Genomic DNA, 72,089 nt, shown 5'->3' with positions numbered 1-72,089 from the left:
TGTGTAAGCGATGAGAGTAACAATGACACCCTTGAGGTGTGATTAGAGCAGCGCAGCATTTGCACAGTCGGCTGCACTCCAGCTGGCATAGATCGGGGGAATCCGACTGTCCAATTAAAACAAATGATTGTGAGCGCCGTCGACCATGCTGACGGAATGTGATTTCTGCCCAGTGCTCTAAACGTCAAAGTGAAGTAAATAAAAAAAGGACGGATAAACGACAGGAGTAACAATGACTCCCTCGTGGTGCGGCTATCGCAGTGCGGCTATTGCGTGGTCTTGTGCGCCTCAACTGGCATGGACCGGCGGAATCATCATCAGCATAGGCCTGGTTACGCCTACTGCAGGGCAAAGGCCTCTCCCATACATCTCCAACAACCCCGATCATGTACTAAGTGTGGCCATGTCGTCCCCGCAAACTGCTGAATCTCATGCGCCCGCCTAACTTTCTGCCGCCCTCTGCTAAGCTTCTCTTCCCTTGGAATCCATTTCGTAACCCTCAATGACCATCGGTTATCTTCCCTCCTCATTGCGTATCCTGCCCATGCCCCTTTCTTTTTCTTGATTTCAACTAAGATGTCATTAAGTCGCGTTTGTTCCCTCACCCAATCTGCTCTTTTCTTATCCTTGAACGTTACACCTATCATTCTTCTTTCCATAGCTCGTTGTGTCGTCCTCAATATGAGCAGTACCCTTTTCGTAAGCCTCAAGGTTTCTGCCCCATAGGTGAGTGCTGGTAAGACAGAGGTATTATATACTTTCCTCTTGAGGGGATAACGGCAACCTGCTATTCATCATCTGAGAATGCCTGCCAAACGCACCCCAGCCCATTCTTGTTCTTCTGAATATTTCTGTCTTATGATCCGCATCCGCTGTCACTACCTGACCTAAGTTGGTGTATTCCCTTACGACTTCCAGTGCCTCGCTGCCTATTGTAAATTGCGGTTTTCTTCGGAGACTGTTAAGCATTACTTTAGTTTCCTGCAGATTAATTTTTAGACCCACTCTTCTGCTTTGCCTATCCAGGTCACTGAACATGCATTGCAATTGGTCCCCTGAGGTACTAAGCAAGGCAATGTCATCAGCGAATCGCGAGTTACCAAGCTATTCTCGATTAACTTTTATCCCCAATTCTTCCCAATCCATGTCTCTGAATACCTCCTGTAAAATAAAATGCCCAAATAAAACAAAGCATTTTGGGGGCCGTTGACCGTGCTGACGCAGTGTGATTTCTGCACAGTGCTCTAAATGTCAAAGTGAAAAAATGAAAAAAAGGTGTGGATAAACGACATGAGTAAGAATGACTCCCTTGCAGTGTGCATTCAGCTGTGCCGCTTTGCACTTTCCATTGCGCTTCAACTGGTATAGACCGGGGGAATCCGACTGTCCATTTAAAACAAAGCATTGCGGGGAGTTTTGACCATGCTGACGCAAAGTGATTTCTGCCCAGTCCCCTATATGTCAACTTGATAAAATCAACAAGGCGTGGGTAAACGAAGAGACTAACAATGACTCCCATGAGGTGCGACTAGAGCAGCACAGCTTTGCACTGTCTGGTGTGGTTTACCTGTCATGCACCGGGGGAATCTCACTGTGCACTTAAAACAAATGATTGTGAAGGCTGTTGCCGATGCTGACACAATGTGATTTCTGCCCAGTGCTATTTAATGTCAACGTGAAGAAATGCAAGAAGGTGTGTATGCGATGAGAGTAACAATGACTCCCTCGAGGTGCGACTAGAGCAGTGCGGCTCTTGCGCAGTCTGCTGCACTCCAACTGGCATAGATCGGGGGAATCCGACTGTCCATTTAAAACAAATGATTACGCGGGCCGTTCACCATGCTGACGCAATGTGATTTCTGCCTAGTGCTCTAAACGGCAAAGTGATGAAATAAAGAAATGCCTGGATAAAGGACAGGTGTAAGAGTGACTCCTGTGAGGTGCGGCTAGCGCAGTGCAGCTCTTGCGCGGTCTGGTGCGAATGAACTGGCATGGACTGACAGAACACACTGTCCAAATAAAACAAACCATTCTGGGGGCCGTTGAGCATGCTGACGCAGTGTGATTTCTGCACAGTGCTCTAAATGTCGAAGTGAAAAAATGAAAAAAAAAAGCGTGGATAAAAGACAGGAGTAAGAATGACTCCCTTGCAGTGTGGATTGAGCTGTGCCGCTTTGCACTTTCCGTTGCGCTTCAACTGGTATGGACCGGGAGAATCTGACTGTCCATTTAAAACAAAGCATTGCGAGGACTTTTGACCATGCTGATGCAATGTGATCTCTGCACAGTCCCCTATATGTCAACTTGATAAAATCAACAAGGCGAGGGTAAACGAAGAGACTAACAATGACTCCCATGAGGTGCGACTAGAGCAGCACGGCTCTGCACTGTCTGGTGTGGCTTACCTGGCATGCACCGGGGGAATCTCACTGTGCACTTAAAACAAATTATTGTGAAGGCTGTTGCCGATGCTGACACAATGTGATTTCTGCCCAGTGCTCTAAACGTCAAACTGAAGTAATTAAAAAAAGGCATGGATAAACTACAGGAGTCACAATGACTCCCTTGTGGTGCGGCTATCGCAGTGCGGCTCTTGCGTGGTCTTGTGTGCCTCAACTGGCATGGACCGGCGCAATCATCATCAGCATCAGCCTGGTTACGCCTACTGCAGGGCAAAGGCCTCTCCCATACATCTCCAACAACCCCGATCATGTACTATGTGTGGCCATGTCGTCCCTGCAAACTTCTTAATCTCATGCGCCCGCCTAACTTTCTGCCGCCCTCTGCTAAGCTTCGCTTCCCTTGGAATCCATTCCGTAACCCTCAATGACCATCTGTTATCTTCCCTCCTCATTGCGTATCCTGCCCATGCCCATTTCTTTTTCTTGATTTCAACTAAGAAGTCATTACCTCGCGTTTGTTCCCTCACCCAATATGCTCTTTTCTTATCCTTGAACGTTACACCTATCATTCTTCTTTCCATAGCTCGTTGCGTCGTCCTCAATTTGAGCTGAACCCTTTTCGTAAGCCTCCAGGTTTTTGCCCCATAGGTGAGTACTGGTAAGACACAGGTATTATATACTTTCCTCTTGAGGGGATAATGGCAACCTGCTAATCATCATCTGAGAATGCCTGCCAAACGCACCCCAGCCCATTCTTGTTCTTCTGAATATTTCTGTCTCATGATCCGCATCCGCTGTCACTACCTGCCCTAAGTTGATGTATTCCCTTACGACTTCCAGTGCCTCGCTGCCAATTGTAAAGTGCTGTTTTCTTCCGAGACTGTTAAGCATTACTATAGTTTCCTGCAGATTACTTTTTAGACCCACTCTTCTGCTTTGTCTCTCCAGGTCAGTGAACATGCATTGCAATTGGTCCCCTGAGGTACTAATGAAGGCAATGTCATCAGCGAATCGCGAGTTACTAAGCTATACTCGATTAACTTTTATCCCCAATTCTTCCCAATCCATGTCTCTGAATACCTCCTGTAAAATAAAATGCCCAAATAAAACAAAGCATTTTGGGGGCCGTTGACCATGCTGACGCAGTGTGATTTCTGCACAGTGCTCTAAATGTCAACGTGACAAAATGAAAGAAAGCGTGGATAAACGACATGAGTAATGACTCCCTAGCAGTGTGCATTCAGCTGTGCCGCTTTGCACTTTCCGTTGTGCTTCAACTGGTATAGACCGGGGGAATCCTGCTGTCCATTTAAAACAAAGCATTGCGGGGACTTTTGACCATGCTGACGCAATGTGATTTCTGCCCAGTCCCCTATATGTCAACTTGATAAAATGCGACAAGGCGTGGGTAAACGAAGAGACTAACTATGACTCCCATGAGGTGCGACTAGAGCAGCACGGCTTTGCACTGTCTGGTGTGGTTTACCTGGCATGCACCGGGGGAATCTCACTGTGCAATTAAAACAAATAATTGTGAAGGCTGTTGCCGATGCTGACACAATGTGATTTCTGCCCACTGCTATTTAATGTCAACGTGAAGAAATGCAAGAAGGTGTGTGTAAGCGGTGAGAGTAACAATGACTCCCTTGAGGTGCGCCTAGAGCAGTGCGGCTCTTGCGCAGTCTGCTGCACTCCAACTGGCATAGATCGGGGGAATCCGACTGTCAATTTATAACAAATGATTGCGAGGGCCGTTCACCATGCTTACGCAATGTGATTTCTGCCCAGTGCTCTAAACGTCAAAGTGAAGTAATTAAAAAAAAGGACGGATAAACGACAGGAGTAACCATGACTCCCTTGTGGAGCGGCTATCGCAGTGCGGCTCTTGCGTGGTCTTGTGTGCCTCAACTGGCATGGACCGGCGGAATCAGCATCAGCCTGGTTACGCCTACTGCAGGGCAGGGGCCTCTCCCATACATCTCCAACAACCCCGATCATGTACTAAGTGTGGCCATGTCGTCCCTGCAAACTTCTTAATCTCATGCGCCCGCCTAACTTTCTGCCGCCCTCTGCTAAGCTTCCCTTCCCTTGGAATCCATTCCGTAACCCTTAATGACCATTGGTTATCTTCCCTCCTCATTTCGTGTCCTGCCCATGCCCATTTCTTTTTCTTGATTTCAACTAAGACATCATTAACTCGCGTTTGTTCCCTCACCCAATCTGCTCTTTTCTTATCCTTTAACATTACACCTATCATTCTTCTTTCCATAGCTCGTTGCGTCGTCCTCAATTTGAGCTGAACCCTTTTCGTAAGCCTCCAGGTTTTTGCCCCATAGGTGAGTACTGGTAAGACACAGGTATTATATACTTTCCTCTTGAGGGGATAATGGCAACCTGCTAATCATCATCTGAGAATGCCTGCCAAACGCACCCCAGCCCATTCTTGTTCTTCTGAATATTTCTGTCTCATGATCCGCATCCGCTGTCACTACCTGCCCTAAGTTGATGTATTCCCTTACGACTTCTAGTGCCTCGCTGCCAATTGTAAATTGCTGTTTTCTTCCGAGACTGTTAAGCATTACTTTAGTATCCTGCAGATTAATTTTTAGACCCACTCTTCTGCTTTGCCTATCCAGGTCAGTGAACATGCATTGCAATTGGTCCCCTGAGGTACTGAGGAAGGCAATGTCATCAGCGAATCGCGAGTTACTAAGCTATTCTCGATTAACTTTTATCCCCAATTCTTCCCAATCCATGTCTCTGAATACCTCCTGTAAAATAAAATGCCCAAATAAAACAAAGCATTTTGGGGGCCGTTGACCGTGCTGACGCAGTGTGATTTCTGCCCAGTCCCCTATATGTCAACTTGATAAAATGCAACAAGGCGTGGGTAAACGAAGAGACTAACAATGACTCCCATGAGGTGCGACTAGAGCAGCACGGTTCTGCACTGTCTGGTGTGGTTTACCTGGCATGCACCGCGGGAATCTCACTGTGCACTTAAAACAAATGATTGTGAAGGCTGTTGCCGATGCTGACACTATGTGATTTCTGCCCAGTGCTATTTAATGTCAACGTGAAGAAATGCAGGAAGGCGTGCGTAAGCGAAGAGAGTAACAATGACTCCCTCGTGGTGCGACTAGAGCAGTGCGGCTCTTGCGCAGTCTGCTGCACTCCAACTGGCATTGATCGGGGGAATCCGACTGTTCATTTAACCCATTAAAGACCAGCGTGACCATATGGTCACGTTAGTCTGCACAGTGGATTTCAAATAATTAAGAATAACAAAATGGCACCAAACTCGCCTATGACATGCCGTTAGACAGAAGAGAGTTCACTTTATGGATATCAAGTGGCAGCAGGTGTCAGTCGTTTTGTGGGAGCCCCTCACAAAGGCGGGAATAAGTGTTGTTGTGCGAGTAGCGTCGCCATGCATCACTCCAAGGGGTAATGCGTTTTTTTTTCACTACTTGTTTTAGCAATAGTCAGATATCCTTATCTCCATATTGCTCTTTGAATATGTGATCTTCGATGAGCTTTTGTGAAAGATTAATGTTTGATTTATCCATGAGCGAGCGTGTTATCTTGCGCGTTGCCACATGGTCATGCTGGGCCTTTAGGCTACCTAACTTTTTATTTTTTTAAACTGCATTCTCATCTCTTGCACGGCTGCTGGCGCGTTCCCACAGTGGTTATTTCTTATTTTATTGTCTGAATAGGTTGATGTTGGAATAAATAGCGAAGATACTCGAAGAAGACGATGACGACGTGTCAGTGATTTATATCGACCTGCGAGAGGCTAGCACCTATTCGGATGAAGAGTCGGCCGATGAAGACTCAGGCGGGCTCATTGACAATCTAATCGGGCTAGCCGGCGCTGAAACTGTTTTCTCTGACAGACGCCGCATTGGTGGATCCGACTAGGACGATGACGGCCCCGGCAGGCAAGGTGACGAAACATGAGATTGTTCGTCTGCTGTAGTTGATGCGGCCATTCCTGCGAAATTATCCACTGCTTCTAAGTGGACGAACGGTGATCTCCAGAGAAGCCTTGACATATTTCCCTACCCAAACTTTGCTGCTTACAGGAACTTTTCACCTGTTGAGTTGTTCAAAATCTTTTTTTGACGAAGCCGTCGTGGAGCTGCTAGTCAAACAAACAAGAAAGTATGCGTTATTTTTCAATACGCCCGATCCGGAGGTTACCAAAGAAGAATTAGGTTTTCTTGGAGTGCTCGTTTTGTCCGGCTATAACCGCTTGCCAGGGAAAAAGTGCTATTGGGACAGCGGCTTGGATATGCGTAACACGATGGCTTACAATACTATGCGAAGAAATCGCTTCGTACAGATAATGCGATTCCTGCACCGTGCGAAATGCAAGCCTAACGCTTAGTGACAAGTTGGCAAAGTTGCGTCCATTGATGGCACTATTGAAAGCAAGGTTTCTGGAGCACTTTCAAACTGTGCGTTACCTGAGCTATGACGAAAGTATGACTGGGTATTATGGTCGTCATGGCTGTAAACAGTTTATACATGGAGAGCCTATCCGCTTCGGGTATAAATATGGTGCCTAAATGCCAAGAACGGATACCTTGTAAACTTCAAAGTGTACCAAGGCAAGCAGGGGATCCCGGAACATCTGAAAATTATGAAAAGGCCTTCGAAAAAGCAACGGCGCCACTTCTTCAAATGGTGGATGAACTTGCAGCAGAGACGCACGACCTTCCTTTCTTTTTCTATTTTGATAAATTATTCACAGGCATGCCGCTACTCAGGCATTTCAAGGCACAGGGCTACAAAGGCACGGGCACAGTGAAGCAGAACCATGTTCCCAAATCGTGCCCTATCGCTCGACCACAATTCGTCAAGCGCCAACCTAGCGTGCACGAAGAGCCCGTGCTGAGCGACAATGGGATAATTGTTGTCCACTGGATGGACAATTCTGTAGTAACGATCGTAAGCACCAGAACAAGCAAATCAAGGTGGCCCGCAAGAAACACTGATGCTCAGTACAAGTTTCATGGGAGGTACGGACCAGATGGATGCAAATGTGGGCACCCACAGGCTTGTAATCCATGGCAAAAAGTGGTGGTGGCCGATTTTCACTTGACTTTGTGGTGTATCTATCAGCAACGCTTGGGCGCTAATTCGTAGTACAGGGTTCAACGTCACGCAGGTGGAATTCCGCAGGCAAAGTGCACAAAGATACCTGATGCCATGGGACAATAAGCATAGAGGACCTGGTCAACACAGAATCCCAAAGACTGGTGTGTCCTGACTGGTACACGGTATGACCAAGTGGCCCACTTTGTTGCACCAATACCTAATGGCAAGAGGCGGATGTGTGCATGAGATAATTGCAACAGCGCAGTGCATACACAATGCACAAAGTATGACGACAGCATGTGTATTCCATAATTCAAACCATGTCACACTAAATAAGCGCTCGACTGTTCGGTATGTATGTTTTTTGTGATATTTCATGGCTTGAAATAAATGTTTTTCACTTCGCGTATTTTGCTGTAGCGTAAGGGCCCAGTGTGACCATATGGTCACGGGCTATATTTCAAAAACTAATTAGGCAAGAGTAATAATTTTTTGCATGTGAATTATTAGTGTAAAGGTAAGTTAATATATTAGATTTATTTCAAGATAGCAAGAAAAAAAGAAACCGGTCCCTAATGGGTTAAAACAAATGATTCGAGGGCCGTTCACCATGCTGACGCAATGTGATTTCTGCCTAGTGCTCTAAGCGGCAAAGTGATGAAATAAAGAAATGCCTGGATAAAGGACAGGTGTAAGAGTGACTCCTGTGAGGTGCGGCTGGAGCAGTGCAGCTCTTGCACGGTATGGTACGCCTCAACTGGCATGGACCGGCGGAATTCACTGTCCAAATGAAACAAAGCATTCTGGGGGCCAGTGCTCTAAAGGTCAACGTGAAGAAATGCAAAAAGGTGGGTATAAAGGACAAAAGTAAGAATGACTCCCGTGCAGAGTTTATTGAGCAGTTTCGCTTTGTGCTATCCATTGTGCTTCATTTGGTATGGACCGGTGGAATCCAACTGTCCATTAAAACAAAGCTTTGCGAAGACTTTTGATCATGCTGACGTAATGTGACTTCTGCCCAGCGCTCTAAATGTCAACGTGAAGAAATGCAACAAGGCATGGCTACACAAAGCGAGTAACAATGGCTCTCTTGAGGGGCGGCTAGAGCAGTGTGGCGCTTGCGCTGCTTGGTGCGCTTCAACTGGCATGGACCGGGAGAATCCGACTCTCCAAATAAAACAATGCATTTTGAGGGCCGTTGACCATGCTGACGCAATGTGATTTCTGCCCAGGTTTGTAAATGTCAACGTGAAGAAATGAAAAAAAGGCGTGGTTAAACGACAGGAGTAACTATGACACCCTTTAGGTGCGGCTAGCGCAGTACAGCTCTTGCGCGGTCTGGTGCGAATGAACTGGCATGGACTGACAGAATCCACTGTCCAAATAAAACAAACCATTCTGGGGGCCGTTGAGCATGCTGACGCAGTGTGATTTCTGCACAGTGCTCTAAATGTCGAAGTGAAAAAATGAAAAAAAAGCGTGGATAAAAGACAGGAGTAAGAATGACTCCCTTGCAGTGTGGATTGAGCTGTGCCGCTTTGCACTTTCCGTTGCGCTTCAACTGGTATGGACCGGGAGAATCTGACTGTCCATTGAAAACAAAGCATTGCGAGGACTTTTGACCATGCTGATGCAATGTGATCTCTGCCCAGTCCCCTATATGTCAACTTGATAAAATCAACAAGGCGTGGGTAAACGAAGAGACTAACAATGACTCCCATGAGGTGCGACTAGAGCAGCACGGCTCTGCACTGTCTGGTGTGGCTTACCTGGCATGCACCGGGGGAATCTCACTGTGCACTTAAAACAAATGATTGTGAAGGCTGTTGCCGATGCTGACACAATGTGATTTCTGCCCAATGCTATTTAATGTCAACGTGAAGAAATGCAAGAAGGTGTGTGTAAGCTATGAGAGTAACAATGACTCCCTTGAGGTGCGACTAGAACAGTGCAGCTTTTGCAGTCTGCTGCACTCCAGCTGGCATAGATCGGGGGAATCCGACTGTCCATTTAAAACAAATGATTGCGAGGGCCGTCGACCATGCTGACGCAATGTGATTTCTGCCCAGTGCTCTAAACGTGAAACAGAAGTAAATAAAAAAAGGCATGGATAAACTACAGGAGTCACAATGACTCCCTTGTGGTGCGGCTATCGCAGTGCGGCTCTTGCGTGGTCTTGTGTGCCTCAACTGGCATGGACCGGCGGAATCATCATCAGCATCAGCCTGGTTACGCCTACTGCAGGGCAAAGGCCTCTCCCGTACATCTCCAACAACCCCGATCATGTACTATGTGTGGCCATGTCGTCCCTGCAAATTTCCTAATCTCGTGCGCCCGCCTAACTTTCTGCCGCCCTCTGCTAAGCTTCCCTTCCCTTGGAATCCATTCCGTAACCCTTAATGACCATCGGTTATCTTCCCTCCTCATTTCGTATCCTGCCCATGCCCATTTCTTTTTCTTGATTTCAACTAAGATGTCATTAACTCGCGTTTGTTCCCTCACCCAATCTGCTCTTTTCTTATCCTTTAACGTTACACCTATCATTCATCTTTCCATAGCTCGTTGCGGCGTCCTCAATTTGAGCAGAACCCATTTCGTAAGCCTCCAGGTTTCTGCCCCATAGGTGAGTACTGGTAAGACACAGGTATTATATACTTTCCTCTTGAGGGGATAATGGCAACCTGCTAATCATCATCTGAGAATGCCTGCCAAACGCACTCCAGCCCATTCTTGTTCTTCTGAATATTTCTGTCTCATGATCCGCATCCGCTGTCACTACCTGCCCTAAGTTGATGTAATCCCTTACGACTTCTAGTGCCTCGCTGCCAATTGTAAATTGCTGTTTTCTTCCGAGACTGTTAAGCATTACTTTAGTTTCCTGCAGATTAATTTTTAGACCCACTCTTCTGCTTTGCCTATCAAGGTCAGTGAACATGCATTGCAATTGGTCCCCTGAGGTACTAAGGAAGGCAATGTCATCAGCGAATCGTGAGTTACTAAGCTATTCTCGATTAACTTTTATCCCCAAATCTTCCCAATCCATGTCTCTGAATACCTCGTGTAAAATAAAATGCCCAAATAAAACAAAGCATTTTGGGGGCCGTTGACCGTGCTGACGCAGTGTGATTTCTGCACAGTGCTCTAAATGTCAAAGTAAAGAAATGAAAAAAAGGTGTGGATAAACGACATGAGTAAGAATGACTCCCTTTCAGTGTGCATTCAGCTGTGCCGCTTTGCACTTTCCATTGCGCTTGAACTGGTATAGACCGGGGGAATCCGACTGTCGATTTAAAACAAAGCATTGCGGGGACTTTTGACCACGCTGACGCAATGTGATTTCTGCCCAGTCCCCTATATGTCAACTTGATAAAATGCAACAAGGAGAGGGTAAACGAAGAGACTAACAATGACTACCATGAGGTGCGACTAGAGCAGCACAGGTCTGCACTGTCTGGTGTGGCTTACCTGGCATGCACCGCGGGAATCTCACTGTGCACTTAAAACAAACGATTGTGAAGGCTGTTGCCGATGCTGACACTATGTGATTTCTGCCCAGTGCTATTGAATGTCAACGTGAAGAAATGCAAGAAGGTGTGTATGCGATGAGAGTAACAATGACTCCCTCGAGGTGCGACTAGAGCAGTGCGGCTCTTGCGCAGTCTGCTGCACTCCAACTGGCATAGATCGGGGGAATCCGACTGTCCATTTAAAACAAATAATTGCGTGGGCCGTTCACCATGCTGACGCAATGTGATTTCTGCCTAGTGCTCTAAACGGCAAAGTGATGAAATAAAGAAATGCCTGGATAAAGGACAGGTGTAAGAGTGACTCCTGTGAGGTGCGGCTGGAGCAGTGCAGCTCTTGTGCGGTATGGTACGCCTCAACTGGCATGGACGGGCGGAATTCACTGTCCAAATGAAACAAAGCATTCTGGGAGCCAGTGCTCTAAATGTCAACGTGAAGAAATGCAAAAAGGTGGGTATAAAGGACAGGAGTAAGAATGACTCCCGTGCAGAGTTTATTGAGCAGTTTCGCTTTGTGCTATCCATTGTGCTTCATTTGGTATGGACCGGTGGAATCCAACTGTCCATTAAAACAAAGCTTTGCGAAGACTTTTGATCATGCTGACGTAATGTGACTTCTGCCCAGCGCTCTAAATGTCAACGTGAAGAAATGCAACAAGGCATGGCTACACAAAGCGAGTAACAAACGCTTTCTTGAGGTGCGGCTAGAGCAGTGTGGCGCTTGCGCTGCCTGGTGCGCTTCAACTGGCATGGACCGGGAGAATCCGACTCTCCAAATAAAACAATGCATTTTGAGGGCCGTTGACCATGCTGACGCAATGTGATTTCTGCCCAGGTCTGTAAATGTCAACGTGCAGAAATGAAAAAAAGGCGTGGTTAAACGACAGGAGTAAGAATGACTCCCTTGCAGTGTGGATTCAGGAGTGGCGCTTTATGCTATCTGTTGTGCATCAACTGGCATGGAGCGGCTGAAACTGACTGTCCACTTAAAACAAAGCATTGCAAGGACTTTTGACGATGCTGACGCAATGTGATTTGTGCCCAGGGCTCTAAATGTCAATGTGAGGAAATGGATCAAAGCGTGGGTGAAGGACGTTAGTAACAATGACTCCCTTGAGGTGCGGCTAGAACAGTGCTGCTTTGCACTGTCTGGTGTGGTTCAACTGGAATGCACAGGGGGAATCTTACTGTGCTTTTAAAAGATATAATTGCGAGGGCGGTTGACCATTTTTATGCAAGGTGATTTGTGCCCAGTGCCCTAAATGTCAACCTGAAGAAATAGAACAAGGCGTGGGGGAGCTAAGTGAGTAACAATGACTCCCTTGAGCTGCGACTAGAGCAGTGCGGCTCTAGCGCTGCCTGGTGCGCTTCAACTGGGATAGATCGGGGTAATCCGACTGTCCATTTAAAACAAATGATTGCGAGGGCCGTTGACCATGCTGACGCAATTTGATTTCTGCCTAGTGCTTTAAACGTGAAATAAATAAATTAAGGAAAGGGCTGGATAAACGACAGGAGTAACTATGACACCCTTTAGGTGCGGCTAGCGCAGTGCAGCTCTTGCGCGGTCTGGTGCGAATGAACTGGCATGGACTGACAGAATCCACTGTCCAAATAAAACAAACCATTCTGGGGGCCATTGAGCATGCTGACGCAGTGTGATTTCTGCACAGTGCTCTAAATGTCGAAGTGAAAAAATGAAAAAAAAGCGTGGATAAAAGACAGGAGTAAGAATGACTCCCTTCCAGTGTGGATTGAGCTGTGCCGCTTTGCACTTTCCGTTGCGCTTCAACTGGTATGGACCGGGAGAACCTGACTGTCCATTTAAAACAAAGCATTGCGAGGACTTTTGACCATGCTGATGCAATGTGATCTCTGCCCAGTCCCCTATATGTCAACTTGATAAAATCAACAAGGCGAGGGTAAACGAAGAGACTAACAATGACTCCCATGAGGTGCGACTAGAGCAGCACGGCTCTGCACTGTCTGGTGTGGCTTACCTGGCATGCACCGGGGGAATCTCACTGTGCACTTAAAACAAATGATTGCGAAGGCCGTTGACCATGCTGAAACAATGTGATTTCTGCCCAGTGCTATTTAATGTCAATGTGAAGAAATGCAAAAAAGGTGTGTGTAAGCGATGAGAGTAACAATGACACCCTTGAGGTGTGATTAGAGCAGCGCAGCATTTGCACAGTCTGCTGCACTCCAGCTGGCATAGATCGGGGGAATCCGACTGTCCAATTAAAACAAATGATTGTGAGCGCCGTCGACCATGCTGACACAATGTGATTTCTGCCCAGTGCTCTAAAAGTAAAACTGAAGTAATTAAAAAAAGGCATGGATAAACTACAGGAGTCACAATGACTCCCTTGTGGTGCGGCTATCGCAGTGCGGCTCTTGCGTGGTCTTGTGTGCCTCAACTGGCATGGACCGGCGCAATCATCATCAGCATCAGCCTGGTTACGCCTACTGCAGGGCAAAGGCCTCTCCCATACATCTCCAACAACCCCGATCATGTACTATGTGTGGCCATGTCGTCCCTGCAAACTTCTTAATCTCATGCGCCCGCCTAACTTTCTGCCGCCCTCTGCTAAGCTTCCCTTCCCTTGGAATCCATTCCGTAACCCTCAATGACCATCGGTTATCTTCCCTCCTCATTGCGTATCCTGCCCATGCCCATTTCTTTTTCTTGATTTCAACTAAGATGTCATTAACTCGCGTTTGTTCCCTCACCCAATCTGCTCTTATCCTTGAACGTTACACCTATCATTCTTCTTTCCATAGCTCGTTGCGTCGTCCTCAATTTGAGCAGAACCCTTTTCGTAAGCCTCCAGGTTTTTGCCCCATAGGTGAGTACTGGTAAGACACAGGTATTATATACTTTCCTCTTGAGGGGATAATGGCAACCTGCTAATCATCATCTGATAATGCCTGCCAAACGCACCCCAGCCCATTCTTGTTCTTCTGAATATTTCTGTCTCATGATCCGCATCCGCTGTCACTACCTGCCCTAAGTTGATGTATTCCCTTACGACTTCCAGTGCCTCGCTGCCAATTGTAAATTGCTGTTTTCTTCCGAGACTGTTAAGCATTACTTTACTTTCCTGCAGATTACTTTTTAGACCCACTCTTCTGCTATGTCTCTCCAGGTCAGTGAACATGCATTGCAATTGGTCCCCTGAGGTACTAATGAAGGCAATGTCATCAGCGAATCGCGAGTTACTAAGCTATTCTCGATTAACTTTTATCCCCAATTCTTCCCAATCCATGTCTCTGAATACCTCCTGTAAAATAAAATGCCCAAATAAAACAAAGCATTTTGGCGGCCGTTGACCGTGCTGACGCAGTGTGATTTCTGCCCAGTCCCCTTTATGTCAACTTGATAAAATGCAACAAGGCGTGGGTAAACGAAGAGACTAACAATGACTCCCATGAGGTGCGACTAGAGCAGCACGGTTCTGCACTGTCTGGTGTGGTTTACCTGGCATGCACCGCGGGAATCTCACTGTGCACTTAAAACAAATGATTGTGAAGGCTGTTGCCGATGCTGACACTATGTGATTTCTGCCCAGTGCTATTTAATGTCAACGTGAAGAAATGCAAGAAGGTGTGCGTAAGCGAAGAGAGTAACAATGACTCCCTCGTGGTGCGACTAGAGCAGTGCGGCTCTTGCGCAGTCTGCTGCACTCCAGCTGGCATAGATCGGGGGAATCCGACTGTCCATTTAAAACAAATGATTGCGAGGGCCGTCGGCCATGCTGACGCAATGTGATTTCTGCCCAGTGCTCTAAACGTGAAACTGAAGTAAATAAAAAAAGGCATGGATAAACTACAGGATTCACAATGACTCCCTTGTGGTGCGGCTATCGCAGTGCGGCTCTTGCGTGGTCTTGTGTGCCTCAACTGGCATGGACCGGCGGAATCATCATCAGCATCAGCCTGGTTACGCCTACTGCAGGGCAAAGGCCTCTCCCGTACATCTCCAACAACCCCGATCATGTACTATGTGTGGCCATGTCGTCCCTGCAAATTTCCTAATCTCGTGCGCCCGCCTAACTTTCTGCCGCCCTCTGCTAAGCTTCCCTTCCCTTGGAATCCATTCCGTAACCCTTAATGACCATCGGTTATCTTCCCTCCTCATTTCGTATCCTGCCCATGCCCATTTCTTTTTCTTGATTTCAACTAAGATGTCATTAACTCGCGTTTGTTCCCTCACCCAATCTGCTCTTTTCTTATCCTTTAACGTTACACCTATCATTCATCTTTCCATAGCTCGTTGCGGCGTCCTCAATTTGAGCAGAACCCATTTCGTAAGCCTCCAGGTTTCTGCCCCATAGGTGAGTACTGGTAAGACACAGGTATTATATACTTTCCTCTTGAGGGGATAATGGCAACCTGCTAATCATCATCTGAGAATGCCTGCCAAACGCACTCCAGCCCATTCTTGTTCTTCTGAATATTTCTGTCTCATGATCCGCATCCACTGTCACTACCTGCCCTAAGTTGATGTAATCCCTTACGACTTCTAGTGCCTCGCTGCCAATTGTAAATTGCTGTTTTCTTCCGAGACTGTTAAGCATTACTTTAGTTTCCTGCAGATTAATTTTTAGACCCACTCTTCTGCTTTGCCTATCCAGGTCAGTGAACATGCATTGCAATTGGTCCCCTGAGGTACTAAGGAAGGCAATGTCATCAGCGAATCGTGAGTTACTAAGCTATTCTCGATTAACTTTTATCCCCAAATCTTCCCAATCCATGTCTCTGAATACCTCGTGTAAAATAAAATGCCCAAATAAAACAAAGCATTTTGGGGGCCGTTGACCGTGCTGACGCAGTGTGATTTCTGCACAGTGCTCTAAATGTCAAAGTAAAGAAATGAAAAAAAGGTGTGGATAAACGACATGAGTAAGAATGACTCCCTTTCAGTGTGCATTCAGCTGTGCCGCTTTGCACTTTCCATTGCGCTTGAACTGGTATAGACCGGGGGAATCCGACTGTCGATTTAAAACAAAGCATTGCGGGGACTTTTGACCACGCTGACGCAATGTGATTTCTGCCCAGTCCCCTATATGTCAACTTGATAAAATGCAACAAGGAGAGGGTAAACGAAGAGACTAACAATGACTACCATGAGGTGCGACTAGAGCAGCACAGGTCTGCACTGTCTGGTGTGGCTTACCTGGCATGCACCGCGGGAATCTCACTGTGCACTTAAAACAAACGATTGTGAAGGCTGTTGCCGATGCTGACACTATGTGATTTCTGCCCAGTGCTATTGAATGTCAACGTGAAGAAATGCAAGAAGGTGTGTATGCGATGAGAGTAACAATGACTCCCTCGAGGTGCGACTAGAGCAGTGCGGCTCTTGCGCAGTCTGCTGCACTCCAACTGGCATAGATCGGGGGAATCCGACTGTCCATTTAAAACAAATAATTGCGTGGGCCGTTCACCATGCTGACGCAATGTGATTTCTGCCTAGTGCTCTAAACGGCAAAGTGATGAAATAAAGAAATGCCTGGATAAAGGACAGGTGTAAGAGTGACTCCTGTGAGGTGCGGCTGGAGCAGTGCAGCTCTTGTGCGGTATGGTACGCCTCAACTGGCATGGACGGGCGGAATTCACTGTCCAAATGAAACAAAGCATTCTGGGAGCCAGTGCTCTAAATGTCAACGTGAAGAAATGCAAAAAGGTGGGTATAAAGGACAGGAGTAAGAATGACTCCCGTGCAGAGTTTATTGAGCAGTTTCGCTTTGTGCTATCCATTGTGCTTCATTTGGTATGGACCGGTGGAATCCAACTGTCCATTAAAACAAAGCTTTGCGAAGACTTTTGATCATGCTGACGTAATGTGACTTCTGCCCAGCGCTCTAAATGTCAACGTGAAGAAATGCAACAAGGCATGGCTACACAAAGCGAGTAACAATCGCTTTCTTGAGGTGCGGCTAGAGCAGTGTGGCGCTTGCGCTGCCTGGTGCGCTTCAACTGGCATGGACCGGGAGAATCCGACTCTCCAAATAAAACAATGCATTTTGAGGGCCGTTGACCATGCTGACGCAATGTGATTTCTGCCCAGGTCTGTAAATGTCAACGTGCAGAAATGAAAAAAAGGCGTGGTTAAACGACAGGAGTAAGAATGACTCCCTTGCAGTGTGGATTCAGGAGTGGCGCTTTATGCTATCTGTTGTGCATCAACTGGCATGGAGCGGCTGAAACTGACTGTCCACTTAAAACAAAGCATTGCAAGGACTTTTGACGATGCTGACGCAATGTGATTTGTGCCCAGGGCTCTAAATGTCAATGTGAGGAAATGGATCAAAGCGTGGGTGAAGGACGTTAGTAACAATGACTCCCTTGAGGTGCGGCTAGAACAGTGCTGCTTTGCACTGTCTGGTGTGGTTCAACTGGAATGCACAGGGGGAATCTTACTGTGCTTTTAAAAGATATAATTGCGAGGGCGGTTGACCATTTTTATGCAAGGTGATTTGTGCCCAGTGCCCTAAATGTCAACCTGAAGAAATAGAACAAGGCGTGGGGGAGCTAAGTGAGTAACAATGACTCCCTTGAGCTGCGACTAGAGCAGTGCGGCTCTAGCGCTGCCTGGTGCGCTTCAACTGGGATAGATCGGGGTAATCCGACTGTCCATTTAAAACAAATGATTGCGAGGGCCGTTGACCATGCTGACGCAATTTGATTTCTGCCTAGTGCTTTAAACGTGAAATAAATAAATTAAGGAAAGGGCTGGATAAACGACAGGAGTAACTATGACACCCTTTAGGTGCGGCTAGCGCAGTGCAGCTCTTGCGCGGTCTAATGCGAATGAACTGGCATGGACTGACAGAATCCACTGTCCAAATAAAACAAACCATTCTGGGGGCCATTGAGCATGCTGACGCAGTGTGATTTCTGCACAGTGCTCTAAATGTCGAAGTGAAAAAATGAAAAAAAAGCGTGGATAAAAGACAGGAGTAAGAATGACTCCCTTCCAGTGTGGATTGAGCTGTGCCGCTTTGCACTTTCCGTTGCGCTTCAACTGGTATGGACCGGGAGAACCTGACTGTCCATTTAAAACAAAGCATTGCGAGGACTTTTGACCATGCTGATGCAATGTGATCTCTGCCCAGTCCCCTATATGTCAACTTGATAAAATCAACAAGGCGAGGGTAAACGAAGAGACTAACAATGACTCCCATGAGGTGCGACTAGAGCAGCACGGCTCTGCACTGTCTGGTGTGGCTTACCTGGCATGCACCGGGGGAATCTCACTGTGCACTTAAAACAAATGATTGCGAAGGCCGTTGACCATGCTGAAACAATGTGATTTCTGCCCAGTGCTATTTAATGTCAATGTGAAGAAATGCAAAAAAGGTGTGTGTAAGCGATGAGAGTAACAATGACACCCTTGAGGTGTGATTAGAGCAGCGCAGCATTTGCACAGTCTGCTGCACTCCAGCTGGCATAGATCGGGGGAATCCGACTGTCCAATTAAAACAAATGATTGTGAGCGCCGTCGACCATGCTGACACAATGTGATTTCTGCCCAGTGCTCTAAACGTAAAACTGAAGTAATTAAAAAAAGGCATGGATAAACTACAGGAGTCACAATGACTCCCTTGTGGTGCGGCTATCGCAGTGCGGCTCTTGCGTGGTCTTGTGTGCCTCAACTGGCATGGACCGGCGCAATCATCATCAGCATCAGCCTGGTTACGCCTACTGCAGGGCAAAGGCCTCTCCCATACATCTCCAACAACCCCGATCATGTACTATGTGTGGCCATGTCGTCCCTGCAAACTTCTTAATCTCATGCGCCCGCCTAACTTTCTGCCGCCCTCTGCTAAGCTTCCCTTCCCTTGGAATCCATTCCGTAACCCTCAATGACCATCGGTTATCTTCCCTCCTCATTGCGTATCCTGCCCATGCCCATTTCTTTTTCTTGATTTCAACTAAGATGTCATTACCTCGCGTTTGTTCCCTCACCCAATCTGCTCTTATCCTTGAACGTTACACCTATCATTCTTCTTTCCATAGCTCGTTGCGTCGTCCTCAATTTGAGCAGAACCCTTTTCGTAAGCCTCCAGGTTTTTGCCCCATAGGTGAGTACTGGTAAGACACAGGTATTATATACTTTCCTCTTGAGGGGATAATGGCAACCTGCTAATCATCATCTGATAATGCCTGCCAAACGCACCCCAGCCCATTCTTGTTCTTCTGAATATTTCTGTCTCATGATCCGCATCCGCTGTCACTACCTGCCCTAAGTTGATGTATTCCCTTACGACTTCCAGTGCCTCGCTGCCAATTGTAAATTGCTGTTTTCTTCCGAGACTGTTAAGCATTACTTTACTTTCCTGCAGATTACTTTTTAGACCCACTCTTCTGCTATGTCTCTCCAGGTCAGTGAACATGCATTGCAATTGGTCCCCTGAGGTACTAATGAAGGCAATGTCATCAGCGAATCGCGAGTTACTAAGCTATTCTCGATTAACTTTTATCCCCAATTCTTCCCAATCCATGTCTCTGAATACCTCCTGTAAAATAAAATGCCCAAATAAAACAAAGCATTTTGGCGGCCGTTGACCGTGCTGACGCAGTGTGATTTCTGCCCAGTCCCCTTTATGTCAACTTGATAAAATGCAACAAGGCGTGGGTAAACGAAGAGACTAACAATGACTCCCATGAGGTGCGACTAGAGCAGCACGGTTCTGCACTGTCTGGTGTCGTTTACCTGGCATGCACCGCGGGAATCTCACTGTGCACTTAAAACAAATGATTGTGAAGGCTGTTGCCGATGCTGACACTATGTGATTTCTGCCCAGTGCTATTTAATGTCAACGTGAAGAAATGCAAGAAGGTGTGCGTAAGCGAAGAGAGTAACAATGACTCCCTCGTGGTGCGACTAGAGCAGTGCGGCTCTTGCGCAGTCTGCTGCACTCCAGCTGGCATAGATCGGGGGAATCCGACTGTCCATTTAAAACAAATGATTGCGAGGGCCGTCGGCCATGCTGACGCAATGTGATTTCTGCCCAGTGCTCTAAACGTGAAACTGAAGTAAATAAAAAAAGGCATGGATAAACTACAGGAGTCACAATGACTCCCTTGTGGTGCGGCTATCGCAGTGCGGCTCTTGCGTGGTCTTGTGTGCCTCAACTGGCATGGACCGGCGGAATCATCATCAGCATCAGCCTGGTTACGCCTACTGCAGGGCAAAGGCCTCTCCCATACATCTCCAACAACCCCGATCATGTACTATGTGTGGCCATGTCGTCCCTGCAAACTTCTTAATCTCATGCGCCCGCCTAACTTTCTGCCGCCCTCTGCTAAGCTTCCCTTCCCTTGGAATCCATTCCGTAACCCTTAATGACCATCGGTTATCTTCCCTCCTCATTTCGTATCCTGCCCATGCCCATTTCTTTTTCTTGATTTCAACTAAGATGTCATTACCTCGCGTTTGTTCCCTCACCCAATCTGCTCTTTTCTTATCCTTTAACGTTACACCTATCATTCTTCTTTCCATAGCTCGTTGCGTCGTCCTCAATTTGAGCAGAACCCATTTCGTAAGCCTCCAGGTTTCTGCCCCATAGGTGAGTACTGGTAAGACACAGGTATTATATACTTTCCTCTGGAGGGGATAATGGCAACCTGCTAATCGTCATCTGAGAATGCCTGCCAAACGCACCCCAGCCCATTCTTGTTCTTCTGAATATTTCTGTCTCATGATCCGCATCCGCTGTCACTACCTGCCCTAAGTTGATGTATTCCCTTACGACTTCTAGTGCCTCGCTGCCAATTGTAAATTGCTGTTTTCTTCCGAGACTGTTAAGCATTACTTTAGTTTCCTGCAGATTAATTTTAGACCCACTCTTCTGCTTTGCCTATCCAGGTCAGTGAACATGCATTGCAAATGGTCCCCTGAGGTACTAAGGAAGGCAATGTCATCAGCGAATCGCGAGTTACTAAGCTATTCTCGATTAACTTTTATCCCCAAATCTTCCCAATCCATGTCTCTGAATACCTCCTGTAAAATAAAATGCCCAAATAAAACAAAGCATTTTGGGGGCCGTTGACCGTGCTGACGCAGTGTGATTTCTGCACAGTGCTCTAAATGTCAAAGTAAAGAAATGAAAAAAAGGTGTGGATAAACGACATGAGTAAGAATGACTCCCTTGCAGTGTGCATTCAGCTGTGCCGCTTTGCACTTTCCATTGCGCTTGAACTGGTATAGACCGGGGAATCCGACTGTCGATTTAAAACAAAGCATTGCGGGGACTTTTGACCACGCTGACGCAATGTGATTTCTGCCCAGTCCCCTATATGTCAACTTGATAAAATGCAACAAGGCGTGGGTAAACGAAGAGACTAACAATGACTCCCATGAGGTGCGACTAGAGCAGCACAGGTCTGCACTGTCTGGTGTGGCTTACCTGGCATGCACCGCGGGAATCTCACTGTGCACTTAAAACAAACGATTGTGAAGGCTGTTGCCGATGCTGACACTATGTGATTTCTGCCCAGTGCTATTTAATGTCAACGTGAAGAAATGCAAGAAGGTGTGTATGCGATGAGAGTAACAATGACTCCCTCGAGGTGCGACTAGAGCAGTGCGGCTCTTGCGCAGTCTGCTGCACTCCAACTGGCATAGATCGGGGGAATCCAACTGTCCATTTAAAACAAATAATTGCGTGGGCCGTTCACCATGCTGACGCAATGTGATTTCTGCCTAGTGCTCTAAACGGCAAAGTGATGAAATAAAGAAATGCCTGGATAAAGGACAGGTGTAAGAGTGACTCCTGTGAGGTGCGGCTGGAGCAGGGCAGCTCTTGCGCGGTATGGTACGCCTCAACTGGCATGGACGGGCGGAATTCACTGTCCAAATGAAACAAAGCATTCTGGGAGCCAGTGCTCTAAATGTCAACGTGAAGAAATGCAAAAAGGTGGGTATAAAGGACAGGAGTAAGAATGACTCCCGTGCAGAGTTTATTGAGCAGTTTCGCTTTGTGCTATCCATTGTGCTTCATTTGGTATGGACCGGTGGAATCCAACTGTCCATTAAAACAAAGCTTTGCGAAGACTTTTGATCATGCTGACGTAATGTGACTTCTGCCCAGCGCTCTAAATGTCAACGTGAAGAAATGCAACAAGGCATGGCTACACAAAGCGAGTAACAATCGCTCTCTTGAGGTGCGGCTAGAGCAGGGTGGCGCTTGCCCTGCCTGGTGCGCTTCAACTGGCATGAACCGGGAGAATCCGACTCTCCAAATAAAACAATGCATTTTGAGGGCCGTTGACCATGCTGACGCAATGTGATTTCTGCCCAGGTCTGTAAATGTCAACGTGCAGAAATGAAAAAAGGCGTGGTTAAACGACAGGAGTAAGAATGACTCCCTTGCAGTGTGCATTCAGCTGTGCCGCTTTGCACTTTCCATTGCGCTTGAACTGGTATAGACCGGGGGAATCCGACTGTCCATTTAAAACAAAGCATTGCGGGGACTTTTGACCACGCTGACGCAATGTGATTTCTGCCCAGTCCCCTATATGTCAACTTGATAAAATGCAACAAGGCGTGGGTAAACGAAGAGACTAACAATGACTCCCATGAGGTGCGACTAGAGCAGCACAGGTCTGCACTGTCTGGTGTGGCTTACCTGGCATGCACCGCGGGAATCTCACTGTGCACTTAAAACAAACGATTGTGAAGGCTGTTGCCGATGCTGACACTATGTGATTTCTGCCCAGTGCTATTTAATGTCAACGTGAAGAAATGCAAGAAGGTGTGTATGCGATGAGAGTAACAATGACTCCCTCGAGGTGCGACTAGAGCTGTGCGGCTCTTGCGCAGTCTGCTGCACTCCAAATGGCATAGATCGGGGGAATCCGACTGTCCATTTAAAACAAATGATTCGAGGGCCGTTCACCATGCTGACGCAATGTGATTTCTGCCTAGTGCTCTAAACGGCAAAGTGATGAAATAAAGAAATGCCTGGATAAAGGACAGGTGTAAGAGTGACTCCTGTGAGGTGCGGCTGGAGCAGTGCAGCTCTTGCACGGTATGGTACGCCTCAACTGGCATGGACCGGCGGAATTCACTGTCCAAATGAAACAAAGCATTCTGGGGGCCAGTGCTCTAAAGGTCAACGTGAAGAAATGCAAAAAGGTGGGTATAAAGGACAGGAGTAAAAATGACTCCCGTGCAGAGTTTATTGAGCAGTTTCGCTTTGTGCTATCCATTGTGCTTCATTTGGTATGGACCGGTGGAATCCAACTGTCCATTAAAACAAAGCTTTGCGAAGACTTTTGATCATGCTGACGTAATGTGACTTCTGCCCAGCGCTCTAAATGTCAACGTGAAGAAATGCAACAAGGCATGGCTACACAAAGCGAGTAACAATGGCTCTCTTGAGGTGCGGCTAGAGCAGTGTGGCGCTTGCGCTGCCTGGTGCGCTTCAACTGGCATGGACCGGGAGAATCCGACTCTCCAAATAAAACAATGCATTTTGAGGGCCGTTGACCATGCTGACGCAATGTGATTTCTGCCCAGGTCTGTAAATGTCAACGTGCAGAAATGAAAAAAAGGCTGGGTAAACGACAGGAGTAAGAATGACTCCCTTGCAGTGTGGATTCAGGAGTGGCGCTTTATGCTATCTGTTGTGCATCAACTGGCATGGAGCGGCTGAAACTGACTGTCCACTTAAAACAAAGCATTGCAAGGACTTTTGACGATGCTGACGCAATGTGATTTGTGCCCAGGGCTCTAAATGTCAATGTGAGGAAATGGAACAAAGCGTGGGTGAAGGACGTTAGTAACAGTGACTCCCTTGAGGTGCGGCTAGAACAGTGCTGCTTTGCACTGTCTGGTGTGGTTCAACTGGAATGCACAGGGGGAATCTTACTGTGCTTTTAAAAGATATAATTGCGAGGGCGGTTGACCATTTTTATGCAAGGTGATTTGTGCCCAGTGCCCTAAATGTCAACCTGAAGAAATAGAACAAGGCGTGGGGGAGCTAAGTGAGTAACAATGACTCCCTTGAGCTGCGACTAGAGCAGTGCGGCTCTAGCGCTGCCTGGTGCGCTTCAACTGGGATAGATCGGGGTAATCCGACTGTCCATTTAAAACAAATGATTGCGAGGGCCGTTGACCATGCTGACGCAATTTGATTTCTGCCTAGTGCTTTAAACGTGAAATAAATAAATTAAGGAAAGGGCTGGATAAACGACAGGAGTAACTATGACACCCTTTAGGTGCGGCTAGCGCAGTGCAGCTCTTGCGCGGTCTGGTGCGAATGAACTGGCATGGACTGACAGAATCCACTGTCCAAATAAAACAAACCATTCTGCGGGCCGTTGAGCATGCTGACGCAGTGTGATTTCTGCTCAGTGCTCTAAATGTCGAAGTGAAAAAATGAAAAAAAAAGCGTGGATAAAAGACAGGAGTAAGAATGACTCCCTTGCAGTGTGGATTGAGCTGTGCCGCTTTGCACTTTCCGTTGCGCTTCAACTGGTATGGACCGGGAGAATCTGACTGTCCATTTAAAACAAAGCATTGCGACGACTTTTGACCATGCTGATGCAATGTGATCTCTGCCCAGTCCCCTAAATGTCAACGTGATAAAATGCAAAAAGGCGAGGGTAAACGAAGAGACTAACAATGACTCCCATGAGGTGGGACTAGAGTAGCGCGGCTTTGCACTGTCTGGTGTGGTTTACCTGGCATGCAACGGGGGAATCTAACTCTGCCATGAAAAGAAATGATTGCGAAGGCCATTGACCATGCTGACACAATGTGATTTCTGCCCAGTGCTATTTAATGTCAATGTGAAGAAATGCAAAAAAGGTGTGTGTAAGCGATGAGAGTAACAATGACACCCTTGAGGTGTGATTAGAGCAGCGCAGCATTTGCACAGTCTGCTGCACTCCAGCTGGCATAGATCGGGGGAATCCGACTGTCCAATTAAAACAAATGATTGTGAGCGCCGTCGACCATGCTGACGGAATGTGATTTCTGCCCAGTGCTCTAAACGTCAAAGTGAAGTAAATAAAAAATAGGACGGATAAACGACATGAGTAACAATGACTCCCTCGTGGTGCGGCTATCGCAGTGCGGCTATTGCGTGGTCTTGTGCGCCTCAACTGGCATGGACCGGCGGAATCATCATCAGCATAGGCCTGGTTACGCCTACTGCAGGGCAAAGGCCTCTCCCATACATCTCCAACAACCCCGATCATGTACTAAGTGTGGCCATGTCGTCCCCGCAAACTTCTGAATCTCATGCGCCCGCCTAACTTTCTGCCGCCCTCTGCTAAGCTTCTCTTCCCTTGGAATCCATTCCGTAACCCTCAATGACCATCGGTTATCTTCCCTCCTCATTGCGTATCCTGCCCATGCCCCTTTCTTTTTCTTGATTTCAACTAAGATGTCATTAAGTCGCGTTTGTTCCCTCACCCAATCTGCTCTTTTCTTATCCTTGAACGTTACACCTATCATTCTTCTTTCCATAGATCGTTGTGTCGTCCTCAATATGAGCAGAACCCTTTTCGTAAGCCTCAAGGTTTCTGCCCCATAGGTGAGTGCTGGTAAGACACAGGTATTATATACTTTCCTCTTGAGGGGATAACGGCAACCTGCTATTCATCATCTGAGAATGCCTGCCAAACGCACCCCAGCCCATTCTTGTTCTTCTGAATATTTCTGTCTTATGATCCGCATCCGCTGTCACTACCTGACCTAAGTTGGTGTATTCCCTTACGACTTCCAGTGCCTCGCTGCCTATTGTAAATTGCGGTTTTCTTCGGAGACTGTTAAGCATTACTTTAGTTTCCTGCAGATTAATTTTTAGACCCACTCTTCTGCTTTGCCTATCCAGGTCACTGAACATGCATTGCAATTGGTCCCCTGAGGTACTAAGCAAGGCAATGTCATCAGCGAATCGCGAGTTACCAAGCTATTCTCGATTAACTTTTATCCCCAATTCTTCCCAATCCATGTCTCTGAATACCTCCTGTAAAATAAAATGCCCAAATAAAACAAAGCATTTTGGGGGCCGTTGACCGTGCTGACGCAGTGTGATTTCTGCACAGTGCTCTAAATGTCAAAGTGAAAAAATGAAAAAAAGGTGTGGATAAACGACATGAGTAAGAATGACTCCCTTGCAGTGCGCATTCAGCTGTGCCGCTTTGCACTTTCCATTGCGTTTCAACTGGTATAGACCGGGGGAATCCGACTGTCCATTTAAAACAAAGCATTGCGGGGACTTTTGACCATGCTGACGCAATGTGATTTCTGCCCAGTCCCCTATATGTCAACTTGATAAAATCAACAAGCCGTGGGTAAACGAAGAGACTAACAATGACTCCCATGAGGTGCGACTAGAGCAGCACAGCTTTGCACTGTCTGGTGTGGTTTACCTGTCATGCACCGGGGGAATCTCACTGTGCACTTAAAACAAATGATTGTGAAGGCTGTTGCCGATGCTGACACAATGTGATTTCTGCCCAGTGCTATTTAATGTCAACGTGAAGAAATGCAAGAAGGTGTGTATGCGATGAGAGTAACAATGACTCCCTCGAGGTGCGACTAGAGCAGTGCGGCTCTTGCGCAGTCTGCTGCACTCCAACTGGCATAGATCGGGGGAATCCGACTGTCCATTTAAAACAAATGATTACGCGGGCCGTTCACCATGCTGACGCAATGTGATTTCTGCCTAGTGCTCTAAACGGCTAAGTGATGAAATAATAAATGCCTGGATAAAGGACAGGTGTAAGAGTGACTCCTGTGAGGTGCGGCTGGAGCAGTGCAGCTCTTGCGCGGTATGGTACGCCTCAACTGGCATGGACGGGCGGAATTCACTGTCCAAATGAAACAAAGCATTCTGGGAGCCAGTGCTCTAAATGTCAACGTGAAGAAATGCAAAAAGGTGGGTATAAAGGACAGGAGTAAGAATGACTCCCGTGCAGAGTTTATTGAGCAGTTTCGCTTTGTGCTATCCATTGTGCTTCATTTGGTATGGACCGGTGGAATCCAACTGTCCATTAAAACAAAGCTTTGCGAAGACTTTTGATCATGCTGACGTAATGTGACTTCTGCCCAGCGCTCTAAATGTCAATGTGAAGAAATGCAACAAGGCATGGCTACACAAAGCGAGTAACAATGGCTCTCTTGAGGTGCGGCTAGAGCAGTGTGGCGCTTGCGCTGCCTGGTGCGCTTCAACTGGCATGGACCGGGAGAATCCGACTCTCCAAATAAAACAATGCATTTTGAGGGCCGTTGACCATGCTGACGCAATGTGATTTCTGCCCAGGTCTGTAAATGTCAACGTGCAGAAATGAAAAAAAAGGCGTGGTTAAACGACAGGAGTAAGAATGACTCCCTTGCAGTGTGGATTCAGGAGTGGCGCTTTATGCTATCTGTTGTGCTTCAACTGGCATGGACCGGCTGAAACTGACTGTCCACTTAAAACAAAGCATTGCAAGGACTTTTGACGATGCTGACGCAATGTGATTTGTGCCCAGGGCTCTAAATGTCAATGTGAGGAAATGGAACAAAGCGTGGGTGAAGGACGTTAGTAACAATGACTCCCTTGAGGTGCGGCTAGAACAGTGCTGCTTTGCACTGTCTGGTGTGGTTCAACTGGAATGCACAGGGGGAATCTTACTGTGCTTTTAAAAGATATAATTGCGAGGGCGGTTGACCATTTTTATGCAAGGTGATTTGTGCCCAGTGCCCTAAATGTCAACCTGAAGAAATAGAACAAGGCGTGGGGGAGCTAAGTGAGTAACAATGACTCCCTTGAGCTGCGGCTAGAGCAGTGCGGCTCTAGCGCTGCCTGGTGCGCTTCAACTGGGATAGATCGGGGTGATACGACTGTCCATTTAAAACAAATGATTGCGAGGGCCGTTGACCATGCTGACGCAATTTGATTTCTGCCTAGTGCTTTAAACGTGAAATAAATAAATTAATGAAAGGGCTTGGTAAACGACAGGAGTAACTATGACACCCTTTAGGTGCGGCTAGCGCAGTGCAGCTCTTGCGCGGTCTGGTGCGAATGAACTGGCATGGACTGACAGAATCCACTGTCCAAATAAAACAAACCATTTTGGGGGCCGTTGAGCATGCTGACGCAGTGTGATTTCTGCACAGTGCTCTAAATGTCGAAGTGAAAAAATGAAAAAAAAAGCGTGGATAAAAGACAGGAGTAAGAATGACTCCCTTGCAGTGTGGATTGAGCTGTGCCGCTTTGCACTTTCCGTTGCGCTTCAACTGGTATGGACCGGGAGAATCTGACTGTCCATTTAAAACAAAGCATTGCGAGGACTTTTGAACATGCTGATGCAATGTGATCTCTGCCCAGTCCCCTATATGTCAACTTGATAAAATCAACAAGGCGAGGGTAAACGAAGAGACTAACAATGACTCCCATGAGGTGCGACTAGAGCAGCACGGCTCTGCACTGTCTGGTGTGGCTTACCTGGCATGCACCGGGGGAATCTCACTGTGCACTTAAAACAAATGATTGTGAAGGCTGTTGCCGATGCTGACACAATGTGATTTCTGCCCAGTGCTCTAAACGTCAAACTGAAGTAATTAAAAAAAGGCATGGATAAACTACAGGAGTCACAATGACTCCCTTGTGGTGCGGCTATCGCAGTGCGGCTCTTGCGTGGTCTTGTGTGCCTCAACTGGCATGGACCGGCGCAATCATCATCAGCATCAGCCTGGTTACGCCTACTGCAGGGCAAAGGCCTCTCCCATACATCTCCAACAACCCCGATCATGTACTATGTGTGGCCATGTCGTCCCTGCAAACTTCTTAATCTCATGCGCCCGCCTAACTTTCTGCCGCCCTCTGCTAAGCTTCCCTTCCCTCGGAATCCATTCCGTAACCCTCAATGACCATCGGTTATCTTCCCTCGTCATTGCGTATCCTGCCCATGCCCATTTCTTTTTCTTGATTTCTACTAAGATGTCATTAACTCGCGTTTGTTCCCTCACCCAATCTGCTCTTTTCTTATCCTTGAACGTTACACCTATCATTCTTCTTTCCATAGCTCGTTGCGTCGTCCTCAATTTGAGCAGAACCCATTTCGTAAGCCTCCAGGTTTCTGCCCCATAGGTGAGTACTGGTAAGACACAGGTATTATATACTTTCCTCTGGAGGGGATAATGGCAACCTGCTAATCATCATCTGAGAATGCCTGCCAAACGCACCCCAGCCCATTCTTGTTCTTCTGAATATTTCTGTCTCATGATCCGCATCCGCTGTCACTACCTGCCCTAAGTTGATGTATTCCCTTACGACTTCTAGTGCCTAGCTGCCAATTGTAAATTGCTGTTTTCTTCCGAGACTGTTAAGCATTACTTTAGTTTCCTGCAGATTAATTTTAGACCCACTCTTCTGCTTTGCCTATCCAGGTCAGTGAACATGCATTGCAATTGGTCCCCTGAGGTACTAAGGAAGGCAATGTCATCAGCGAATCGCGAGTTACTAAGCTATTCTCGATTAACTTTTATCCCCAAATCTTCCCAATCCATGTCTCTGAATACCTCCTGTAAAATAAAATGCCCAAATAAAACAAAGCACTTTGGGGGCCGTTGACCGTGCTGACGCAGTGTGATTTCTGCACAGTGCTCTAAATGTCAAAGTAAAGAAATGAAAAAAAGGTGTGGATAAACGACATGACTAAGAATGACTCCCTTGCAGTGTGCATTCAGCTGTGCCGCTTTGCACTTTCCATTGCGCTTGAACTGGTGTAGACCGGGGGAATCCGACTGTCGATTTAAAACAAAGCATTGCGGGGACTTTTGACCACGCTGACGCAATGTGATTTCTGCCCAGTCCCCTATATGTCAACTTGATAAAATGCAACAAGGCGTGGGTAAACGAAGAGACTAACAATGACTCCCATGAGGTGCGACTAGAGCAGCACAGGTCTGCACTGTCTGGTGTGGCTTACCTGGCATGCACCGCGGGAATCTCACTGTGCACTTAAAACAAACGATTGTGAAGGCTGTTGCCGATGCTGACACTATGTGATTTCTGCCCAGTGCTATTTAATGTCAACGTGAAGAAATGCAAGAAGGTGTGTATGCGATGAGAGTAACAATGACTCCCTCGAGGTGCGACTAGAGCAGTGCGGCTCTTGCGCAGTCTGCTGCACTCCAACTGGCATAGATCGGGGGAATCCGACTGTCCATTTAAAACAAATAATTGCGTGGGCCGTTCACCATGCTGACGCAATGTGATTTCTGCCTAGTGCTCTAAACGGCAAAGTGATGAAATAAAGAAATGCCTGGATAAAGGACAGGTGTAAGAGTGACTCCTGTGAGGTGCGGCTGGAGCAGTGCAGCTCTTGCGCGGTATGGTACGCCTCAACTGGCATGGACGGGCGGAATTCACTGTCCAAATGAAACAAAGCATTCTGGGAGCCAGTGCTCTAAATGTCAACGTGAAGAAATGCAAAAAGGTGGGTATAAAAGACAGGAGTAAGAATGACTCCCGTGCAGAGTTTATTGAGCAGTTTCGCTTTGTGCTATCCATTGTGCTTCATTTGGTATGGACCGGTGGAATCCAACTGTCCATTAAAACAAAGCTTTGCGAAGACTTTTGATCATGCTGACGTAATGTGACTTCTGCCCAGCGCTCTAAATGTCAACGTGAAGAAATGCAACAAGGCATGGCTACACAAAGCGAGTAACAATGGCTCTCTTGAGGTGCGGCTTGAGCAGTGTGGCGCTTGCGCTGCCTGGTGCGCTTCAACTGGCATGGACCGGGAGAATCCGACTCTCCAAATAAAACAATGCATTTTGAGGGCCGTTGCCCATGCTGACGCAATGTGATTTCTGCCCAGGTCTGTAAATGTCAACGTGCAGAAATGAAAAAAAGGCGTGGTTAAACGACAGGAGTAAGAATGACTCCCTTGCAGTGTGGATTCAGGAGTGGCGCTTTATGCTATCTGTTGTGCATCAACTGGCATGGAGCGGCTGAAACTGACTGTCCACTTAAAACAAAGCATTGCAAGGACTTTTGACGATGCTGACGCAATGTGATTTGTGCCCAGGGCTCTAAATGTCAATGTGAGGAAATGGAACAAAGCGTGGGTGAAGGACGTTAGTAACAATGACTCCCTTGAGGTGCGGCTAGAACAGTGCTGCTTTGCACTGTCTGGTGTGGTTCAACTGGAATGCACAGGGGGAATCTTACTGTGCTTTTAAAAGATATAATTGCGAGGGCGGTTGACCATTTTTATGCAAGGTGATTTGTGCCCAGTGCCCTAAATGTCAACCTGAAGAAATAGAACAAGGCGTGGGGGAGCTAAGTGAGTAACAATGACTCCCTTGAGCTGCGACTAGAGCAGTGCGGCTCTAGCGCTGCCTGGTGCGCTTCAACTGGGATAGATCGGGGTAATCCGACTGTCCATTTAAAACAAATGATTGCGAGGGCCGTTGACCATGCTGACGCAATTTGATTTCTGCCTAGTGCTTTAAACGTGAAATAAATAAATTAAGGTAAGGGCTGGATAAACGACAGGAGTAACTATGACACCCTTTAGCTGCGGCTAGCGCAGTGCAGCTCTTGCGCGGTCTGGTGCGAATGAACTGGCATGGACTGACAGAATCCACTGTCCAAATAAAACAAACCATTCTGGGGGCCGTTGAGCATGCTGACGCAGTGTGATTTCTGCACAGTGCTCTAAATGTCGAAGTGAAAAAATGAAAAAAAAAGCGTGGATAAAAGACAGGAGTAAGAATGACTCCCTTGCAGTGTGGATTGAGCTGTGCAGCTTTGCACTTTCCGTTGCGCTTCAACTGGTATGGACCGGGAGAATCTGACTGTCCATTTAAAACAAAGCATTGCGAGGACTTTTGACCATGCTGATGCAATGTGATCTCTGCCCAGTCCCCTAAATGTCAACGTGATAAAATGCAACAAGGTGAAGGTAAACGAAGAGACTAACAATGACTCCCATGAGGTGCGACTAGAGCAGCACAGCTTTGCACTGTCTGGTGTGGTTACCTGTCATGCACCGGGGGAATCTCACTGTGCACTTAAAACAAATGATTGTGAAGGCTGTTGCCGATGCTGACACAATGTGATTTCTGCCCAGTGCTATTTATTGTCAACGTGAAGAAATGCAAGAAGGTGTGTATGCGATGAGAGTAACAATGACTCCCTCGAGGTGCGACTAGAGCAGTGCGGCTCTTGCGCAGTCTGGTGCACTCCAACTGGCATAGATCGGGTGAATCCGACTGTCCATTTAAAACAAATGATTACGCGGGCCGTTCACCATGCTGACGCAATGTGATTTCTGCCTAGTGCTCTAAACGGCAAAGTGATGAAATAAAGAAATGCCTGGATAAAGGACAGGTGTAAGAGTGACTCCTGTGAGGTGCGGCTGGAGCAGTGCAGCTCTTGCGCGGTATGGTACGCCTCAACTGGCATGGACGGGCGGAATTCACTGTCCAAATGAAACAAAGCATTCTGGGAGCCAGTGCTCTAAATGTCAACGTGAAGAAATGCAAAAAGGTGGGTATAAAGGACAGGAGTAAGAATGACTCCCGTGCAGAGTTTATTGAGCAGTTTCGCTTTGTGCTATCCATCTATCCATTGTGCTTCATTTGGTATGGACCGGTGGAATCCAACTGTCCATTAAAACAAAGCTTTGCGAAGACTTTTGATCATGCTGACATAATGTGACTTCTGCCCAGCGCTCTAAATGTCAACGTGAAGAAATGCAACAAGGCATGGCTACACAAAGCGAGTAACAATGGCTCTCTTGAGGTGCGGCTAGAGCAGTGTGGCGCTTGCGCTGCCTGGTGCGCTTCAACTGGCATGGACCGGGAGAATCCGACTCTCCAAATAAAACAATGCATTTTGAGGGCCGTTGACCATGCTGACGCAATGTGATTTCTGCCCAGGTCTGTAAATGTCAACATGCAGAAATGAAAAAAAAGGCGTGGTTAAACGACAGGAGTAAGAATGACTCCCTTGCAGTGTGGATTCAGGAGTGGCGCTTTATGCTATCTGTTGTGCTTCAACTGGCATGGACCGGCTGAAACTGACTGTCCACTTAAAACAAAGCATTGCAAGGACTTTTGACGGTGCTGACGCAATGTGATTTGTGCCCAGGGCTCTAAATGTCAATGTGAGGAAATGGAACAAAGCGTGGGTGAAGGACGTTAGTAACAATGACTCCCTTGAGGTGCGGCTAGAACAGTGCTGCTTGGCACTGTCTGGTGTGGTTCAACTGGAATGCACAGGGGGAATCTTACTGTGCTTTTAAAAGATATAATTGCGAGGGCGGTTGACCATTTTTATGCAAGGTGATTTGTGCCCAGTGCCCTAAATGTCAACCTGAAGAAATAGAACAAGGCGTGGGGGAGCTAAGTGAGTAACAATGACTCCCTTGAGCTGCGGCTAGAGCAGTGCGGCTCTAGCGCTGCCTGGTGCGCTTCAACTGGGATAGATCGGGGTGATACGACTGTCCATTTAAAACAAATGATTGCGAGGGCCGTTGACCATGCTGACGCAATTTGATTTCTGCCTAGTGCTTTAAACGTGAAATAAATAAATTAAGGAAAGGGCTGGATAAACGACAGGAGTAACTATGACACCCTTTAGGTGCGGCTAGCGCAGTGCAGCTCTTGCGCGGTCTGGTGCGAATGAACTGGCATGGACTGACAGAATCCACTGTCCAAATAAAACAAACCATTCTGGGGGCCGTTGAGCATGCTGACGCAGTGTGATTTCTGCACAGTGCTCTAAATGTCGAAGTGAAAAAATGAAAAAAAAAGCGTGGATAAAAGACAGGAGTAAGAATGACTCCCTTGCAGTGTGGATTGAGCTGTGCCGCTTTGCACTTTCCGTTGCGCTTCAACTGGTATGGACCGGGAGAATCTGACTGTCCATTTAAAACAAAGCATTGCGAGGACTTTTGACCATGCTGATGAATGTGATCTCTGCACAGTCCCCTATATGTCAACTTGATAAAATCAACAAGGCGAGGGTAAACGAAGAGACTAACAATGACTCCCATGAGGTGCGACTAGAGCAGCACGGCTCTGCACTGTCTGGTGTGGCTTACCTGGCATGCACCGGGGGAATCTCACTGTGCACTTAAATCAAATGATTGTGAAGGCTGTTGCCGATGCTGACACAATGTGATTTCTGCCCAGTGCTCTAAACGTCAAACTGAAGTAATTAAAAAAAGGCATGGATAAACTACAGGAGTCACAATGACTCCCTTGTGGTGCGGCTATCGCAGTGCGGCTCTTGCGTGGTCTTGTGTGCCTCAACTGGCATGGACCGGCGCAATCATCATCAGCATCAGCCTGGTTACGCCTACTGCAGGGCAAAGGCCTCTCCCATACATCTCCAACAACCCCGATCATGTACTATGTGTGGCCATGTCGTCCCTGCAAACTTCTTAATCTCATGCGCCCGCCTAACTTTCTGCCGCCCTCTGCTAAGCTTCCCTTCCCTTGGAATCCATTCCGTAACCCTCAATGACCATCGGTTATCTTCCCTCCTCATTGCGTATCCTGCCCATGCCCTTTCTTTTTCTTGATTTCAACTAAGATGTCATTAACTCGCGGTTGTTCCCTCACCCAATCTGCTCTTTTCTTATCCTTGAAGGTTACACCTATCATTCTTCTTTCCATAGCTCGTTGCGTCGTCCTCAATTTGAGCAGAACCCTTTTCGTAAGCCTCCAGGTTTTTGCCCCATAGGTGAGTACTGGTAAGACACAGGTATTATATACTTTCCTCTTGAGGGGATAATGGCAACCTGCTAATCATCATCTGAGAATGCCTGCCAAACGCACCCCAGCCCATTCTTGTTCTTCTGAATATTTCTGTCTCATGATCCGCATCCGCTGTCACTACCTGCCCTAAGTTGATGTATTCCCTTACGACTTCCAGTGCCTCGCTGCCAATTGTAAATTGCTGTTTTCTTCCGAGACTGTTAAGCATTACTTTAGTTTCCTGCAGATTACTTTTTAGACCCACTCTTCTGCTTTGTCTCTCCAGGTCAGTGAACATGCATTGCAATTGGTCCCCTGAGGTACTAATGAAGGCAATGTCATCAGCGAATCGCGAGTTACTAAGCTATTCTCGATTAACTTTTATCCCCAATTCTTCCCAATCCATGTCTCTGAATACCTCCTGTAAAATAAAATGCCCAAATAAAACAAAGCATTTTGGGGGCCGTTGACCATGCTGACGCAGTGTGATTTCTGCACAGTGCTCTAAATGTCAACGTGACAAAATGAAAAAAAGCGTGGATAAACGACATGAGTAATGACTCCCTAGCAGTGTGCATTCAGCTGTGCCGCTTTGCACTTTCCGTTGTGCTTCAACTGGTATAGACCGGGGGAATCCTGCTGTCCATTTAAAACAAAGCATTGCGGGGACTTTTGACCATGCTGACGCAATGTGATTTCTGCCCAGTCCCCTATATGTCAACTTGATAAAATGCGACAAGGCGTGGGTAAACGAAGAGACTAACTATGACTCCCATGAGGTGCGACTAGAGCAGCACGGCTTTGCACTGTCTGGTGTGGTTTACCTGGCATGCACCGGGGGAATCTCACTGTGCAATTAAAACAAATAATTGTGAAGGCTGTTGCCGATGCTGACACATAGTGATTTCTGCCCACTGCTATTTAATGTCAACGTGAAGAAATGCAAGAAGGTGTGTGTAAGCGGTGAGAGTAACAATGACTCCCTTGAGGTGCGCCTAGAGCAGTGCGGCTCTTGCGCAGTCTGCTGCACTCCAACTGGCATAGATCGGGGGAATCCGACTGTCAATTTATAACAAATGATTGCGAGGGCCGTTCGCCATGCTCACGCAATGTGATTTCTGCCCAGTGCTCTAAACGTCAAAGTGAAGTAATTAAAAAAAAGGACGGATAAACGACAGGAGTAACCATGACTCCCTTGTGGAGCGGCTATCGCAGTGCGGCTCTTGCGTGGTCTCGTGTGCCTCAACTGGCATGGACCGGCGGAATCAGCATCAGCCTGGTTACGCCTACTGCAGGGCAGGGGCCTCTCCCATACATCTCCAACAACCCCGATCATGTACTAAGTGTGGCCATGTCGTCCCTGCAAACTTCTTAATCTCATGCGCCCGCCTAACTTTCTGCCGCCCTCTGCTAAGCTTCCCTTCCCTTGGAATCCATTCCGTAACCCTCAATGACCATCGGTTATCTTCCCTCCTCATTGCGTATCCTGCCCATGCCCTTTCTTTTTCTTGATTTCAACTAAGATGTCATTAACTCGCGTTTGTTCCCTCACCCAATCTGCTCTTTTCTTATCCTTGAACGTTACACCTATCATTCTTCTTTCCATAGCTCGTTGCGTCGTCCTCAATTTGAGCAGAACCCTTTTCGTAAGCCTCCATGTTTTTGCCCCATAGGTGAGTACTGGTAAGAAACAGGTATTATATACTTTCCTCTTGAGGGGATAATGGCAACCTGCTAATCATCATCTGAGAATGCCTGCCAAACGCACCCCAGCCCATTCTTGTTCTTCTGAATATTTCTGTCTCATGATCCGCATCCGCTGTCACTACCTGCCCTAAGTTGATGTATTCCCTTACGACTTCCAGTGCCTCGCTGCCAATTGTAAATTGCTGTTTTCTTCCGAGACTGTTAAGCATTACTTTAGTTTCCTGCAGATTACTTTTTAGACCCACTCTTCTGCTTTGTCTCTCCAGGTCAGTGAACATGCATTGCAATTGGTCCCCTGAGGTACTAATGAAGGCAATGTCATCAGCGAATCGCGAGTTACTAAGCTATTCTCGATTAACTTTTATCCCCAATTCTTCCCAATCCATGTCTCTGAATACCTCCTGTAAAATAAAATGCCCAAATAAAACAAAGCATTTTGGGGGCCGTTGACCATGCTGACGCAGTGTGATTTCTGCACAGTGCTCTAAATGTCAACGTGACAAAATGAAAAAAAGCGTGGATAAACGACATGAGTAATGACTCCCTAGCAGTGTGCATTCAGCTGTGCCGCTTTGCACTTTCCGTTGTGCTTCAACTGGTATAGACCGGGGGAATCCTGCTGTCCATTTAAAACAAAGCATTGCGGGGACTTTTGACCATGCTGACGCAATGTGATTTCTGCCCAGTCCCCTATATGTCAACTTGATAAAATGCGACAAGGCGTGGGTAAACGAAGAGACTATGACTCCCATGAGGTGCGACTAGAGCAGCACGGCTTTGCACTGTCTGGTGTGGTTTACCTGGCATGCACCGGGGGAATCTCACTGTGCAATTAAAACAAATAATTGTGAAGGCTGTTGCCGATGCTGACACAATGTGATTTCTGCCCACTGCTATTTAATGTCAACGTGAAGAAATGCAAGAAGGTGTGTGTAAGCGGTGAGAGTAACAATGACTCCCTTGAGGTGCGCCTAGAGCAGTGCGGCTCTTGCGCAGTCTGCTGCACTCCAACTGGCATAGATCGGGGGAATCCGACTGTCAATTTATAACAAATGATTGCGAGGGCCGTTCGCCATGCTTACGCAATGTGATTTCTGCCCAGTGCTCTAAACGTCAAAGTGAAGTAATTAAAAAAAAGGACGGATAAACGACAGGAGTAACCATGACTCCCTTGTGGAGCGGCTATCGCAGTGCGGCTCTTGCGTGGTCTCGTGTGCCTCAACTGGCATGGACCGGCGGAATCAGCATCAGCCTGGTTACGCCTACTGCAGGGCAGGGGCCTCTCCCATACATCTCCAACAACCCCGATCATGTACTAAGTGTGGCCATGTCGTCCCTGCAAACTTCTTAATCTCATGCGCCCGCCTAACTTTCTGCCGCCCTCTGCTAAGCTTCCCTTCCCTTGGAATCCATTCCGTAACCCTTAATGACCATTGGTTATCTTCCCTCCTCATTTCGTGTCCTGCCCATGCCCATTTCTTTTTCTTGATTTCAACTAAGACATCATTACCTCGCGTTTGTTCCCTCACCCAATCTGCTCTTTACTTATCCTTTAACATTACACCTATCATTCTTCTTTCCATAGCTCGTTGCGTCGTCCTCAATTTGAGCAGAACCATTTTCGTAAGCCTCCAGGTATCTGCCCCATAGTTGAGTACTGGTAAGACACAGGTATTATATACTTTCCTCTTGAGGGGATAATGGCAGCCTGCTAATCATCATCTGAGAATGCCTGCCAAACACACCCCAGCCCATTCTTGTTCTTCTGAATATTTCTGTCTCATGATCCGCATCCGCTGTCACTACCTGCCCTAAGTTGATGTATTCCCTTACGACTTCTAGTGCCTCGCTGCCAATTGTAAATTGCTGTTTTCTTCCGAGACTGTTAAGCATTACTTTAGTTTCCTGCAGATTAATTTTTAGACCCACTCTTCTGCTTTGCCTATCCAGGTCAGTGAACATGCATTGCAATTGGTCCCCTGAGGTACTGAGGAAGGCAATGTAATCTGCGAATCGCGAGTTACTAAGCTATTCTCGATTAACTTTTATCCCCAATTCTTCCCAATCCATGTCTCTTAATACCTCCTGTAAAATAAAATGCCCAAATAAAACAAAGCATTTTGGGGGCCGTTGACCGTGCTGACGCAGTGTGATTTCTGCCCAGTCCCCTATATGTCAACTTGATAAAATGCAACAAGGCGTGGGTAAACGAAGAGACTAACAATGACTCCCATGAGGTGCGACTAGAGCAGCACGGTTCTGCACTGTCTGGTGTGGTTTACCTGGCATGCACCGCGGGAATCTCACTGTGCACTTAAACCAAATGATTGTGAAGGCTGTTGCCGATGCTGACACTATGTGATTTCTGCCCAGTGCTATTTAATGTCAACGTGAAGAAATGCAAGAAGGCGTGCGTAAGCGAAGAGAGTAACAATGACTCCCTCGTGGTGCGACTAGAGCAGTGCGGCTCTTGCGCAGTCTGCTGCACTCCAACTGGCATAGATCGGGGGAATCCGACTGTCCATTTAAAACAAATGATTCGAGGGCCGTTCACCATGCTGACGCAATGTGATTTCTGCCTAGTGCTCTAAACGGCAAAGTGATGAAATAAAGAAATGCCTGGATAAAGGACAGGTGTAAGAGTGACTCCTGTGAGGTGCGGCTGGAGCAGTGCAGCTCTTGCACGGTAAGGTACGCCTCAACTGGCATGGACCGGCGGAATTCACTGTCCAAATGAAACAAAGCATTCTGGGGGCCAGTGCTCTAAAGGTCAACGTGAAGAAATGCAAAAAGGTGGGTATAAAGGACAGGAGTAAGAATGACTCCCGTGCAGAGTTTATTGAGCAGTTTCGCTTTGTGCTATCCATTGTGCTTCATTTGGTATGGACCGGTGGAATCCAACTGTCCATTAAAACAAAGCTTTGCGAAGACTTTTGATCATGCTGACGTAATGTGACTTCTGCCCAGCGCTCTAAATGTCAACGTGAAGAAATGCAACAAGGCATGGCTACACAAAGCGAGTAACAATGGCTCTCTTGAGGGGCGGCTAGAGCAGTGTGGCGCTTGCGCTGCTTGGTGCGCTTCAACTGGCATGGACCGGGAGAATCCGACTCTCCAAATAAAACAATGCATTTTGAGGGCCGTTGACCATGCTGACGCAATGTGATTTCTGCCCAGGTCTGTAAATGTCAACGTGAAGAAATGAAAAAAAGGCGTGGTTAAACGACAGGAGTAACTATGACACCCTTTAGGTGCGGCTAGCGCAGTACAGCTCTTGCGCGGTCTGGTGCGAATGAACTGGCATGGACTGACAGAATCCACTGTCCAAATAAAACAAACCATTCTGGGGGCCGTTGAGCATGCTGACGCAGTGTGATTTCTGCACAGTGCTCTAAATGTCGAAGTGAAAAAATGAAAAAAAAAGCGTGGATAAAAGACAGGAGTAAGAATGACTCCCTTGCAGTGTGGATTGAGCTGTGCCGCTTTGCACTTTCCGTTGCGCTTCAACTGGTATGGACCGGGAGAATCTCACTGTCCATTGAAAACAAAGCATTGCGAGGACTTTTGACCATGCTGATGCAATGTGATCTCTGCCCAGTCCCCTATATGTCAACTTGATAAAATCAACAAGGCGTGGGTAAACGAAGAGACTAACAATGACTCCCATGAGGTGCGACTAGAGCAGCACGGCTCTGCACTGTCTGGTGTGGCTTACCTGGCATGCACCGGGGGAATCTCACTGTGCACTTAAAACAAATGATTGTGAAGGCTGTTGCCGATGCGGACACAATGTGATTTCTGCCCAGTGCTATTTATTGTCAACGTGAAGAAATGCAAGAAGGTGTGTGTAAGCTATGAGAGTAACAATGACTCCCTTGAGGTGCGACTAGAACAGTGCAGCTTTTGCAGTCTGCTGCACTCCAGCTGGCATAGATCGGGGGAATCCGACTGTCCATTTAAAACAAATGATTGCGAGGGCCGTCGACCACGCTGACGCAATGTGATTTCTGCCCAGTGCTCTAAACGTGAAACTGAAGTAAATAAAAAAAGGCATGGATAAACTACAGGAGTCACAATGACTCCCTTGTGGTGCGGCTATCGCAGTGCGGCTCTTGCGTGGTCTTGTGTGCCTCAACTGGCATGGACCGGCGGAATCATCATCAGCATCAGCCTGGTTACGCCTACTGCAGGGCAAAGGCCTCTCCCATACATCTCCAACAACCCCGATCATGTACTATGTGTGGCCATGTCGTCCCTGCAAACTTCTTAATCTCATGCGCCCGCCTAACTTTCTGCCGCCCTCTGCTAAGCTTCCCTTCCCTTGGAATCCATTCCGTAACCCTTAATGACCATCGGTTATCTTCCCTCCTCATTTCGTATCCTGCCCATGCCCATTTCTTTTTCTTGATTTCAACTAAGATGTCATTAACTCGCGTTTGTTCCCTCACCCAATCTGCTCTTTTCTTATCCTTTAACGTTACACCTATCATTCTTCTTTCCATAGCTCGTTGCGTCGTCCTCAATTTGAGCAGAACCCATTTCGTAAGCCTCCAGGTTTCTGCCCCATAGGTGAGTACTGGTAAGACACAGGTATTATATACTTTCCTCTGGAGGGGATAATGGCAACCTGCTAATCGTCATCTGAGAATGCCTGCCAAACGCACCCCAGCCCATTCTTGTTCTTCTGAATATTTCTGTCTCATGATCCGCATCCGCTGTCACTACCTGCCCTAAGTTGATGTATTCCCTTACGACTTCTAGTGCCTCGCTGCGAATTGTAAATTGCTGTTTTCTTCCGAGACTGTTAAGCATTACTTTAGTTTCCTGCAGATTAATTTTAGACCCACTCTTCTGCTTTGCCTATCCAGGTCAGTGAACATGCATTGCAAATGGTCCCCTGAGGTACTAAGGAAGGCAATGTCATCAGCGAATCGCGAGTTACTAAGCTATTCTCGATTAACTTTTATCCCCAAATCTTCCCAATCCATGTCTCTGAATACCTCCTGTAAAATAAAATGCCCAAATAAAACAAAGCATTTTGGGGGCCGTTGACCGTGCTGACGCAGTGTGATTTCTGCACAGTGCTCTAAATGTCAAAGTAAAGAAATGAAAAAAAGGTGTGGATAAACGACATGAGTAAGAATGACTCCCTTGCAGTGTGCATTCAGCTGTGCCGCTTTGCACTTTCCATTGCGCTTGAACTGGTATAGACCGGGGAATCCGACTGTCGATTTAAAACAAAGCATTGCGGGGACTTTTGACCACGCTGACGCAATGTGATTTCTGCCCAGTCCCCTATATGTCAACTTGATAAAATGCAACAAGGCGTGGGTAAACGAAGAGACTAACAATGACTCCCATGAGGTGCGACTAGAGCAGCACAGGTCTGCACTGTCTGGTGTGGCTTACCTGGCATGCACCGCGGGAATCTCACTGTGCACTTAAAACAAACGATTGTGAAGGCTGTTGCCGATGCTGACACTATGTGATTTCTGCCCAGTGCTATTTAATGTCAACGTGAAGAAATGCAAGAAGGTGTGTATGCGATGAGAGTAACAATGACTCCCTCGAGGTGCGACTAGAGCAGTGCGGCTCTTGCGCAGTCTGCTGCACTCCAACTGGCATAGATCGGGGGAATCCGACTGTCCATTTAAAACAAATAATTGCGTGGGCCGTTCACCATGCTGACGCAATGTGATTTCTGCCTAGTGCTCTAAACGGCAAAGTGATGAAATAAAGAAATGCCTGGATAAAGGACAGGTGTAAGAGTGACTCCTGTGAGGTGCGGCTGGAGCAGGGCAGCTCTTGCGCGGTATGGTACGCCTCAACTGGCATGGACGGGCGGAATTCACTGTCCAAATGAAACAAAGCATTCTGGGAGCCAGTGCTCTAAATGTCAACGTGAAGAAATGCAAAAAGGTGGGTATAAAGGACAGGAGTAAGAATGACTCCCGTGCAGAGTTTATTGAGCAGTTTCGCTTTGTGCTATCCATTGTGCTTCATTTGGTATGGACCGGTGGAATCCAACTGTCCATTAAAACAAAGTATTGCGAAGACTTTTGATCATGCTGACGTAATGTGACTTCTGCCCAGCGCTCTAAATGTCAACGTGAAGAAATGCAACAAGGCATGGCTACACAAAGCGAGTAACAATCGCTCTCTTGAGGTGCGGCTAGAGCAGTGTGGCGCTTGCGCTGCCTGGTGCGCTTCAACTGGCATGAACCGGGAGAATCCGACTCTCCAAATAAAACAATGCATTTTGAGGGCCGTTGACCATGCTGACGCAATGTGATTTCTGCCCAGGTCTGTAAATGTCAACGTGCAGAAATGAAAAAAGGCGTGGTTAAACGACAGGAGTAAGAATGACTCCCTTGCAGTGTGCATTCAGCTGTGCCGCTTTGCACTTTCCATTGCGCTTGAACTGGTATAGACCGGGGGAATCCGACTGTCCATTTAAACAAAGCATTGCGGGGACTTTTGACCACGCTGACGCAATGTGATTTCTGCCCAGTCCCCTATATGTCAACTTGATAAAATGCAACAAGGCGTGGGTAAACGAAGAGACTAACAATGACTCCCATGAGGTGCGACTAGAGCAGCACAGGTCTGCACTGTCTGGTGTGGCTTACCTGGCATGCACCGCGGGAATCTCACTGTGCACTTAAAACAAACGATTGTGAAGGCTGTTGCCGATGCTGACACTATGTGATTTCTGCCCAGTGCTATTTAATGTCAACGTGAAGAAATGCAAGAAGGTGTGAATGCGATGAGAGTAACAATGACTCCCGCGAGGTGCGACTAGAGCAGTGCGGCTCTTGCGCAGTCTGCTGCACTCCAACTGGCATAGATCGGGGGAATCCGACTGTCCATTTAAAACAAATAATTGCGCGGGCCGTTCACCATGCTGACGCAATGTGATTTCTGCCTAGTGCTATAAACGGCAAAGTGATGAAATAAAGAAATGCCTGGATAAAGGACAGGTGTAAGAGTGACTCCTGTGAGGTGCGGCTGGAGCAGTGCAGCTCTTGCGCGGTATGGTACGCCTCAACTGGCATGGACGGGCGGAATTCACTGTCCAAATGAAACAAAGCATTCTGGGAGCCAGTGCTCTAAATGTCAACGTGAAGAAATGCAAAAAGGTGGGTATAAAGGACAGGAGTAAGAATGACTCCCGTGCAGAGTTTATTGAGCAGTTTCGCTTTGTGCTATCCATTGTGCTTCATTTGGTATGGACCGGTGGAATCCAACTGTCCATTAAAACAAAGCTTTGCGAAGACTTTTGATCATGCTGACGTAATGTGACTTCTGCTCAGCGCTCCAAATGTCAACATGAAGAAATGCAACAAGGCATGGCTACACAAAGCGAGTAACAATGGCTCTCTTGAGGTGCGGCTAGAGCAGTGTGGCGCTTGCGCTGCCTGGTGCGCTTCAACTGGCATGGACCGGGAGAATCCGACTCTCCAAATAAAACAATGCATTTTGAGGGCCGTTGACCATGCTGACGCAATGTGATTTCTGCCCAGGTCTGTAAATGTCAACGTGCAGAAATGAAAAAAAGGCGTGGTTAAACGACAGGAGTAAGAATGACTCCCTTGCAGTGTGGATTCAGGAGTGGCGCTTTATGCTATCTGTTGTGCATCAACTGGCATGGAGCGGCTGAAACTGACTGTCCACTTAAAACAAAGCATTGCAAGGACTTTTGACGATGCTGACGCAATGTGATTTGTGCCCAGGGCTCTAAATGTCAATGTGAGGAAATGGAACAAAGCGTGGGTGAAGGACGTTAGTAACAGTGACTCCCTTGAGGTGCGGCTAGAACAGTGCTGCTTTGCACTGTCTGGTGTGGTTCAACTGGAATGCACAGGGGGAATCTTACTGTGCTTTTAAAAGATATAATTGCGAGGGCGGTTGACCATTTTTATGCAAGGTGATTTGTGCCCAGTGCCCTAAATGTCAACCTGAAGAAATAGAACAAGGCGTGGGGGAGCTAAGTGAGTAACAATGACTCCCTTGAGCTGCGACTAGAGCAGTGCGGCTCTAGCGCTGCCTGGTGCGCTTCAACTGGGATAGATCGGGGTAATCCGACTGTCCATTTAAAACAAATGATTGCGAGGGCCGTTGACCATGCTGACGCAATTTGATTTCTGCCTAGTGCTTTAAACGTGAAATAAATAAATTAAGGAAAGGGCTGGATAAACGACAGGAGTAACTATGACACCCTTTAGGTGCGGCTAGCGCAGTGCAGCTCTTGCGCGATCTGGTGCGAATGAACTGGCATGGACTGACAGAATCCACTGTCCAAATAAACAAACCATTCTGGGGGCCGTTGAGCATGCTGACGCAGTGTGATTTCTGCACAGTGCTCTAAATGTCGAAGTGAAAAAATGAAAAAAAAAGCGTGGATAAAAGACAGGAGTAAGAATGACTCCCTTGCAGTGTGGATTGAGCTGTGCCGCTTTGCACTTTCCGTTGCGCTTCAACTGGTATGGACCGGGAGAATCTGACTGTCCATTTAAAACAAAGCATTGCGACGACTTTTGACCATGCTGATGCAATGTGATCTCTGCCCAGTCCCCTAAATGTCAACGTGATAAAATGCAAAAAGGCGAGGGTAAACGAAGAGACTAACAATGACTCCCATGAGGTGGGACTAGAGTAGCGCGGCTTTGCACTGTCTGGTGTGGTTTACCTGGCATGCAACGGGGGAATCTAACTCTGCCATGAAAAGAAATGATTGCGAAGGCCATTGACCATGCTGACACAATGTGATTTCTGCCCAGTGCTATTTAATGTCAATGTGAAGAAATGCAAGAAAGGTGTGTGTAAGCGATGAGAGTAACAATGACACCCTTGAGGTGTGATTAGAGCAGCGCAGCATTTGCACAGTCTGCTGCACTCCAGCTGGCATAGATCGGGGGAATCCGACTGTCCAATTAAAACAAATGATTGTGAGCGCCGTCGACCATGCTGACGGAATGTGATTTCTGCCCAGTGCTCTAAACGTCAAAGTGAAGTAAATAAAAAATAGGACGGATAAACGACATGAGTAACAATGACTCCCTCGTGGTGCGGCTATCGCAGTGCGGCTATTGCGTGGTCTTGTGCGCCTCAACTGGCATGGACCGGCGGAATCATCATCAGCATAGGCCTGGTTACGCCTACTGCAGGGCAAAGGCCTCTCCCATACATCTCCAACAACCCCGATCATGTACTAAGTGTGGCCATGTCGTCCCCGCAAACTTCTGAATCTCATGCGCCCGCCTAACTTTCTGCCGCCCTCTGCTAAGCTTCTCTTCCCTTGGAATCCATTCCGTAACCCTCAATGACCATCGGTTATCTTCCCTCCTCATTGCGTATCCTGCCCATGCCCCTTTCTTTTTCTTGATTTCAACTAAGATGTCATTAAGTCGCGTTTGTTCCCTCACCCAATCTGCTCTTTTCTTATCCTTGAACGTTACACCTATCATTCTTCTTTCCATAGATCGTTGTGTCGTCCTCAATATGAGCAGAACCCTTTTCGTAAGCCTCAAGGTTTCTGCCCCATAGGTGAGTGCTGGTAAGACACAGGTATTATATACTTTCCTCTTGAGGGGATAACGGCAACCTGCTATTCATCATCTGAGAATGCCTGCCAAACGCACCCCAGCCCATTCTTGTTCTTCTGAATATTTCTGTCTTATGATCCGCATCCGCTGTCACTACCTGACCTAAGTTGGTGTATTCCCTTACGACTTCCAGTGCCTCGCTGCCTATTGTAAATTGCGGTTTTCTTCGGAGACTGTTAAGCATTACTTTAGTTTCCTGCAGATTAATTTTTAGACCCACTCTTCTGCTTTGCCTATCCAGGTCACTGAACATGCATTGCAATTGGTCCCCTGAGGTACTAAGCAAGGCAATGTCATCAGCGAATCGCGAGTTACCAAGCTATTCTCGATTAACTTTTATCCCCAATTCTTCCCAATCCATGTCTCTGAATACCTCCTGTAAAATAAAATGCCCAAATAAAACAAAGCATTTTGGGGGCCGTTGACCGTGCTGACGCAGTGTGATTTCTGCACAGTGCTCTAAATGTCAAAGTGAAAAAATGAAAAAAAGGTGTGGATAAACGACATGAGTAAGAATGACTCCCTTGCAGTGCGCATTCAGCTGTGCCGCTTTGCACTTTCCATTGCGTTTCAACTGGTATAGACCGGGGGAATCCGACTGTCCATTTAAAACAAAGCATTGCGGGGACTTTTGACCATGCTGACGCAATGTGATTTCTGCCCAGTCCCCTATATGTCAACTTGATAAAATCAACAAGCCGTGGGTAAACGAAGAGACTAACAATGACTCCCATGAGGTGCGACTAGAGCAGCACAGCTTTGCACTGTCTGGTGTGGTTTACCTGTCATGCACCGGGGGAATCTCACTGTGCACTTAAAACAAATGATTGTGAAGGCTGTTGCCGATGCTGACACAATGTGATTTCTGCCCAGTGCTATTTAATGTCAACGTGAAGAAATGCAAGAAGGTGTGTATGCGATGAGAGTAACAATGACTCCCTCGAGGTGCGACTAGAGCAGTGCGGCTCTTGCGCAGTCTGCTGCACTCCAACTGGCATAGATCGGGGGAATCCGACTGTCCATTTAAAACAAATGATTACGCGGGCCGTTCACCATGCTGACGCAATGTGATTTCTGCCTAGTGCTCTAAACGGCAAAATGATGAAATAATAAATGCCTGGATAAAGGACAGGTGTAAGAGTGACTCCTGTGAGGTGCGGCTGGAGCAGTGCAGCTCTTGCGCGGTATGGTACGCCTCAACTGGCATGGACGGGCGGAATTCACTGTCCAAATGAAACAAAGCATTCTGGGAGCCAGTGCTCTAAATGTCAACGTGAAGAAATGCAAAAAGGTGGGTATAAAGGACAGGAGTAAGAATGACTCCCGTGCAGAGTTTATTGAGCAGTTTCGCTTTGTGCTATCCATTGTGCTTCATTTGGTATGGACCGGTGGAATCCAACTGTCCATTAAAACAAAGCTTTGCGAAGACTTTTGATCATGCTGACGTAATGTGACTTCTGCCCAGCGCTCTAAATGTCAACGTGAAGAAATGCAACAAGGCATGGCTACACAAAGCGAGTAACAATGGCTCTCTTGAGGTGCGGCTAGAGCAGTGTGGCGCTTGCGCTGCCTGGTGCGCTTCAACTGGCATGGACCGGGAGAATCCGACTCTCCAAATAAAACAATGCATTTTGAGGGCCGTTGACCATGCTGACGCAATGTGATTTCTGCCCAGGTCTGTAAATGTCAACGTGCAGAAATGAAAAAAAAGGCGTGGTTAAACGACAGGAGTAAGAATGACTCCCTTGCAGTGTGGATTCAGGAGTGGCGCTTTATGCTATCTGTTGTGCTTCAACTGGCATGGACCGGCTGAAACTGACTGTCCACTTAAAACAAAGCATTGCAAGGACTTTTGACGATGCTGACGCAATGTGATTTGTGCCCAGGGCTCTAAATGTCAATGTGAGGAAATGGAACAAAGCGTGGGTGAAGGACGTTAGTAACAATGACTCCCTTGAGGTGCGGCTAGAACAGTGCTGCTTTGCACTGTCTGGTGTGGTTCAACTGGAATGCACAGGGGGAATCTTACTGTGCTTTTAAAAGATATAATTGCGAGGGCGGTTGACCATTTTTATGCAAGGTGATTTGTGCCCAGTGCCCTAAATGTCAACCTGAAGAAATAGAACAAGGCGTGGGGGAGCTAAGTGAGTAACAATGACTCCCTTGAGCTGCGGCTAGAGCAGTGCGGCTCTAGCGCTGCCTGGTGCGCTTCAACTGGGATAGATCGGGGTGATACGACTGTCCATTTAAAACAAATGATTGCGAGGGCCGTTGACCATGCTGACGCAATTTGATTTCTGCCTAGTGCTTTAAACGTGAAATAAATAAATTAATGAAAGGGCTGGATAAACGACAGGAGTAACTATGACACCCTTTAGGTGCGGCTAGCGCAGTGCAGCTCTTGCGCGGTCTGGTGCGAATGAACTGGCATGGACTGACAGAATCCACTGTCCAAATAAAACAAACCATTTTGGGGGCCGTTGAGCATGCTGACGCAGTGTGATTTCTGCACAGTGCTCTAAATGTCGAAGTGAAAAAATGAAAAAAAAAGCGTGGATAAAAGACAGGAGTAAGAATGACTCCCTTGCAGTGTGGATTGAGCTGTGCCGCTTTGCACTTTCCGTTGCGCTTCAACTGGTATGGACCGGGAGAATCTGACTGTCCATTTAAAACAAAGCATTGCGAGGACTTTTGAACATGCTGATGCAATGTGATCTCTGCCCAGTCCCCTATATGTCAACTTGATAAAATCAACAAGGCGAGGGTAAACGAAGAGACTAACAATGACTCCCATGAGGTGCGACTAGAGCAGCACGGCTCTGCACTGTCTGGTGTGGCTTACCTGGCATGCACCGGGGGAATCTCACTGTGCACTTAAAACAAATGATTGTGAAGGCTGTTGCCGATGCTGACACAATGTGATTTCTGCCCAGTGCTCTAAACGTCAAACTGAAGTAATTAAAAAAAGGCATGGATAAACTACAGGAGTCACAATGACTCCCTTGTGGTGCGGCTATCGCAGTGCGGCTCTTGCGTGGTCTTGTGTGCCTCAACTGGCATGGACCGGCGCAATCATCATCAGCATCAGCCTGGTTACGCCTACTGCAGGGCAAAGGCCTCTCCCATACATCTCCAACAACCCCGATCATGTACTATGTGTGGCCATGTCGTCCCTGCAAACTTCTTAATCTCATGCGCCCGCCTAACTTTCTGCCGCCCTCTGCTAAGCTTCCCTTCCCTTGGAATCCATTCCGTAACCCTCAATGACCATCGGTTATCTTCCCTCGTCATTGCGTATCCTGCCCATGCCCATTTCTTTTTCTTGATTTCTACTAAGATGTCATTAACTCGCGTTTGTTCCCTCACCCAATCTGCTCTTTTCTTATCCTTGAACGTTACACCTATCATTCTTCTTTCCATAGCTCGTTGCGTCGTCCTCAATTTGAGCAGAACCCATTTCGTAAGCCTCCAGGTTTCTGCCCCATAGGTGAGTACTGGTAAGACACAGGTATTATATACTTTCCTCTGGAGGGGATAATGGCAACCTGGTAATCATCATCTGAGAATGCCTGCCAAACGCACCCCAGCCCATTCTTGTTCTTCTGAATATTTCTGTCTCATGATCCGCATCCGCTGTCACTACCTGCCCTAAGTTGATGTATTCCCTTACGACTTCTAGTGCCTCGCTGCCAATTGTAAATTGCTGTTTTCTTCCGAGACTGTTAAGCATTACTTTAGTTTCCTGCAGATTAATTTTAGACCCACTCTTCTGCTTTGCCTATCCAGGTCAGTGAACATGCATTGCAATTGGTCCCCTGAGGTACTAAGGAAGGCAATGTCATCAGCGAATCGCGAGTTACTAAGCTATTCTCGATTAACTTTTATCCCCAAATCTTCCCAATCCATGTCTCTGAATACCTCCTGTAAAATAAAATGCCCAAATAAAACAAAGCACTTTGGGGGCCGTTGACCGTGCTGACGCAGTGTGATTTCTGCACAGTGCTCTAAATGTCAAAGTAAAGAAATGAAAAAAAGGTGTGGATAAACGACATGAGTAAGAATGACTCCCTTGCAGTGTGCATTCAGCTGTGCCGCTTTGCACTTTCCATTGCGCTTGAACTGGTGTAGACCGGGGGAATCCGACTGTCGATTTAAAACAAAGCATTGCGGGGACTTTTGACCACGCTGACGCAATGTGATTTCTGCCCAGTCCCCTATATGTCAACTTGATAAAATGCAACAAGGCGTGGGTAAACGAAGAGACTAACAATGACTCCCATGAGGTGCGACTAGAGCAGCACGGCTTTGCACTGTCTGGTGTGGATTACCTGGCATGCACCGGGGGAATCTCACTGTGCAATTAAAACAAATAATTGTGAAGGCTGTTGCCGATGCTGACACAATGTGATTTCTGCCCACTGCTATTTATTGTCAACGTGAAGAAATGCAAGAAGGTGTGTGTAAGCGGTGAGAGTAACAATGACTCCCTTGAGGTGCGACTAGAGCAGTGCAGCTTTTGCACAGTCTGCTGCACTCCAGCTGGCATAGATCGGCGGAATCCGACTGTCCATTTAAAACAAATGATTGCGAGGGCCGTCGGCCATGCTGACGCAATGTGATTTCTGCCCAGTGCTGTAAACGTCAAAGTGAAGTAATTAAAAAAAAGGACGGATAAACGACAGGAGTAACCATGACTCCCTTGTGGAGCGGCTATCGCAGTGCGGCTCTTGCGTGGTCTTGTGTGCCTCAACTGGCATGGACCGGCGGAATCAGCATCAGCCTGGTTACGCCTACTGCAGGGCAGGGGCCTCTCCCATACATCTCCAACAACCCCGATCATGTACTAAGTGTGGCCATGTCGTCCCTGCAAACTTCTTAATCTCATGCGCCCGCCTAACTTTCTGCCGCCCTCTGCTAAGCTTCCCTTCCCTTGGAATCCATTCCGTAACCCTTAATGACCATTGGTTATCTTCCCTCCTCATTTCGTGTCCTGCCCATGCCCATTTCTTTTTCTTGATTTCAACTAAGACATCATTAACTCGCGTTTGTTCCCTCACCCAATCTGCTCTTTTCTTATCCTTTAACATTACACCTATCATTCTTCTTTCCATAGCTCGTTGCGTCGTCCTCAATTTGAGCAGAACCATTTTCGTAAGCCTCCAGGTTTCTGCCCCATAGTTGAGTACTGGTAAGACACAGGTATTATATACTTTCCTCTTGAGGGGATAATGGCAACCTGCTAATCATCATCTGAGAATGCCTGCCAAACACACCCCAGCCCATTCTTGTTCTTCTGAATATTTCTGTCTCATGATCCGCATCCGCTGTCACTACCTGCCCTAAGTTGATGTATTCCCTTACGACTTCTAGTGCCTCGCTGCCAATTGTAAATTGCTGTTTTCTTCCGAGACTGTTAAGCATTACTTTAGTTTCCTGCAGATTAATTTTTAGACCCACTCTTCTGCTTTGCCTATCCAGGTCAGTGAACATGCATTGCAATTGGTCCCCTGAGGTACTGAGGAAGGCAATGTCATCAGCGAATCGCGAGTTACTAAGCTATTCTCGATTAACTTTTATCCCCAATTCTTCCCAATCCATGTCTCTGAATACCTCCTGTAAAATAAAATGCCCAAATAAAACAAAGCATTTTGGGGGCCGTTGACCGTGCTGACGCAGTGTGATTTCTGCCCAGTCCCCTATATGTCAACTTGATAAAATGCAACAAGGCGTGGGTAAACGAAGAGACTAACAATGACTCCCATGAGGTGCGACTAGAGCAGCACGGTTCTGCACTGTCTGGTGTGGTTTACCTGGCATGCACCGCGGGAATCTCACTGTGCACTTAAAACAAATGATTGTGAAGGCTGTTGCCGATGCTGACACTATGTGATTTCTGCCCAGTGCTATTTAATGTCAACGTGAAGAAATGCAAGAAGGCGTGCGTAAGCGAAGAGAGTAACAATGACTCCCTCGTGGTGCGACTAGAGCAGTGCGGCTCTTGCGCAGTCTGCTGCACTCCAACTGGCATAGATCGAGGGAATCCGACTGTCCATTTAAAACAAATGATTCGAGGGCCGTTCACCATGCTGACGCAATGTGATTTCTGCCTAGTGCTCTAAACGGCAAAGTGATGAAATAAAGAAATGCCTGGATAAAGGACAGGTGTAAGAGTGACTCCTGTGAGGTGCGGCTGGAGCAGTGCAGCTTATGCGCGGTATGGTACGCCTCAACTGGCATGGACGGGCGGAATTCACTGTCCAAATGAAACAAAGCATTCTGGGAGCCAGTGCTCTAAATGGCAACGTGAAGAAATGCAAAAAGGTGGGTATAAAGACAGGAGTAAGAATGACTCCCGTGCAGAGTTTATTGAGCAGTTTCGCTTTGTGCTATCCATTGTGCTTCATTTGGTATGGACCGGTGGAATCCAACTGTCCATTAAAACAAAGCTTTGCGAAGACTTTTGATCATGCTGACGTAATGTGACTTCTGCCCAGCGCTCTAAATGTCAACGTGAAGAAATGCAACAAGGCATGGCTACACAAAGCGAGTAACAATGGCTCTCCTGAGGGGCGGCTAGAGCAGTGCGGCGCTTGCGCTGCTTGGTGCGCTTCAACTGGCATTGACCGGGAGAATCCGACTCTCCAAATAAAACAATGCATTTTGAGGGCCGTTGACCATGCTGACGCAATGTGATTTCTGCCCAGGTCTGTAAATGTCAACGTGAAGAAATGAAATAAAGGCGTGGTTAAACGACAGGAGTAACTATGACACCCTTTAGGTGCGGCTAGCGCAGTACAGCTCTTGCGCGGTCTGGTGCGAATGAACTGGCATGGACTGACAGAATCCACTGTCCAAATAAAACAAACCATTGTGGGGGCCGTTGAGCATGCTGACGCAGTGTGATTTCTGCACAGTGCTCTAAATGTCGAAGTGAAAAAATGAAAAAAAAAGCGTGGATAAAAGGCAGGAGTAAGAATGACTATCTTGCAGTGTGGATTGAGCTGTGCCGCTTTGCACTTTCCGTTGCGCTTCAACTGGTATGGACCGGGAGAATCTGACTGTCCATTGAAAACAAAGCATTGCGAGGACTTTTGACCATGCTGATGCAATGTGATCTCTGCCCAGTCCCCTATATGTCAACTTGATAAAATCAACAAGGCGTGGGTAAACGAAGAGACTAACAATGACTCCCATGAGGTGCGACTAGAGCAGCACGGCTCTGCACTGTCTGGTGTGGCTTACCTGGCATGCACCGGGGGAATCTCACTGTGCACTTAAAACAAATGATTGTGAAGGCTGTTGCCGATGCTGACACAATGTGATTTCTGCCCAGTGCTATTTAATGTCAACGTGAAGAAATGCAAGAAGGTGTGTGTAAGCTATGAGAGTAACAATGACTCCCTTGAGGTGCGACTAGAACAGTGCAGCTTTTGCAGTCTGCTGCACTCCAGCTGGCATAGATCGGGGGAATCCGACTGTCCATTTAAAACAAATGATTGCGAGGGCCGTCGACCATGCTGACGCAATGTGATTTCTGCCCAGTGCTCTAAACGTGAAACTGAAGTAAATAAAAAAAGGCATGGATAAACTACAGGAGTCACAATGACTCCCTTGTGGTGCGGCTATCGCAGTGCGGCTCTTGCGTGGTCTTGTGTGCCTCAACTGGCATGGACCGGCGGAATCATCATCAGCATCAGCCTCGTTACGCCTACTGCAGGGCAAAGGCCTCTCCCGTACATCTCCAACAGCCCCGATCATGTACTATGTGTGGCCATGTCGTCCCTGCAAACTTCTTAATCTCGTGCGCCCGCCTAACTTTCTGCCGCCCTCTGCTAAGCTTCCCTTCCCTTGGAATCCATTCCGTAACCCTTAATGACCATTGGTTATCTTCCCTCCTCATTTCGTGTCCTGCCCATGCCCATTTCTTTTTCTTGATTTCAACTAAGACATCATTAACTCGCGTTTGTTCCCTCACCCAATCTGCTCTTTTCTTATCCTTTAACATTACACCTATCATTCTTCTTTCCATAGCTCGTTGCGTCGTCCTCAATTTGAGCAGAACCATTTTCGTAAGCCTCCAGGTTTCTGCCCCATAGTTGAGTACTGGTAAGACACAGGTATTATATACTTTCCTCTTGAGGGGATAATGGCAACCTGCTAATCATCATCTGAGAATGCCTGCCAAACACACCCCAGCCCATTCTTGTTCTTCTGAATATTTCTGTCTCATGATCCGCATCCGCTGTCACTACCTGCCCTAAGTTGATGTATTCCCTTACGACTTCTAGTGCCTCGCTGCCAATTGTAAATTGCTGTTTTCTTCCGAGACTGTTAAGCATTACTTTAGTTTCCTGCAGATTAATTTTTAGACCCACTCTTCTGCTTTGCCTATCCAGGTCAGTGAACATGCATTGCAATTGGTCCCCTGAGGTACTGAGGAAGGCAATGTCATCAGCGAATCGCGAGTTACTAAGCTATTCTCGATTAACTTTTATCCCCAATTCTTCCCAATCCATGTCTCTGAATACCTCCTGTAAAATAAAATGCCCAAATAAAACAAAGCATTTTGGGGGCCGTTGGCCGTGCTGACGCAGTGTGATTTCTGCCCAGTCCCCTATATGTCAACTTGATAAAATGCAACAAGGCGTGGGTAAACGAAGAGACTAACAATGACTCCCATGAGGTGCGACTAGAGCAGCACGGTTCTGCACTGTCTGGTGTGGTTTACCTGGCATGCACCGCGGGAATCTCACTGTGCACTTAAAACAAATGATTGTGAAGGCTGTTGCCGATGCTGACACTATGTGATTTCTGCCCAGTGCTATTTAATGTCAACGTGAAGAAATGCAAGAAGGCGTGCGTAAGCGAAGAGAGTAACAATGACTCCCTCGTGGTGCGACTAGAGCAGTGCGGCTCTTGCGCAGTCTGCTGCACTCCAACTGGCATAGATCGAGGGAATCCGACTGTCCATTTAAAACAAATGATTCGAGGGCCGTTCACCATGCTGACGCAATGTGATTTCTGCCTAGTGCTCTAAACGGCAAAGTGATGAAATAAAGAAATGCCTGGATAAAGGACAGGTGTAAGAGTGACTCCTGTGAGGTGCGGCTGGAGCAGTGCAGCTCATGCGCGGTATGGTACGCCTCAACTGGCATGGACGGGCGGAATTCACTGTCCAAATGAAACAAAGCATTCTGGGAGCCAGTGCTCTAAATGGCAACGTGAAGAAATGCAAAAAGGTGGGTATAAAGACAGGAGTAAGAATGACTCCCGTGCAGAGTTTATTGAGCAGTTTCGCTTTGTGCTATCCATTGTGCTTCATTTGGTATGGACCGGTGGAATCCAACTGTCCATTAAAACAAAGCTTTGCGAAGACTTTTGATCATGCTGACGTAATGTGACTTCTGCCCAGCGCTCTAAATGTCAACGTGAAGAAATGCAACAAGGCATGGCTACACAAAGCGAGTAACAATGGCTCTCCTGAGGGGCGGCTAGAGCAGTGCGGCGCTTGCGCTGCTTGGTGCGCTTCAACTGGCATTGACCGGGAGAATCCGACTCTCCAAATAAAACAATGCATTTTGAGGGCCGTTGACCATGCTGACGCAATGTGATTTCTGCCCAGGTCTGTAAATGTCAACGTGAAGAAATGAAATAAAGGCGTGGTTAAACGACAGGAGTAACTATGACACCCTTTAGGTGCGGCTAGCGCAGTACAGCTCTTGCGCGGTCTGGTGCGAATGAACTGGCATGGACTGACAGAATCCACTGTCCAAATAAAACAAACCATTGTGGGGGCCGTTGAGCATGCTGACGCAGTGTGATTTCTGCACAGTGCTCTAAATGTCAAAGTAAAGAAATGAAAAAAAGGTGTGGATAAACGACATGAGTAAGAATGACTCCCTTGCAGTGTGCATTCAGCTGTGCCGCTTTGCACTTTCCATTGCGCTTGAACTGGTGTAGACCGGGGGAATCCGACTGTCGATTTAAAACAAAGCATTGCGGGGACTTTTGACCACGCTGACGCAATGTGATTTCTGCCCAGTCCCCTATATGTCAACTTGATAAAATGCAACAAGGCGTGGGTAAACGAAGAGACTAACAATGACTCCCATGAGGTGCGACTAGAGCAGCACGGCTTTGCACTGTCTGGTGTGGATTACCTGGCATGCACCGGGGGAATCTCACTGTGCAATTAAAACAAATAATTGTGAAGGCTGTTGCCGATGCTGACACAATGTGATTTCTGCCCACTGCTATTTATTGTCAACGTGAAGAAATGCAAGAAGGTGTGTGTAAGCGGTGAGAGTAACAATGACTCCCTTGAGGTGCGACTAGAGCAGTGCAGCTTTTGCACAGTCTGCTGCACTCCAGCTGGCATAGATCGGCGGAATCCGACTGTCCATTTAAAACAAATGATTGCGAGGGCCGTCGGCCATGCTGACGCAATGTGATTTCTGCCCAGTGCTGTAAACGTCAAAGTGAAGTAATTAAAAAAAAGGACGGATAAACGACAGGAGTAACCATGACTCCCTTGTGGAGCGGCTATCGCAGTGCGGCTCTTGCGTGGTCTTGTGTGCCTCAACTGGCATGGACCGGCGGAATCAGCATCAGCCTGGTTACGCCTACTGCAGGGCAGGGGCCTCTCCCATACATCTCCAACAACCCCGATCATGTACTAAGTGTGGCCATGTCGTCCCTGCAAACTTCTTAATCTCATGCGCCCGCCTAACTTTCTGCCGCCCTCTGCTAAGCTTCCCTTCCCTTGGAATCCATTCCGTAACCCTTAATGACCATTGGTTATCTTCCCTCCTCATTTCGTGTCCTGCCCATGCCCATTTCTTTTTCTTGATTTCAACTAAGACATCATTAACTCGCGTTTGTTCCCTCACCCAATCTGCTCTTTTCTTATCCTTTAACATTACACCTATCATTCTTCTTTCCATAGCTCGTTGCGTCGTCCTCAATTTGAGCAGAACCATTTTCGTAAGCCTCCAGGTTTCTGCCCCATAGTTGAGTACTGGTAAGACACAGGTATTATATACTTTCCTCTTGAGGGGATAATGGCAACCTGCTAATCATCATCTGAGAATGCCTGCCAAACACACCCCAGCCCATTCTTGTTCTTCTGAATATTTCTGTCTCATGATCCGCATCCGCTGTCACTACCTGCCCTAAGTTGATGTATTCCCTTACGACTTCTAGTGCCTCGCTGCCAATTGTAAATTGCTGTTTTCTTCCGAGACTGTTAAGCATTACTTTAGTTTCCTGCAGATTAATTTTTAGACCCACTCTTCTGCTTTGCCTATCCAGGTCAGTGAACATGCATTGCAATTGGTCCCCTGAGGTACTGAGGAAGGCAATGTCATCAGCGAATCGCGAGTTACTAAGCTATTCTCGATTAACTTTTATCCCCAATTCTTCCCAATCCATGTCTCTGAATACCTCCTGTAAAATAAAATGCCCAAATAAAACAAAGCATTTTGGGGGCCGTTGACCGTGCTGACGCAGTGTGATTTCTGCCCAGTCCCCTATATGTCAACTTGATAAAATGCAACAAGGCGTGGGTAAACGAAGAGACTAACAATGACTCCCATGAGGTGCGACTAGAGCAGCACGGTTCTGCACTGTCTGGTGTGGTTTACCTGGCATGCACCGCGGGAATCTCACTGTGCACTTAAAACAAATGATTGTGAAGGCTGTTGCCGATGCTGACACTATGTGATTTCTGCCCAGTGCTATTTAATGTCAACGTGAAGAAATGCAAGAAGGCGTGCGTAAGCGAAGAGAGTAACAATGACTCCCTCGTGGTGCGACTAGAGCAGTGCGGCTCTTGCGCAGTCTGCTGCACTCCAACTGGCATAGATCGAGGGAATCCGACTGTCCATTTAAAACAAATGATTCGAGGGCCGTTCACCATGCTGACGCAATGTGATTTCTGCCTAGTGCTCTAAACGGCAAAGTGATGAAATAAAGAAATGCCTGGATAAAGGACAGGTGTAAGAGTGACTCCTGTGAGGTGCGGCTGGAGCAGTGCAGCTTATGCGCGGTATGGTACGCCTCAACTGGCATGGACGGGCGGAATTCACTGTCCAAATGAAACAAAGCATTCTGGGAGCCAGTGCTCTAAATGGCAACGTGAAGAAATGCAAAAAGGTGGGTATAAAGACAGGAGTAAGAATGACTCCCGTGCAGAGTTTATTGAGCAGTTTCGCTTTGTGCTATCCATTGTGCTTCATTTGGTATGGACCGGTGGAATCCAACTGTCCATTAAAACAAAGCTTTGCGAAGACTTTTGATCATGCTGACGTAATGTGACTTCTGCCCAGCGCTCTAAATGTCAACGTGAAGAAATGCAACAAGGCATGGCTACACAAAGCGAGTAACAATGGCTCTCCTGAGGGGCGGCTAGAGCAGTGCGGCGCTTGCGCTGCTTGGTGCGCTTCAACTGGCATTGACCGGGAGAATCCGACTCTCCAAATAAAACAATGCATTTTGAGGGCCGTTGACCATGCTGACGCAATGTGATTTCTGCCCAGGTCTGTAAATGTCAACGTGAAGAAATGAAATAAAGGCGTGGTTAAACGACAGGAGTAACTATGACACCCTTTAGGTGCGGCTAGCGCAGTACAGCTCTTGCGCGGTCTGGTGCGAATGAACTGGCATGGACTGACAGAATCCACTGTCCAAATAAAACAAACCATTGTGGGGGCCGTTGAGCATGCTGACGCAGTGTGATTTCTGCACAGTGCTCTAAATGTCGAAGTGAAAAAATGAAAAAAAAAGCGTGGATAAAAGGCAGGAGTAAGAATGACTATCTTGCAGTGTGGATTGAGCTGTGCCGCTTTGCACTTTCCGTTGCGCTTCAACTGGTATGGACCGGGAGAATCTGACTGTCCATTGAAAACAAAGCATTGCGAGGACTTTTGACCATGCTGATGCAATGTGATCTCTGCCCAGTCCCCTATATGTCAACTTGATAAAATCAACAAGGCGTGGGTAAACGAAGAGACTAACAATGACTCCCATGAGGTGCGACTAGAGCAGCACGGCTCTGCACTGTCTGGTGTGGCTTACCTGGCATGCACCGGGGGAATCTCACTGTGCACTTAAAACAAATGATTGTGAAGGCTGTTGCCGATGCTGACACAATGTGATTTCTGCCCAGTGCTATTTAATGTCAACGTGAAGAAATGCAAGAAGGTGTGTGTAAGCTATGAGAGTAACAATGACTCCCTTGAGGTGCGACTAGAACAGTGCAGCTTTTGCAGTCTGCTGCACTCCAGCTGGCATAGATCGGGGGAATCCGACTGTCCATTTAAAACAAATGATTGCGAGGGCCGTCGACCATGCTGACGCAATGTGATTTCTGCCCAGTGCTCTAAACGTGAAACTGAAGTAAATAAAAAAAGGCATGGATAAACTACAGGAGTCACAATGACTCCCTTGTGGTGCGGCTATCGCAGTGCGGCTCTTGCGTGGTCTTGTGTGCCTCAACTGGCATGGACCGGCGGAATCATCATCAGCATCAGCCTCGTTACGCCTACTGCAGGGCAAAGGCCTCTCCCGTACATCTCCAACAGCCCCGATCATGTACTATGTGTGGCCATGTCGTCCCTGCAAACTTCTTAATCTCGTGCGCCCGCCTAACTTTCTGCCGCCCTCTGCTAAGCTTCCCTTCCCTTGGAATCCATTCCGTAACCCTTAATGACCATTGGTTATCTTCCCTCCTCATTTCGTGTCCTGCCCATGCCCATTTCTTTTTCTTGATTTCAACTAAGACATCATTAACTCGCGTTTGTTCCCTCACCCAATCTGCTCTTTTCTTATCCTTTAACATTACACCTATCATTCTTCTTTCCATAGCTCGTTGCGTCGTCCTCAATTTGAGCAGAACCATTTTCGTAAGCCTCCAGGTTTCTGCCCCATAGTTGAGTACTGGTAAGACACAGGTATTATATACTTTCCTCTTGAGGGGATAATGGCAACCTGCTAATCATCATCTGAGAATGCCTGCCAAACACACCCCAGCCCATTCTTGTTCTTCTGAATATTTCTGTCTCATGATCCGCATCCGCTGTCACTACCTGCCCTAAGTTGATGTATTCCCTTACGACTTCTAGTGCCTCGCTGCCAATTGTAAATTGCTGTTTTCTTCCGAGACTGTTAAGCATTACTTTAGTTTCCTGCAGATTAATTTTTAGACCCACTCTTCTGCTTTGCCTATCCAGGTCAGTGAACATGCATTGCAATTGGTCCCCTGAGGTACTGAGGAAGGCAATGTCATCAGCGAATCGCGAGTTACTAAGCTATTCTCGATTAACTTTTATCCCCAATTCTTCCCAATCCATGTCTCTGAATACCTCCTGTAAAATAAAATGCCCAAATAAAACAAAGCATTTTGGGGGCCGTTGGCCGTGCTGACGCAGTGTGATTTCTGCCCAGTCCCCTATATGTCAACTTGATAAAATGCAACAAGGCGTGGGTAAACGAAGAGACTAACAATGACTCCCATGAGGTGCGACTAGAGCAGCACGGTTCTGCACTGTCTGGTGTGGTTTACCTGGCATGCACCGCGGGAATCTCACTGTGCACTTAAAACAAATGATTGTGAAGGCTGTTGCCGATGCTGACACTATGTGATTTCTGCCCAGTGCTATTTAATGTCAACGTGAAGAAATGCAAGAAGGCGTGCGTAAGCGAAGAGAGTAACAATGACTCCCTCGTGGTGCGACTAGAGCAGTGCGGCTCTTGCGCAGTCTGCTGCACTCCAACTGGCATAGATCGAGGGAATCCGACTGTCCATTTAAAACAAATGATTCGAGGGCCGTTCACCATGCTGACGCAATGTGATTTCTGCCTAGTGCTCTAAACGGCAAAGTGATGAAATAAAGAAATGCCTGGATAAAGGACAGGTGTAAGAGTGACTCCTGTGAGGTGCGGCTGGAGCAGTGCAGCTCATGCGCGGTATGGTACGCCTCAACTGGCATGGACGGGCGGAATTCACTGTCCAAATGAAACAAAGCATTCTGGGAGCCAGTGCTCTAAATGGCAACGTGAAGAAATGCAAAAAGGTGGGTATAAAGACAGGAGTAAGAATGACTCCCGTGCAGAGTTTATTGAGCAGTTTCGCTTTGTGCTATCCATTGTGCTTCATTTGGTATGGACCGGTGGAATCCAACTGTCCATTAAAACAAAGCTTTGCGAAGACTTTTGATCATGCTGACGTAATGTGACTTCTGCCCAGCGCTCTAAATGTCAACGTGAAGAAATGCAACAAGGCATGGCTACACAAAGCGAGTAACAATGGCTCTCCTGAGGGGCGGCTAGAGCAGTGCGGCGCTTGCGCTGCTTGGTGCGCTTCAACTGGCATTGACCGGGAGAATCCGACTCTCCAAATAAAACAATGCATTTTGAGGGCCGTTGACCATGCTGACGCAATGTGATTTCTGCCCAGGTCTGTAAATGTCAACGTGAAGAAATGAAATAAAGGCGTGGTTAAACGACAGGAGTAACTATGACACCCTTTAGGTGCGGCTAGCGCAGTACAGCTCTTGCGCGGTCTGGTGCGAATGAACTGGCATGGACTGACAGAATCCACTGTCCAAATAAAACAAACCATTGTGGGGGCCGTTGAGCATGCTGACGCAGTGTGATTTCTGCACAGTGCTCTAAATGTCGAAGTGAAAAAATGAAAAAAAAAGCGTGGATAAAAGGCAGGAGTAAGAATGACTATCTTGCAGTGTGGATTGAGCTGTGCCGCTTTGCACTTTCCGTTGCGCTTCAACTGGTATGGACCGGGAGAATCTGACTGTCCATTTAAAACAAAGCATTGCGGGGACTTTTGACCACGCTGACGCAATGTGATTTCTGCCCAGTCCCCTATATGTCAACTTGATAAAATGCAACAAGGCGTGGGTAAACGAAGAGACTAACAATGACTCCCATGAGGTGCGACTAGAGCAGCACGGCTTTGCACTGTCTGGTGTGGATTACCTGGCATGCACCGGGGGAATCTCACTGTGCAATTAAAACAAATAATTGTGAAGGCTGTTGCCGATGCTGACACAATGTGATTTCTGCCCACTGCTATTTATTGTCAACGTGAAGAAATGCAAGAAGGTGTGTGTAAGCGGTCAGAGTAACAATGACTCCCTTGAGGTGCGACTAGAGCAGTGCAGCTTTTGCACAGTCTGCTGCACTCCAGCTGGCATAGATCGGCGGAATCCGACTGTCCATTTAAAACAAATGATTGCGAGGGCCGTCGGCCATGCTGACGCAATGTGATTTCTGCCCAGTGCTGTAAACGTCAAAGTGAAGTAATTAAAAAAAAGGACGGATAAACGACAGGAGTAACCATGACTCCCTTGTGGAGCGGCTATCGCAGTGCGGCTCTTGCGTGGTCTTGTGTGCCTCAACTGGCATGGACCGGCGGAATCAGCATCAGCCTGGTTACGCCTACTGCAGGGCAGGGGCCTCTCCCATACATCTCCAACAACCCCGATCATGTACTAAGTGTGGCCATGTCGTCCCTGCAAACTTCTTAATCTCATGCGCCCGCCTAACTTTCTGCCGCCCTCTGCTAAGCTTCCCTTCCCTTGGAATCCATTCCGTAACCCTTAATGACCATTGGTTATCTTCCCTCCTCATTTCGTGTCCTGCCCATGCCCATTTCTTTTTCTTGATTTCAACTAAGACATCATTAACTCGCGTTTGTTCCCTCACCCAATCTGCTCTTTTCTTATCCTTTAACATTACACCTATCATTCTTCTTTCCATAGCTCGTTGCGTCGTCCTCAATTTGAGCAGAACCATTTTCGTAAGCCTCCAGGTTTCTGCCCCATAGTTGAGTACTGGTAAGACACAGGTATTATATACTTTCCTCTTGAGGGGATAATGGCAACCTGCTAATCATCATCTGAGAATGCCTGCCAAACACACCCCAGCCCATTCTTGTTCTTCTGAATATTTCTGTCTCATGATCCGCATCCGCTGTCACTACCTGCCCTAAGTTGATGTATTCCCTTACGACTTCTAGTGCCTCGCTGCCAATTGTAAATTGCTGTTTTCTTCCGAGACTGTTAAGCATTACTTTAGTTTCCTGCAGATTAATTTTTAGACCCACTCTTCTGCTTTGCCTATCCAGGTCAGTGAACATGCATTGCAATTGGTCCCCTGAGGTACTGAGGAAGGCAATGTCATCAGCGAATCGCGAGTTACTAAGCTATTCTCGATTAACTTTTATCCCCAATTCTTCCCAATCCATGTCTCTGAATACCTCCTGTAAAATAAAATGCCCAAATAAAACAAAGCATTTTGGGGGCCGTTGACCGTGCTGACGCAGTGTGATTTCTGCCCAGTCCCCTATATGTCAACTTGATAAAATGCAACAAGGCGTGGGTAAACGAAGAGACTAACAATGACTCCCATGAGGTGCGACTAGAGCAGCACGGTTCTGCACTGTCTGGTGTGGTTTACCTGGCATGCACCGCGGGAATCTCACTGTGCACTTAAAACAAATGATTGTGAAGGCTGTTGCCGATGCTGACACTATGTGATTTCTGCCCAGTGCTATTTAATGTCAACGTGAAGAAATGCAAGAAGGCGTGCGTAAGCGAAGAGAGTAACAATGACTCCCTCGTGGTGCGACTAGAGCAGTGCGGCTCTTGCGCAGTCTGCTGCACTCCAACTGGCATAGATCGAGGGAATCCGACTGTCCATTTAAAACAAATGATTCGAGGGCCGTTCACCATGCTGACGCAATGTGATTTCTGCCTAGTGCTCTAAACGGCAAAGTGATGAAATAAAGAAATGCCTGGATAAAGGACAGGTGTAAGAGTGACTCCTGTGAGGTGCGGCTGGAGCAGTGCAGCTCATGCGCGGTATGGTACGCCTCAACTGGCATGGACGGGCGGAATTCACTGTCCAAATGAAACAAAGCATTCTGGGAGCCAGTGCTCTAAATGGCAACGTGAAGAAATGCAAAAAGGTGGGTATAAAGACAGGAGTAAGAATGACTCCCGTGCAGAGTTTATTGAGCAGTTTCGCTTTGTGCTATCCATTGTGCTTCATTTGGTATGGACCGGTGGAATCCAACTGTCCATTAAAACAAAGCTTTGCGAAGACTTTTGATCATGCTGACGTAATGTGACTTCTGCCCAGCGCTCTAAATGTCAACGTGAAGAAATGCAACAAGGCATGGCTACACAAAGCGAGTAACAATGGCTCTCCTGAGGGGCGGCTAGAGCAGTGCGGCGCTTGCGCTGCTTGGTGCGCTTCAACTGGCATTGACCGGGAGAATCCGACTCTCCAAATAAAACAATGCATTTTGAGGGCCGTTGACCATGCTGACGCAATGTGATTTCTGCCCAGGTCTGTAAATGTCAACGTGAAGAAATGAAATAAAGGCGTGGTTAAACGACAGGAGTAACTATGACACCCTTTAGGTGCGGCTAGCGCAGTACAGCTCTTGCGCGGTCTGGTGCGAATGAACTGGCATGGACTGACAGAATCCACTGTCCAAATAAAACAAACCATTGTGGGGGCCGTTGAGCATGCTGACGCAGTGTGATTTCTGCACAGTGCTCTAAATGTCGAAGTGAAAAAATGAAAAAAAAAGCGTGGATAAAAGGCAGGAGTAAGAATGACTATCTTGCAGTGTGGATTGAGCTGTGCCGCTTTGCACTTTCCGTTGCGCTTCAACTGGTATGGACCGGGAGAATCTGACTGTCCATTGAAAACAAAGCATTGCGAGGACTTTTGACCATGCTGATGCAATGTGATCTCTGCCCAGTCCCCTATATGTCAACTTGATAAAATCAACAAGGCGTGGGTAAACGAAGAGACTAACAATGACTCCCATGAGGTGCGACTAGAGCAGCACGGCTCTGCACTGTCTGGTGTGGCTTACCTGGCATGCACCGGGGGAATCTCACTGTGCACTTAAAACAAATGATTGTGAAGGCTGTTGCCGATGCTGACACAATGTGATTTCTGCCCAGTGCTATTTAATGTCAACGTGAAGAAATGCAAGAAGGTGTGTGTAAGCTATGAGAGTAACAATGACTCCCTTGAGGTGCGACTAGAACAGTGCAGCTTTTGCAGTCTGCTGCACTCCAGCTGGCATAGATCGGGGGAATCCGACTGTCCATTTAAAACAAATGATTGCGAGGGCCGTCGACCATGCTGACGCAATGTGATTTCTGCCCAGTGCTCTAAACGTGAAACTGAAGTAAATAAAAAAAGGCATGGATAAACTACAGGAGTCACAATGACTCCCTTGTGGTGCGGCTATCGCAGTGCGGCTCTTGCGTGGTCTTGTGTGCCTCAACTGGCACGGACCGGCGGAATCATCATCAGCATCAGCCTCGTTACGCCTACTGCAGGGCAAAGGCCTCTCCCGTACATCTCCAACAGCCCCGATCATGTACTATGTGTGGCCATGTCGTCCCTGCAAACTTCTTAATCTCGTGCGCCCGCCTAACTTTCTGCCGCCCTCTGCTAAGCTTCCCTTCCCTTGGAATCCATTCCGTAACCCTTAATGACCATCGGTTATCTTCCCTCCTCATTTCGTATCCTGCCCATGCCCATTTCTTTTTCTTGATTTCAACTAAGATGTCATTAACTCGCGTTTGTTCCCTCACCCAATCTGCTCTTTTCTTATCCTTTAACGTTACACCTATCATTCTTCTTTCCATAGCTCGTTGCGGCGTCCTCAATTTGAGCAGAACCCATTTCGTAAGCCTCCAGGTTTCTGCCCCATAGGTGAGTACTGGTAAAACACAGGTATTATATACTTTCCTCTTGAGGGGATAATGGCAACCTGCTAATCATCATCTGAGAATGCCTGCCAAACGCACCCCAGCCCATTCTTGTTCTTCTGAATATTTCTGTCTCATGATCCGCATCCGCTGTCACTACCTGCCCTAAGTTGATGTAATCCCTTACGACTTCTAGTGCCTCGCTGCCAATTGTAAATTGCTGTTTTCTTCCGAGACTGTTAAGCATTACTTTAGTTTCCTGCAGATTAATTTTCAGACCCACTCTTCTGCTTTGCCTATCCAGGTCAGTGAACATGCATTGCAATTGGTCCCCTGAGGTACTAAGGAAGGCAATGTCATCAGCGAATCGCGAGTTACTAAGCTATTCTCGATTAACTTTTATCCCCAAATCTTCCCAATCCATGTCTCTGAATACCTCCTGTAAAATAAAATGCCCAAATAAAACAAAGCATTTTGGGGGCCGTTGACCGTGCTGACGCAGTGTGATTTCTGCACAGTGCTCTAAATGTCAAAGTAAAGAAATGAAAAAAAGGTGTGGATAAACGACATGAGTAAGAATGACTCCCTTGCAGTGTGCATTCAGCTGTGCCGCTTTGCACTTTCCATTGCGCTTGAACTGGTATAGACCGGGGGAATCCGACTGTCGATTTAAAACAAAGCATTGCGGGGACTTTTGACCATGCTGACGCAATGTGATTTCTGCCCAGTCCCCTATATGTCAACTTGATAAAATGCAACAAGGCGTGGGTAAACGAAGAGACTAACAATGACTCCCATGAGGTGCGACTAGAGCAGCACAGGTCTGCACTGTCTGGTGTGGCTTACCTGGCATGCACCGCGGGAATCTCACTGTGCACTTAAAACAAACGATTGTGAAGGCTGTTGCCGATGCTGACACTATGTGATTTCTGCCCAGTGCTATTTAATGTCAACGTGAAGAAATGCAAGAAGGTGTGTATGCGATGAGAGTAACAATGACTCCCTCGAGGTGCGACTAGAGCAGTGCGGCTCTTGCGCAGTCTGCTGCACTCCAACTGGCATAGATCGGGGGAATCCGACTGTCCATTTAAAACAAATAATTGCGTGGGCCGTTCACCATGCTGACGCAATGTGATTTCTGCCTAGTGCTCTAAACGGCAAAGTGATGAAATAAAGAAATGCCTGGATAAAGGACAGGTGTAAGAGTGACTCCTGTGAGGTGCGGCTGGAGCAGTGCAGCTCTTGCGCGGTATGGTACGCCTCAACTGGCATGGACGGGCGGAATTCACTGTCCAAATGAAACAAAGCATTCTGGGAGCCAGTGCTCTAAATGTCAACGTGAAGAAATGCAAAAAGGTGGGTATAAAGGACAGGAGTAAGAATGACTCCCGTGCAGAGTTTATTGAGCAGTTTCGCTTTGTGCTATCCATTGTGCTTCATTTGGTATGGACCGGTGGAATCCAACTGTCCATTAAAACAAAGCTTTGCGAAGACTTTTGATCATGCTGACGTAATGTGACTTCTGCCCAGCGCCCTAAATGTCAACGTGAAGAAATGCAACAAGGCATGGCTACACAAAGCGAGTAACAATGGCTCTCTTAAGGTGCGGCTAGAGCAGTGTGCCGCTTGCGCTGCCTGGTGCGCTTCAACTGGCATGGACCGGGAGAGTCCGACTCTCCAAATAAAACAATGCATTTTGAGGGCCGTTGACCATGCTGACGCAATGTGATTTCTGCCCAGGTCTGTAAATGTCAACGTGCAGAAATGAAAAAAAGGCGTGTTTAAACGACAGGAGTAAGAATGACTCCCTTGCAGTGTGGATTCAGAAGTGGCGCTTTATGCTATCTGTTGTGCATCAACTGGCATGGAGCGGCTGAAACTGACTGTCCACTTAAAACAAAGCATTGCAAGGACTTTTGACGATGCTGACGCAATGTGATTTGTGCCCAGGGCTCTAAATGTCAATGTGAGGAAATGGAACAAAGCGTGGGTGAAGGACGTTAGTAACAATGACTCCCTTGAGGTGCGGCTAGAACAGTGCTGCTTTGCACTGTCTGGTGTGGTTCAACTGGAATGCACAGGGGGAATCTTACTGTGCTTTTAAAAGATATAATTGCGAGGGCGGTTGACCCTTTTTATGCAAGGTGATTTGTGCCCAGTGCCCTAAATGTCAACCTGAAGAAATAGAACAAGGCGTGGGGGAGCTAAGTGAGTAACAATGACTCCCTTGAGCTGCGACTAGAGCAGTGCGGCTCTAGCGCTGCCTGGTGCGCTTCAACTGGGATAGATCGGGGTAATCCGACTGTCCATTTAAAACAAATGATTGCGAGGGCCGTTGACCATGCCGACGCAATTTGATTTCTGCCTAGTGCTTTAAACGTGAAATAAATAAATTAAGGAAAGGGCTGGATAAACGACAGGAGTAACTATGACACACTTTAGGTGCGGCTAGCGCAGTGCAGCTCTTGCGCGGTCTGGTGCGAATGAACTGGCACGGACTGACAGAATCCACTGTCCAAATAAAACAAACCATTCTGGGGGCCGTTGAGCATGCTGACGCAGTGTGATTTCTGCACAGTGCTCTAAATGCCGAAGTGAAAAAATGAAAAAAAAGCGTGGATAAAAGACAGGAGTAAGAAGGACTCCCTTGCAGTGTGGATTGAGCGGTGCCGCTTTGCACTTTCCGTTGCGCTTCAACTGGTATGGACCGGGAGAATCTGACTGTCCATTTAAAACAAAGCATTGCGAGGACTTTTGACCATGCTGATGCAATGTGATCTCTGCCCAGTCCCCTATATGTCAACTTGATAAAATCATCAAGGCGTGGGTAAACGAAGAGACTAACAATGACTCCCATGAGGTGCGACTAGAGCAGCACGGCTCTGCACTGTCTGGTGTGGCTTACCTGGCATGCACCGGGGGAATCTCACTGTGCACTTAAAACAAATGATTGTGAAAGCTGTTGCCGATGCTGACACTATGTGATTTCTGCCCAGTGCTATTTAATGTCAACGTGAAGAAATGCAAGAAGGTGTGTGTAAGCGGTGAGAGTAACAATGACTCCCTTGAGGTGCGACTAGAGCAGTGCAGCTTTTGCACAGTCTGCTGCACTCCAGCTGGCATAGATCGGGGGAATCCGACCGTCCATTTAAAACAAATGATTGCGAGGGCCGTCGGCCATGCTGACGCAATGTGATTTCTGCCCAGTGCTCTACACGTGAAACTGAAGTAAATAAAAAAAGGCATGGATAAACTACAGGAGTCACAATGACTCCCTTGTGGTGCGGCTATCGCAGTGCGGCTCTTGCGTGGTCTTGTGTGCCTCAACTGGCATGGACCGGCGGAATCATCATCAGCATCAGCCTGGTTACGCCTACTGCAGGGCAAAGGCCTCTCCCATACATCTCCAACAACCCCGATCATGTACTATGTGTGGCCATGTCGTCCCTGCAAACTTCTTAATCTCATGCGCCCGCCTAACTTTCTGCCGCCCTCTGCTAAGCTTCCCTTCCCTTGGAATCCATTCCGTAACCCTTAATGACCATCGGTTATCTTCCCTCCTCATTTCGTATCCTGCCCATGCCCATTTCTTTTTCTTGATTTCAACTAAGATGTCATTAACTCGCGTTTGTTCCCTCACCCAATCTGCTCTTTTCTTATCCTTTAACGTTACACCTATCATTCTTCTTTCCATAGCTCGTTGCGTCGTCCTCAATTTGAGCAGAACCCATTTCGTAAGCCTCCAGGTTTCTGCCCCATAGGTGAGTACTGGTAAGACACAGGTATTATATACTTTCCTCTGGAGGGGATAATGGCAACCTGCTAATCATCATCTGAGAATGCCTGCCAAACGCACCCCAGCCCATTCTTGTTCTTCTGAATATTTCTGTCTCATGATCCGCATCCGCTGTCACTACCTGCCCTAAGTTGATGTATTCCCTTACGACTTCTAGTGCCTCGCTGCCAATTGTAAATTGCTGTTTTCTTCCGAGACTGTTAAGCATTACTTTAGTTTCCTGCAGATTAATTTTTAGACCCACTCTTCTGCTTTACCTATCCAGGTCAGTGAACATGCATTGCAATTGGTCCCCTGAGGTACTAAGGAAGGCAATGTCATCAGCGAATCGCGAGTTACTAAGCTATTCTCGATTAACTTTTATCCCCAAATCTTCCCAATCCATGTCTCTGAATACCTCCTGTAAAATAAAATGCCCAAATAAAACAAAGCATTTTGGGGGCCGTTGACCGTGCTGACGCAGTGTGATTTCTGCACAGTGCTCTAAATGTCAAAGTAAAGAAATGAAAAAAAGGTGTGGATAAACGACATGAGTAAGAATGACTCCCTTGCAGTGTGCATTCAGCTGTGCCGCTTTGCACTTTCCATTGCGCTTGAACTGGTATAGACCGGGGGAATCCGACTGTCGATTTAAAACAAAGCATTGCGGGGACTTTTGACCATGCTGACGCAATGTGATTTCTGCCCAATCCCCTATATGTCAACTTGATAAAATGCAACAAGGCGTGGGTAAACGAAGAGACTAACAATGACTCCCATGAGGTGCGACTAGAGCAGCACAGGTCTGCACTGTCTGGTGTGGCTTACCTGGCATGCACCGCGGGAATCTCACTGTGCACTTAAAACAAACGATTGTGAAGGCTGTTGCCGATGCTGACACTATGTGATTTCTGCCCAGTGCTATTTAATGTCAACGTGAAGAAATGCAAGAAGGTGTGTATGCGATGAGAGTAACAATGACTCCCTCGAGGTGCGACTAGAGCAGTGCGGCTCTTGCGCAGTCTGCTGCACTCCAACTGGCATAGATCGGGGGAATCCGACTGTCCATTTAAAACAAATAATTGCGTGGGCCGTTCACCATGCTGACGCAATGTGATTTCTGCCTAGTGCTCTAAACGGCAAAGTGATGAAATAAAGAAATGCCTGGATAAAGGACAGGTGTAAGAGTGACTCCTGTGAGGTGCGGCTGGAGCAGTGCAGCTCTTGCGCGGTATGGTACGCCTCAACTGGCATGGACGGGCGGAATTCACTGTCCAAATGAAACAAAGCATTCTGGGAGCCAGTGCTCTAAATGTCAACGTGAAGAAATGCAAAAAGGTGGGTATAAAGGACAGGAGTAAGAATGACTCCCGTGCAGAGTTTATTGAGCAGTTTCGCTTTGTGCTATCCATTGTGCTTCATTTGGTATGGACCGGTGGAATCCAACTGTCCATTAAAACAAAGCTTTGCGAAGACTTTTGATCATGCTGACGTAATGTGACTTCTGCCCAGCGCCCTAAATGTCAACGTGAAGAAATGCAACAAGGCATGGCTACACAAAGCGAGTAACAATGGCTCTCTTAAGGTGCGGCTAGAGCAGTGTGCCGCTTGCGCTGCCTGGTGCGCTTCAACTGGCATGGACCGGGAGAGTCCGACTCTCCAAATAAAACAATGCATTTTGAGGGCCGTTGACCATGCTGACGCAATGTGATTTCTGCCCAGGTCTGTAAATGTCAACGTGCAGAAATGAAAAAAAGGCGTGGTTAAACGACAGGAGTAAGAATGACTCCCTTGCAGTGTGGATTCAGGAGTGGCGCTTTATGCTATCTGTTGTGCATCAACTGGCATGGAGCGGCTGAAACTGACTGTCCACTTAAAACAAAGCATTGCAAGGACTTTTGACGATGCTGACGCAATGTGATTTGTGCCCAGGGCTCTAAATGTCAATGTGAGGAAATGGAACAAAGCGTGGGTGAAGGACGTTAGTAACAATGACTCCCTTGAGGTGCGGCTAGAACAGTGCTGCTTTGCACTGTCTGGTGTGGTTCAACTGGAATGCACAGGGGGAATCTTACTGTGCTTTTAAAAGATATAATTGCGAGGGCGGTTGACCCTTTTTATGCAAGGTGATTTGTGCCCAGTGCCCTAAATGTCAACCTGAAGAAATAGAACAAGGCGTGGGGGAGCTAAGTGAGTAACAATGACTCCCTTGAGCTGCGACTAGAGCAGTGCGGCTCTAGCGCTGCCTGGTGCGCTTCAACTGGGATAGATCGGGGTAATCCGACTGTCCATTTAAAACAAATGATTGCGAGGGCCGTTGACCATGCCGACGCAATTTGATTTCTGCCTAGTGCTTTAAACGTGAAATAAATAAATTAAGGAAAGGGCTGGATAAACGACAGGAGTAACTATGACACCCTTTAGGTGCGGCTAGCGCAGTGCAGCTCTTGCGCGGTCTGGTGCGAATGAACTGGCACGGACT

This window comes from Dermacentor albipictus, unplaced genomic scaffold, assembly GCF_038994185.2.
Source record: "Dermacentor albipictus isolate Rhodes 1998 colony unplaced genomic scaffold, USDA_Dalb.pri_finalv2 scaffold_49, whole genome shotgun sequence".
Taxonomy (NCBI): Eukaryota; Metazoa; Arthropoda; class Arachnida; order Ixodida; family Ixodidae; genus Dermacentor; species Dermacentor albipictus.
This window is presented reverse-complemented; position numbering follows the sequence as displayed.